Source organism: Phyllostomus discolor, chromosome 3, assembly GCF_004126475.2.
Source record: "Phyllostomus discolor isolate MPI-MPIP mPhyDis1 chromosome 3, mPhyDis1.pri.v3, whole genome shotgun sequence".
Classification (NCBI taxonomy): Eukaryota; Metazoa; Chordata; class Mammalia; order Chiroptera; family Phyllostomidae; genus Phyllostomus; species Phyllostomus discolor.
In genome coordinates this window covers 12,411,654-12,481,830 of record NC_040905.2, presented here as the reverse complement: position 1 = coordinate 12,481,830, position 70,177 = coordinate 12,411,654, and the positions used below count along the sequence as shown (strand labels likewise).

The following is a 70,177-nucleotide window of genomic DNA, read 5'->3' as shown; positions in this document are numbered from 1 at the left end:
GCCTCTCAAGGGTCTGCTCCAGGGCGCCAGCACCCAGGCGGAGGGAGTCCGGGACGCACTGAAATGCCATCACAGGCTACTCTGGGGTCCGTGAAAATAAACGATAAGCCCTGAACACTTGGATTGCCCTGTTTCAAATTCAGTTTGAACCCACAAACACTTCATGAGTATAGGCACTTTCGAAAATACAAAATACCAAGAGGTCTTTTACCCTCTGCTTCAAAAGAAAAGCGAGAGGTGAGAGAACATTCACCTGCCAGTTTTTATAAATTTCAGGTTAAATCTATGATTATTCTTCACCTTTATTTCTACGTTAGAGAGAAATTGACTTTCTAAGACTCCTTACTGAAAAGAGCAATGAAATTCCTATAACAGAAGTTTGTTTCCGTAATTACCTTCCACAGATGGTTGTAAACTTTCAACTGTATCTGTATTATAGAAAACCACACGTGGGAAAACATCGTGTGGAGAACCGTGTTGGTCCCCTCAAAGCTCAGGCACAGGGGGCTGGGTCTGTCCCCGACCCCATGAGGCCCAAACTGCAGAGCGTAATAGCTCGTTATTATCAACACACATAAAATATCCAAACTGTGGAGTCTCTTCTTACACTACGCACATACCCAAAACCATCTTTTCCTTGCAGAACTTACGGCTCTTGCAAACGGCACAGAGGCACGATGCTCACGTTTGTGGGGAGACACAGGGCACCACGCCCAGTGCCCTTACACGGGTCGGCACACCCAGGGCACATCCCGAACTCGGGGTCAGGTGCCTGCCCCCTTGGCTCCAGGGAGCTGTCGGAGCAAAGAAGGTCACAGAAGTGACCGCTGACTCGGACACAGTCCAGGGCACAACACCCCTGTGGGGACAGCGCTGGCTGTCAGACAGGGGCGGCGGACTGTGAGCGGGAGGAGCGTTTCCCACTGTTCTCGTCCTCGGTCGGGACCCCTGTGGAAGGCACGGCACACCTGAGCCAGGTGGGAACTACACCAGGCAGGGTCTGTTTGCCAGATCTGCCTGTTTCTAGTTCCTGAAAGGACTGGGTTTATCTCTCACCCTCTTTCCTCAGTCCAAAGTCCTGAGTCTGCCCAGCCCTTAGACCCAGGAGGAATGTAACGGTTCCTAGCTAGGTTCTGAATGTGTTTCCAGCCCAGCAGTGGGACTCGTCCCCTCTCCGGTGAAGGGGCAGTTGCTAGGTGCTCAATAATGACATATTGACCAAAAGACTGACCCTCTGGGCCGCCCATTCCTCCTCTGTAAAAATAAGATGATGGGAGGAGTGATATCTGAAGCAATTTGCAAGTTTAAATGTTCAGAATCTGGGTGCAATTCAAAAATGCTGTCCGAGTTCCAGCGGAAGTCTGGGGAAAACTGGCTAATGGTGAGCGGCCAGCAGGTCATTTGGAAGCAGAACCCAGGTCATCCTAGTCCCAGAAAGCCTCCAAATGTTCTTCTCCGACTAGTTTGCTGTCTCAACTTAGCCCTGGATTAAAGACACATGTGTTGGTGAAAACGCTTTTTAAATCTGAAATTACTTTTCAAACCTTCCATACCCGCGCAATGCTGATAAGCTCAGCTCGGAGCACTGCATGGCTGTTCTTCACCGTCGGACACTGCCGGTGCGGAGCCCTACAGGTGCCCGCGGGTGGCAGCCATCCCCCACTTCCCAGAGAAGACAAAGCCAGGCTCTGGGCTGCCTGCTCCACACTAGGCCGAATTCTCCTACAAAGAACATGAGTCCATGCGGAGCAGGCAGAGCTGAAAACCAGCCCGGGAGAATGCGTGTCTTTGAACCGAGCCATCTCCGAGCGCCCTGGGAAGTGCTCGCCGGCTTTGTTTGTGCTGCCACAGAAGAGAGACTTTTCACAAAGGGGCTGTTTTTCAAAGAACAACAAACGCTGCTATTTTAAACTTGGGGGTGGGCGATGGTATCTGGACCGTTTACACAAGCGAGAGCTGGCTGACTGACATCCAACCCCAGTGCTGCCGGCTCCAGCTCCCAGGCCAGGCCAAGGGTCTGGCACCTGAGGGGCCCGGGAGTCTCGGCAGATGAGCTCTCCAGCGGGTCTGGACTCGGCCGTGTGGGCACAAACCCCTGCGTGGGGATGCTAAGAAGGGTGGGCTGTGAGGCTTGCCACCCAAGTGGTGCTGGGGGTCAAAGCAGGTCAGGAAGCTGTGGCAGCTTCCCAAGGCTTGAGCACAGTCAGCAGACAGAGGACTTGATGGACACTAACCCAGGGCCCCGTGTGTGTGTGTGCAGAGAGTGCATGTGCATGCGTGTGTGTGTGTGTGTGTGCGCGTGTGTTGTCCCCCTTACTGCTATTGGGCAATGCTGCTTCACTGGAAGGAGCCAGGCTCTGGAGTCAAGCTCCCTGAGTTCAAAACCTCCCTCCACCACTAGCTAGGTCCATACACTCTCCCCATTTCAACTGCCTCATCTGCAGTTGAACAGGGGCAGCCACCAGGGTCCGTGCACCCAGGAGGCTGTTGCAGTGGCCAGGGGGCTGACACACAGAGTGCCCTAGCAGCCACTTCCAGTGCTGTGACAGTTTCCTGCCGGAGGCAGAGTGAACTCCCCACCAAACAGCCCAGTGCCTCTGACCCTTCCAAGCCCAATAAAACAGCACAGGCAACAGTACCACCCACCTAGCGCGTTGGGCTTAACAATAATTAACAACCACAACAAGTTGGTGCACCACAACCGCTCCAGTGCTTTCTATGGCATTCCGAGCTCCGCAGAATTCAGAAAGAGGCGCAGCTGGCTGGGGTCAGGAAGGCAGAACAGAGGAACCAGAGCCCCTGAGGTGGTAAATTTTCCCCAAAAGAACTGTTATTTTTAAAACACAGCCCTAAATCTTTCCAGGAAACCAAAGCAAAGCCAAGCTCACCCAGCAGGAGGGTGGAATCAGACTTCCCTTCCCTGACCAGACGTTTCAAATGAACTAGAAACGCTGCGAGGTCTGGCGCAGCCCGTTGCAACTTTTATTTAAAAAAAATCACGTTGCGTGCTGAGAATCCGAGAAGAGGGGATGAGAAGGCGCGGCTTCAAAGGACACAGAAAGGGAAGGGGGTTGGTTGCTCAGCGGCTACCTCTGGGAGCCTGCCCACAGCAGCATCAGGGGACAGAGATGGGGACCCCCACCTTTCGGTAAGAATGAAGGACTCCTCCCTCACCTGAAGCTCCGGATTCTGAGGAACTGTTACTGAGGTCCCAGCTCCGATTTCCTTGCAGCTCACCCAAAAGGCTCCGCAGAGTTCAGCCCAGTGGGGGAGGGGGAAAGGGCGCCACCAACTTTGCACGGGTTTTGCCGCCACGGTTTGCAGAGGAGATAAAGAAAAGCCACCCACCTTGCCTCCTGTCCGGGAAGCGCACCTGGCCGGGCTGCGGGTGTCTGCCATAGCACAGGCCCCCGAGGGTCAGGAGCCGAGCGACCACCGAGAGGTTTGCGAGCCACCTCCCCTGGGCACATGGCATGATTCAGTTGTTGGGGAGAAGAAAAGTCACCAAATGTTAGCTCTCAACTTAAGAAACTGAGTCCTCTCCTGTGGCCGAGCAGGGAGACGCCGCGGTGCATGGTCCAGGAGTGGGGCGGAGCGGCGGCAAAGCTGCCCAGAGCTCCCTTCGCTTTTTCAAGCAGAGAGGGGCTAGTTACCTTGATTTCCCCTCCCTCCTCCAGAAAGGGGAGTGATTTCGGCTGACAGCCTGTGTTTGGTGCGGGGTGTGGAACGGGTCGGGGCGGGAGGGCCCAGCCCACCCCAGATCCCCACCCCTCTTTCCCCGCGCCCAGCCTCGCGGCCGGTTCGGCGCATCTTCCTCCGGGACTCCCACCCCCGCGCTCCTCCGCCCCGCCCAGGGCCGGGGAGAGCTGGCCAAATAGGGGAGCCCCGCCGGAGCCACCCTGGGCGGGACTCCCGGAGGGAGGCCCCGGGCCGGCCCCTCACCAGGCCCAAAGGCCGGCGGAGGAGGTGGAGCGCCGAGGTCGGGCGGAGGCACGGCCCTCCCCACCCTCCTCAGCTCAGTGCTGCCCCCTTTCCTGCCTTCTTCCTCCCCGTTCTGAGCCTTTCCTAACGTCACTCTCAATAACCAGACTCCTCCCCGGCCAGACCCCGGCCAGACCCGGGCCAGACCTCTCCCGCATCCTCTTCCAGGGCAGGCTAGGAATCCCATTTCAAAAAATTAATAATAGGTCACTTTTCTCTTTACCGAGTCACTCAAAGGGAAACGGTCCGAGCTAATCCGCTAGTTTGACCCTGGACAAGTCCCTTCCTCTGCACAAAAGGTGTTCTGACCAAACCATCAGGAGCCACCCTGAGTAGTCTGCAGATGCCGCTGGCAGTGTTCTACCTTTGTATAACCCCAGGCTTCCTACCCGTCTCCACTCACCTGAAAGGACAGCAGGAGAACACAGGACGTGAGCCAGCCCCAGAGGGTGTCAAGTCTTTCCCCCAGTTCACCCTAGCAGGCTGACCCGAGGGGCGTCCGTTCAGAGGCTCACGGTTACGTCACCCCTGAGAGAGCGCCATACACCGGGGAGCTGGCCAGGCTTCCCGAGAATTTACTGGGATAATCCAGCCAAGACCCTGCACCTCTGGACTTGAACAGGCCTCCTTACTCCATGCGGGAGGAATTTGGCCCGTGTGGGCTCTCCGTGGATTCCAGCCAACCATGTGTGTTCGGCAAGAGGTTTCGGATATCAGCTCATCCCACCGGGGCTCAGGGCTCGGGCAGCCAAATCGAAGCAGAGACCGAGTGCAAGGTGGTCCTCACAGGCCCTGCCCGGGGGAAGGTCTGCAGAACTTCAGACTGAATGCGTACCCGCCACCATGCTTCCAGGTACGTGCGCTGATTTCTCGTGATTGCCATTACCAAGTCCCGTAAACGTGGCCGCTTCGAACAACACAAACTGATGATCTTCCAGCCCCGGGGGGGTCAGAAGGCAGGGGGGCAGATCTCCCTGGGCGAAAATCAAGGCAATGTCAGCGCAGCGGCATGCCTTGCTGGAGGCTCAAGGCGGGAATCTGTCTCCTCGCCTTTCCCATATTCTAGAGTCTGCCCCGTTCCTCAGCACGTGCCTCTCCTCGCCCACTGTCAAAGCCAGCCACGACCAGTCGAGTCTTTCTTGTCACATCACCCTGTCACCATCTCCTTCCCCTCCCTGTTCACTTATAAAGACCCTCGTGATTACAGTGGGCCAGCAGGATCCTCCAGGATAATCTCATCCTAGAGCGAGCTGATTCACAATCTCAATTCCCCCTCAACCTCTATCCCCCCAACATGTGTAATGTAATATCTTGTGTGATGACGTCATCACGGGCCCATCATAGCCCTGCAGGAAAGGGCCAGGGAATCAGTCCTGTAGAAAACCAGGTCCATGTGCTGCTTGATGGGCTTCCGTGAGAAAAACAGCATCACTCCTGTGAACTCTGCCAAAGATGCGTAGCCTGACTCTCGCTGCGAGGAAACAGTGGAACAATGGAAAGCGAGGGCTAGTCTACAAAATAACTGGCTTTTCCTCTCCGATTGACCGTGAAAGGAACACTGAGAAACTATCCCAGATTAAAGGAGACCGAAGAGATATGGCCGCCAAAGGCAGCCCAACTCTGAGTCGGATCCTTGGTGGCAAAGGACGTTGCTGGAACGAGTAGTGAGACTTGAAAGGGGACAGAGGACCTCAGGGCCCTGTGGTGTCCCCGCTGAGTTCCCGGTGGTGACGGCTGTGGCTGCGGTTGTGTCGAAGAATGTCCTTGTGTGTTGGAGACACACGTTTCAGGGTTTGGGGAGGAAGGGGGCGTCTTTGTGCCCCGCTGGCTCTCAGAGGATTCCGAACACAAATGCTCTTTGTTTAACTTCACTTCCAGCGATTCTGTAAGTTTTGAGATGGTTTCTAAATTTAAAAAAAAAATCATGTAACAGTGTGTTCTCGTTCTTTAGAATAATTTGGCACATGGTAGAGATGCTATAGAGTTGGAAATTAGAGAAGCCCAATCACGAAGAGCTAGCAGACAATTAAGTGCTCCCATAGGGTGCTCCCTGATCACCCAGGCCGAGAGCAGTGGGTGCGGCCACTGTCAGACTGGCCCTGTGTGGGTCCTGAACCCCAAGGGCACCAGCCCCTTTATTTTATTCTGCCTTAAAGATCAAGTCTGAATTTAAGAAGAGTTCCCAAGGAGAGGAAGAAGTTAGGGGTGAAAGGCATCAGGGAAACGTTGAGTGCCACGGCCTTAACAGAAGAGAATACTTCATCTATTCGCCCGGCACTATTGCCTGGCTGCCTGCTCTGCCCACACATTAGGAATATAGCAATGAATACATAGAGAGCCTTTCCTCACGCATCACATGCTCTGGTTTGGGCTGCAGGAGAGAGAGGCGTGGGGAGAAACGAACACATACATATGTACTGTGTGAGACAGTGATGAGAACAATAAGCAGGCAGAGGAGGACGGGGAGTGACAGGGCCCGTGAGCTCCTGTTTTCTGTAAGGGGATATTTTTTAAGGAGCGATTCACTGGCTCCAATGGGAGGCAGGGGCGGGAAAGGAGTCCCGGCTCTACCGACCCAAGTGCACGGAAGGAAAAGTGAGACGTGGAGACCAAACACGGAGTTCGTCCCAACAAACTCCACTCATTGGTCAATGCATCTCGCCGGCATCCCTGAAACCTGACCTGATAGGGAACCTCACGCGGAGGGCGGCGGAGGGGAGGGGTGAAAGGACCAAGGGACGTCCACAGCCCTACTTTACCACTCTCCTTGCATCTCCTTGGCCCACTGGGCTCCACCAGAGCCTGTGAGTGGCCTGGGTTGGGCTTCTCCTCCACGGAGGAGCAGACAGAGTCCCGAAGGGCCACGGCCCTGACATTTATCGCTGCTCTGCGGTGTCCTCCAGGGGTCCCCGAGAGCAGAACCTCCGCTGTGCCCCAGGAAGGTCCGAAGTGAGCCAAGGAGATCAGTTCAGGCAGCAAGAAGGATACACCATAACAGTACCCGCTCTTTTTCGCTGTCACTGAGGTGCAGTCGACATACGATCAACTGCATGTGTTTAAAGTAGCAATTTGGTAAGTGTTGACAAGTTCACACCTGTGAAACCATCACCATCATAAGTGTGTCTGTGTGAGTGTGTGTGCATGTCAAGTCAGAAGTCTCCTCCTGCCCCTGCTTGCCTCGCCCCCAACCACAGGTAGCTGCTGTCCTGCTCTCTGTCCGGGAAATTGGTGAGCATTCCCGGAATTTCCCACAAGCGGAGTCGGCCAGCAGGTACTGCCTTTTGTCTGCCTTCTCTCACTCAGCAGTATTGTCTGAGACTCACGGGTGTTTCATTTGTCAGCACTTTGCTCCTGTTTATTTCTGCATAGTATTCCAGTGTGTAGATCTACCACGACTGGGTGAATCATCCACCTTGTCACTAACTCACCTGTTGACCCCTGGGAACGTGGTGGAGAGAAAACTGGACACCTAGCCTAAAATCAGGCAGATGGGTGCACACTACCAACTCACGTTAAAGATCCCTTCTTGCATCCGACGAAGCAAGGCTCCCGAGTCTGACAACTGCATTTCAGGGGACCATATGTGTTTCTCTTCAAGGTAAGGTAACTTTAAAACATACACACCGAAATGATTTCTAAAGACTGGCTTTGAAGTTAACCCCAGATTAAGATAAAGTTCCTTCTGTGTCTCCATAGAGTCTCAGCAGAGCTGGCCCCCACGGCCAGCCCAGGATTAGGTTGTCTCCACAGCCAGGAGACGAGCATTCCCAGCACTTTTGTTCTCCAGGGCACAGGAAGCCAGATTCGGTGCTCTGAGACCCTTTCCTGAGACTCGGGGGACAGCGGACTGAGGGCCAAGTGCCTCTGCCGACACCTCACCCACTTCAGCTGCGTCTTCCCAACTCGCCTGCCATCGTCACCTCCTTTGCTGTCTCATCCCCCTCTGAGTGCGGTAGATAGCAGTGACTCCACGCTGCCCTGCGAAATCTGTTTTTTCAGATTTTAGTTGTTTGCCTTTTAGAGGAGAGGAAAGGGAGGGAGAAAGAGAGGGACAGAAGCATCAATGTGCTGTGAGAGAGACGTGGACTGTGGCCTCTCGCAGGCCTCAGCCGGGACAGCATCCCAGGCACGTGCCCTGACGGGGAACGAACCAGCGGCCTCCCGGTTCTCAGGCCGGCACTCCGTCCGCTGAGCCACAGCCGCCAGGGCTAGTGCTGCTCTGATTCTCCCCCATGCTCCCGACGGGCCTCGGAGAGCAAAGGCGTGTGCTGGCTCCGTGCCCTGCTCCCTGCAGTGAGTGCAGCAGCGGCTGCGATCCGTCTCTTGAAGGTGAGCAGGGTGATGTGTGCCTGGCGATGGAGCCGTCAGGGGCCTGTGCAGGCTGCTGTGCGAAAATCAAGGACTCAGGGTATGTTTGTCGGGTGCGTGGGCCAGTCCGGGAAGGGCTGCCCGGGAGAGGTGGCGTTGCCCAGTGGTGAGTCAGGGCGTGGGCTACTGAGTTCACGTCAGACAGCGAGGTAGTGCTTAATGCATCTTAGGGCTTGTTATGATTGACTTTGCACTTGATTATGAACTTCAGGGACTGTGTTGTATTCATTTCTGCCTTTCTCTCAGAGGTAAAAACAGTAAATGAATATTTGATCAGAGGAGCAGTGGGGGTGGGGCACTTGGTGGGGAATGATCTACTTTGAGGTCTAACGAAGACACCCTTGTATTTCACACTCCATCTGACCTTGGGAAATAGATCCTGGTTTCAGTGTCGGACCCTTCCCTCCTCTCTTTGCCCTCAGGGATAAAATAGACTCCTTTTAGACTTGCTTAAAGCAAACGTAACTCTCTAAATCACCGTCACTACAGCAAGAAGAGGTTCACTAACATCAACCTAAGGGACACTGGTTGCGACAGAAACGCTGTGTGACCTTAGCAGGAGGTGGGGCATTGGCCACTGCTCAGGGGACAATGGGGGCCTTCTGGGCACCTCCCCACCCCACCCCCCCCCGCAGCTGCACGTGGTGCTGGCTCCAGCATGTGCTCTTGGAATATAGCCAAAAAAAGGAACCAATGGCAGGCGCTCTGCTGGTGGGTATTTATAAAGTGGGACCAATATCCCAGTTTTATTGAGGGAGAGGGGATACGACATGTATAATTTTATTCAAAATATCTTATTGTCTATAAAGAATACGGACCTTGAGATTTGTGAGGCAATGTTTCATCAAGAGCTGATGCCACAAGCCAGCAGCTGAAAGTGCCGTATCTGGCTTCATCTGCGATAAACACCAGATGTGTCTTCACTGGAACATTGAAGCAATGCGGCTTGACAAAGCCATTGTGGAGACACCCCCCAACCCAGTACAAACGGGTCACAAACACCCAGCCCAGGAGACTCCCACTGTCAACCTCGATGGGGATACCGAAAGGCAATGCGCCCTTTCAGCTTACACAGTTGAACACTAATGGGTGCGGTACATGAAATAATGGTTTTCAGACGATGGACAAATGGCAGCGCAGGACCACAGCCCCGGAGAGAAGGCAAAACAGTGGTGTGAGCCCTGCAGGAGCTCGGCTTGCTGCCTGGTGCGAGTTTCCAGCTTGCCGTGCAGGGAGAGGGACCGCAAGCAGCTCAACGGTGTCTCTGAATTGAGGGGGCAGTTAAGCAAACATTGCTAGGAGTTTGCAGAACAGATTCTGAAAGAGGGGAGACCTGCCCGGGCAGGAGAGAGAAGCAGACACAGAGGGAGTTTCAGACATTTGCAGCGGGCTCCCTCGAGCCTTCAGCTGAGCATCGCCCCACCCATGCACGGGGTATACCATCTGCCGCAGGAGAAGAGAGACAGCACCAGGAAGCTTCAGGTGGGATGGTTCCAGGGGTCACCAAGAGCCAGGAAACCAGGAGAGAGCTCACAGTGCACCGGGCGTCAGAAGGACAGAGCCTCAGGAGGGGGCGAAATCAGACCTGGAATCAAGGCTGCCCTGGTCTCCGCTGACAACGCTGAAAAGCAAGGCTCCAGAAGGACCAAACTCTTTATAAGTAACTTAAATGTGACTCAAAACCACGTGCAGGCATATTTGAAGAGCACAAAAATATTGAGCACACGACAAAGCAAAATTCGCCACGTGTGTCATCCAATTAAAACAAAAAGGGCCAGGCGTGCCAAGAAGCAGAGAAACACAGTTTAAAATGAGGAGAAAAGTCGGTCAATAGAAACAGACAGAATCGGCAGATGAGGATATTTTTTAAGCTATCATAGTTAGATTTCATAGGTTTAAGAAGGTAGAAGAAAGTATGATCATGTGAAAGAGAGATATAAAAATACCCACGTCAAACTTCTAGGGTTAAAAAAGAAAACAATGTCTGAGATGAAATCTGTACTACACAGTATTAAGAGCTGATTGGACACTGCAGAAGAAAATGTTAGTGAACTTGAAGATGCAGAAACTACACACAATGAAACACACAGATAGAGACTAAATGTTTTTAAAAACCCGCTGCATCAAGGAGCTGTGAAAAAAGCCTCAAGGAGCTTAATACCCACAAGAAATCCACAAAAGGGCTGAGGGGAAAGGAAAACACTAAACCAACAGAGTGGGCTGTGCGATTCTTTTGCATCTGCTCACAAATAAACGTGCATGGCAGTCATCTCTATGAGACGTGCATCTTTGAAGCCTGGCAAAGGTGGCGGGGAGGGGACCACGATCACCCACCTGGGGCAGAGGTGGGAGTGGGAAGAATGGAGGGGCCTATCTCTGACTTGTAGAGGTCTGGCCTCTGTGAGAACGCTGTGAGGGCCCCTCCGATCCCCAGGAAGTGAGCAAGGAGACGAGTGGAAATGTTGACTCCAAGCTGAACCTGAAGCAATGAGGAGAGCTTAGGAACAGATGCTCCCATTTGTCCCTGATTGTCACCAGCAAGCCTAGAATTAACCGGTAGTTAAGATGACTGGTGCCATCCACCCCCACCAAAAACAAACAAACAAAAACAGGGAACCTAGGACCAGAGTTTGCAGCCTTGGCCGCAGGCAAGAAATATCCTGGGAACTTTGCAAAAATAATACCCGGTTCTCACTTCACACCTGTTCAACCAGAATTCCTAGCGGGGAGAAGGCACAGAATGTGTTCAGGCCCCTCCAGCCCTGCTAAGACTGCTAAAGAAACAAAGCATCAGTAGGTTATTCTGCCACAGTTGGTTAGAGTGGTGTCCTGGAGATGGAAGGGTTGTGGGTTCGATTCCCGGTCAGAGCACATGCCCGGGGTGCAGGCTCCAACCCAGTCAGGGCATGTATGAGAGGTAACTGACAGATGTTTTTCTCTCTCACATCTCTCTCTCTTCCCCTCCCTTCCCCTCTCCCTAAAAGCAATGAAAAAATTGTCCTCAGGTGATGATTCAAAAGCAAGGATGACTAGTGGGGTGACAGCAGTGCCATTCGGCATGACAGATGTTGCAGCTGGTGAAGAGAAGCTGACAGCTGTCATTCAATAGAAGGTGGGACCAACCTGAGAAGGCCCCGTATTCATGTTTAGTTGGTGTGAGCAAGCATAGCCGTAGAAGGTTAAAAACTGTTTACATATCGCCCTACCTATTGATCAACCTCTGCCCCAAGCTCCTAGAGTAACCCCAGCCTGGGCTGCTCTGCTCCTCTCTGGAGACCCCCCCCATCTCCCCAGGATTTAGCAGTGGGAAAGTGAACCCCCAGCACGGCAGGGGCGCTATGGATTTCTGCCCTCATGTATAACACGTCAATACTTCTTCCTTTGGCATTGATTTGTCTTTCTCCAATATCTTGAGTTGGAAGCTAAGCTCACTAGTGCTTAACCCTTTTTCCTTTTAAAAAAATATGCACTAATGGGCATAAATTTCCCTCTTAAGCACCACTTTCATTGCCTCCCACAAAATCTGACATTTCCTATTTTTATTAGGATTTACTTTAAATTGTGTGACTTATTTTATAACATCCTATAAATATTAGTTCTTCTTTCATCCTGGGTTGTTTAAACTGCGTTCTTGATTTTGAAACATTTGGAACTTCTCCGTCTCAGTCCTTCACTGACGCCCAGTTTAATTCCGCTGTGCTCACAATGCATGCTCTGTAGGATTTCGTCCTTTCAGATTTGTTGAAACTCGATTTTGGCCCAGCACGTGGCCTGTTTTGGGGATTACACTCTTAAAGAAAGTGTGTATTTTCTGGGTTTTGAGAACGGAGCATGGAGCTTGCCTGAGGACGTGCCCCTTCCAGGGTTTCGCCAGAAAGCCTGGACTATTTCCTTTTTCCTCTCTGCTTGACAAGGCTTGAACTTTGACCTCTGTTGCCCCCTCCCTGTGGAGTTGTTGCAATATCCTCTCAGCTGGATAACCCTTCAAATCCCGGCTTCTGCTGGATGTCGGTCGTGACAATCGGCCACCCTCCTGGAGCCTTTAAGATGCCCCCAGTGGTTCTCACCCCCTCGTCACCATATTATTGTACAACTCCCCTCTGTTTGAGTGTGGGCTGGACTTACTGATTCCTCTGTAAAGAACAGAACGCAGCAGAAGCGGCATCTCTGATGCTAGGTTATAAGAAGACTTCAGCTTTCGTGCTGAGCAATCTCTCTCTCTCATCACTCACCCTGGTGGACACTAACTGCCGTTCTGTGCGTTAGCCCCGTGCGGAATTCCGTCCGCTGAAAGACCATCAGCAGCCCTGTGAGGAGCTGCCAGGCAGCCTGCTCACCCTGCCGCCAAAGCCTCCGTCCAGATAAAACCACAGCCCTGCCCGACAGGCAGACTGCAGCCTCGTGGGCGACCACAAGCCACGGAGCCTCGGCTGCACCCAGGTTCGTGACCTCCAGAAACGGTGAGATGATAAAGGCTGGTCGTTTCACACCACACGGTTTCCACATAAATTGCTATTCATTAAGAGATAACCAAGCCCTGGCTGGCGTAGCTCAGTGGATTGAGCACAGGCTGCGAACCAAAGCATCGCAGGTTTGATTCCCAGTCAGGGCACATGCCTGGGTTGCAGGCCACGACCCCCAGCAACTGCACATTGATGTCTGTCTGTCTGTCTGTCTCTCTCTCTCTCTCTTTTTCTCCCTCCCTTCCCTCTCTAAAAAAATAAAATTAAATAAATAAATAAATAAATAAATAAAATCTTTTAAAAAAAACGTTAAGAAAAGAGATAACCAACAGAGAGAGATGAAGAAACAATGAGAAGGAGATGAATTTAGGACTTTTTTCAATTTGGGGGATTTGTGTTTACTCTTGAGGACATGCTAACAGGGCCTGCTAGACTGGGTTACATTGGGTGCAAGGGGACATGAGAAACAAGGAATTACTCTCGGGTTTAGCTTGACCGTCTAGGTGAACAGTAAGGCCGTTTGCTGAGACTGAGAAACCTGATGGAAGACCAGCCGCCAGGCAGAACTCTCCAGCAGCAATTAGATGCAAAGTCTGGCGTTCTGAGGATTAAGGGCTAGAAACCAGGTTTGGAGTGGTACTGATATCAGCTTTGCTGGTTGTGAGCAGTAGGTGAGATAACACAGACAAAAGTTTTTGCACGCTGCATAGGGTTGTTATCTGTGGTAGGTAGAATTGTGTCCCCCCCCCAAAAGACATGTCCAAGTCCTAGCCCCTGGCACCTGTAAATGTGACCTTGTTTGGAAAGAGGGTCTTTCAGACATAATTGAGTAGGATGAAGTCACAGTGAGTTAGAGAAGTCACATTGAGTAGAGCCCTACTTCAATGGCTAGTGTCCTTATAAGGAGAGGAAACAGAGACACAGAGAGGAAGGACACTGTCATCTGAGGACAGAGACAGAGACGGGAGTGCTGTGGCTGCAAACCAAGGATTCTCAGAACCATCAGAGGTGAGGAAGGCATGGATGCTTCCTGCCTCTGAGTCTCCGAAAGAAGCCAACTCTACCAGCACCTTGATTCTGACTTCCAGCCCCGGGAATGGTGAAAGCATAAGTCTTTGTTCTTTTAAATCGTCCAGTTTGTACTAATTTGTTACAGCAACCGTGGGAAAATAATACAGAGTCAAAATAGCTGTGTAATGTGAATGGTTATCATCACTTCTATTATTACTCATATTGTATCGTTCTTGTTGTTGTTATAGCTCCAAACACCTAACACTTTGCTTTGCACATAGTAGGAACTCGGGTCCTAATTGTGGTAGAATGAAAGACCTGTGCCATCTGTATTCTGGCAGCGCTGGCTGAGGGGCACATTGGCTGAGTCAAGGTGCTGGCTAGTGCTCCAGGCCCTGCGGACCTCAGGAGCACGTGGCCCTCCTAGCCCAACAGTGCAGAATGGTCACCTGTCACACTTACATGTGGTCTTAGTGAAATTCAGCAGGACCCCTCTCTTCCTTTGCTTCTAATCCCAGGCTGTGATAACCCATCACTGGACATTAAACCATCATTGGACATTAAAAATTACTTAATTTTTTTAATATGGAGAGCCAGAAAAGGGATAAAAGTTCAAATGTCCCCAAACTTGGGGAAAACCTAGATTCGTGGGCATCTTTCCAACCCCACTGAGAGGCAGAAGCTCCGGGGCTGGGAGGGGCTGCAGGCTCCCTGGCCGACTCTGGTGTCACCTGCCCAGCACCTGTTCTCCGAGTGTCTGCGAATCACAGGTCCTCCCACATACAGATGAGGAAACCGAGGCAAAGGGTTTCCAGGGTATGTCCCAGACTCCTTATTTTTCTGCAGCACCTGGAAACATTAGAGAGATGAAAATTTAATAGAGACATTACTAGTAGAAAAATGACCTTGAAGGTGAGGCTATTAAAACAGAGATAAGCGGCGTCCACAGAAGCAGTCTGCTGATTGGAGAGCTGAGCTTTTCCGCATTAGAGCTGTTCAAAGGAAGCGGTTTGGTTTGGTTTTGGTTGTTTTTTTTGTTTTTTTTGTTTTTTTGTTTTTTTTTTTTTTGCTTTTACTAAGGCCCTAGCGCCCCCTAGCGAGCACGATAAGCAGTCCAGATTCCACAGCGAAGCATGTTCTCTATTTGAAACTGTTCTTCTGCTTTGGAATCAATATTGTTTCCATTTCCCTTCATATGTTTTTGATAACATGTTTCTTTTTTACTAAGTGTTTTTCCACATCCCGTGATTTAAAGTCACAACCTCTTTATCTTGTCAGTAAAGCCGTGAGTCCATCAGGACCAAGGACAAGTATCCTTAAGAAATTTTGTTTCATTTTAGTTCCAGACAGTGAGGAAAACATTTCCAGTTTCTTAAGTCTACCCTTAAAAGTGTAACTTACACTACAGCAGTTGAGCAGTCACTGAAATAAACCGCGATTTGGGAAGTAATTAAAATGATTTACACGAGTTCCCTTTGCCCAAAGGAATGTAGAAGATTCCTTAGAACTTACTTCCTTTGGTCTGAAAAGCACCAGGTAAGGAGTTATTATCATAACAGTAGCGGAAATGGGGAGCTGGTGATGCAAGACAGCCCCGTGCAATCCTCCAGCCCAACTGCACCCAGGCGAAGCGAGTGCAGGTGTGTGTAGGGAACCTGTTTGTTGATGAGCGTTGGGCTGAGAGCTACACAGGTGGTATCTGATGTCTGTGGGTTCGACTCACCTATTTTGTGCTCCGTGCGGCATACGTTCTCAGAATATACCAAAACAGAGGGCAACACTTGAACTTTTGAAAATCCTGACAGACCGCAATTAAAGTAGCCAGCTAATTAAAAAAGGCAAAGAGGAGCTTGTGTTGGTGTGTTCAGGAAGAGCCCATCATCCGATTTAGAGTTTGAGCATCAAAAGAAGCCACGACCATTGCTTTAAAAAAAAAAATGGGCAGAAGATCATGCATTGTTAGAACCACATACCATGAAATTTCAAAGATAAAGGGGGAGCGAGGCAGAAACAAAAATCTGATAGACACGTTTGGGAACAAAAGTGAAAAAGGGATCGCAAATCAAAGCAGACTTACTCGAGCAACATAGGAAAATAAATGCTGGGACCATTTCCTCCTGGAACTTGGAGGAAGGAAAGGAGAGTTGGCCCGTGGGCTCCGCCCGCTGCTCACCTTTCCTTCCTCCCCGGCGGCCGGCGCGGTGAAATTCAGCACCTCGGAAAGCGCCCCCTCTCGCCCAGGGTTTACGCATGCTCCTTGGAAGCCCGCGGCCTGGGCTTTGCGCGGGCGCGTGTATCTCCCGAGAGCGTGGCGGGCAACTCGCCGGGAGTTGACAACCGCGGAGAGACTGAGACACCGAGGCAGCGAGGGCGACATCGGCAGACCTCCAGAGAGTCAGAGCGAGGTAGACGGGTCTCTACTTTGTCTCTCTTAAAGGACAGAAACCTCGTCCCAGCTGGAGAAACCAGCAAAGGTATTTATTTGAACGAGAAGGAGCGGGCCACCGGTAGCGGTCCTGAGCGCAGGATGGGTTGTGCGCTGGTGCCCAAATGACAGCGGGGAAACGCAGGGAGGACGTGTGAGTAGTGCAGCAGACTCCCGCAGACTTCCATCTCGGACCCAGAACCCTGGCTCGCCCACAGTTCGCCCGTGAAGCTGCGTTCCCCTGCTCTCGAACTCCCTCTCGAGCAGAAGCTAAGCGCAACTCCGCGCGCCGGGGGCGCACTTGGCACCGTTCTTAGGCTCTGTCTTCAGTCGCTGCTTTGAAAGCTCCGAAGTATGCCCTGCGCTCTCGCCCTGGAACGGAACCCCGGGCGATCTGCACTCCCTTAGGTCTTAGGTGGGGGCCCCAACCCATTCTTTACTGCCTCTTGCGCCGCAAGTTCCGCAAGGCGCTCAAGAGCTCATCGGGTCTCCTTTGCTCACTAGCCTGCGCCCCTTCACCGCCACCACCAAGCCGAGGATCAGGGGCTGCAGGCCCTGGCGCCTCTCGGTCCCGCTGCCGCTGCCGCTGCCGCTGCCGCTGCCGAGCCCGACCTGCTCTACTACCCGCCTGGAATGGTGGTCGACAGTAGGGGGCGCTACGACTCGCTGCCCCGAAGCTCTGCCTACTGACTCAGGCTGAGGCCTAGGGGGCGCGGTCTCGGCAAAGTGGCCCTGCCTGAGTGCAGGGGGTGGTGTGGGGATGGGGGGAGGGAGGCAGGAATCAAGAGGTGGCGGGGCGGGGCGGGGCGGGGTGGGGGGGCAAGGATGGGGAGAAGCTCGGAGGGGCAGCCTGAGAAAAGGCCAGGGGGCTTTCTCGGAGAGGGGAGGCTTCCGATCCAGGAGGAGAGAGGAAGCTGGCGAAGGAGCCCAGACCAGCCTGGCAGGGCCTGACCACCAGCCTCTGTCCCTTCCACCTTGTCCTCTGTCCCTTGCACCTTGTCCTCTTCTCCTTGCCTTAGGCAGTCAGCGCTGGGCAGTGGGGCGAGGGGCAGCGGGCAGCGGGTCCCAGAAGCAGAGAAGGCATCAGGAAAGTAGGGAAATTGGGGCCCGAGTTAGTGGGGCTCAAGGACACGGAGCTTAGACAACTGAGCGCACTTATTCCAGCGACTTTTATGGAACCTGTGAGAGGGTCCTCTAGGCGCGTCCAGCCGGGGAGCTGACCACAACGCCTTTCCTCTGCGCCTCGGGCGGGGAGACGGCTGCGAGCCGGCGGCTGGCTGGCGGGGCCGCTTCCGCAGCTAGAGTCTGGGGGCAAGAAATTTTTTTCGGAGTTGGGAGAAAGGAGTGATAATCTCCGCCCCCAGAAGAAAAGCACAGGGAGAGAGGCACCTCCCAAGGGGCCATCGTACGGTTTATCATCGGGGACAGGGCGATGGGCTCACAGGGAGCCCGGCCAGGACTCCGCACGACCTCCGAGCTCAAACGTCGTGGGGCACAGTACTTGTATCCAGCCAGCAAAAGCCATTCGCCCGGGAGCTGGAGTCACCGAGGAAGCGAGCGGAGGCAGCGTGTCTCAGGCTACTGCCCCTAAAGGGAAGTGGGGCTCACTGCTCAGAGACGAGCGGGAAGTGAGTGTGTGCGCCTCATTTGGCGCTTGGGAAGCCTGGGTACCCGGTTCTCCGGAGACCCCTGTGGGCGCCTGGGGACACTGCACTCCAGTCTGTGCCCTGCGGACAGGGAGCTTGAAAAGGTCTAAGCAGACCCGCTACTGGGAGTGGGACCTTTGATTATTCAAGTGCTTGCATGAGGGAGAGGGGGGGAGAGAGAGAGACATGCCCCAGCTCCCCTCCTCCTCCCAGTAGCCCACCCAGTGTTCCACCTGAAAAGAGTCTCCGCTTGCAGTAAAGACCACGCCTTGCAGTTGGCCAGACGTGACTACTTTTGACCACTTGGCGGCCCAGGTGAGATTGCCCTTGGCTGTAGGACACCCTCCCCTCATCCATCCTGTCAGCTTGCCCCATCATCCATTTCAAAATCTTCAAGGACCAGAAGGTGCTTGGAGGGCAGATCAGGAAATAAACAGTGAACTCAGGAGGTGATCCCATTTCCAGGCTGTGCAGAGGCCACGGACAGGCAGGCAAGGCAAGAAAGGTGGCGTGTCACCCTTCCTTTTGTAATGCTGAGTGCCGAGTCCCATGGGGTCCTCTGGGCCCTTCACCATCCCACCCTGTGGGGTGGGGAGCAGGAGTTTGCCTGAGTCAGTCATGACCTTGCTTCTGTAAGTTCCATGATGTGAGGGGGGAGCAGCGGGGCGGGGGGAGACTTGGGAAGACACAGTGGTTTGACCCTCGACCCTCCCAAAAGGACAAGGGACAGCTTCCTTTGGGAATGAATACACCGAAAGAGTGCAGCGGGACCTGGGTGGGTGGCAGAAGATGAGGAGCATGAGGGGGGAGGGGAGGAGAGCGGGGCTCAAAGGTCATGTGAAACAACAGCACGCCCAGGTTTGAGAAGACAGCGCCCCTCACCCCTTGGTCTGGGAAGAATCAGGGATCTGTAGACAAAGCCTGGCGTGAGAGCACCAGCACAGGGCAGGAAGGAGTGCCCACTTCGGTGTAAGCCCCGCCCTTCACCAGCCCCCCTGCCTCCCCCCACACAAAAGAAGTGGCGGGGTCACACGGGCATTCCAGGTGTCCAGGCACCGCCTCAGTCCCAGGTATGGTAACCGAGTCGAGGCAGAGAGCAGGCTCCTAAAATGAAAAGGATAGGATCAAGAAAATCCCAGCAGCCACCTGCAAACCCGAGGAGCCGCAGCGAGAGGAGGACGAGGAAGATGAGCAGTGTGGTCTGAGGCCGGTGGGGAAACTGGGGAGGAGGGGGAGGAGGCAGCGCAGGGACAAGGGATGCGCTCTCTGGCCACTGTGCTCTTAGCCTGGTGCTGCCCTGGTGTTTGATTCTCAGAGGACTCTGCTCTGCCTGCCCCCCATCAGCACCCCTCCCCACAGGGCAAAGGGTCCCCAGGGGGCCTTAGCCCCACCCACATTCGAGATTGTGCTCCGGGACCTGGCACCTCAGAGTTCCCCATGTAAAGGGCCCAGAGTCTGTTCACAAGGCTTCCTGGGTTCTTTCCTAGTCCACCCTCCAGAGGGTGGACCTCGCCCGGGAGTCTCTGCACCCTCAGGTGTGCGGAAGGGTGGCTGAAAGGGGCTGTGTGCAGGTGAGGTGTAGGAGGTGGGGAGCGGGGGATGCCAGCACTCACACAAGCTCTCACGGTGCTGTCCTGAGCGGAGGGTGTGAGGGGAAGGTCGGGGCTGTGGTCGGCAGGCCGTGCTCTGGCCCTGCAGCTGTGGAGAGAGAACCCAGACCCTCCCCGGGAGCAGGCAGAGCACGCTTCCCGTCCTCAGCACCACCACCCCAGATAGCAGCACTGCAGGGCTCAGACATGCTGACACCCACCTGCCCTGCCACACGTGAGGCCAACAGATGCAGCAACATGAACCCCAATATCTCTGTTCCCCAAACTGCTCATTTCCTTTCTCCGAGTTCGCACTGTCACTGCAGATCTTGGTAAATTACAAATTTGTCCAAGGCAGGAAAAGGGCCCACGTGTGTGTTTTAACTTACACAGTCATGTGGGCCCCTGCCCCGCTCAGGCACACCTGGGGCTGTGTAGAGAGACGAGAAGGGCCGGGGCAGGTGGAGGCGTAGGGAACAGGGTGGGGAGCCTTTAAAATAGTGACAACAGCTGTCATTTACCAAGCACAGGCCTCCAGGCTGAGTGCCGCAGAACCTGAGTGCCACGGTTCAAAGCCCAGCTACGCAGAAGCTGTGCGGCCTCAGAGGAGTTACGTAATGCCTCCCTGCCCCAGACTCCTCGTCCACGAACTGAGGTCAGCAGCAGCCTCCATTCCCGAGACCGCTGTGTCGGAGTGGGTGGGACATTTGGGGGAGCAGCAAGCATTCTCTCAGTGTCGTGTATTATTATTAAAGGTCACAACGCTCTGAGGCAGGAACCAACACCCCAAGTGTACAGCATGCCTTGGGGACACTCAGCAGTCTGCTGGGGAGCAGCAGCCAAGCCAGGATGCAAGCCCAGCCCAGCTGTAAAGCCCGCGGTCTGTCTGCCCATCCCAACCGCGCTGCCTCTCGGGGCTGCTGACGGCCTGGTCGGCGAGAGACAGGGGGCGGGGATGCTGGTGAGCAATGGCTTCAGCTGGAGAAGAGAAGACCCCAGGAGATGGGGGGCTGTTTCTAGGGGGGCCTTCCCGTGAGCTCCAGAGCATGGGACAGAGGTGCAGAGCAGAGGGAAACACACGCTCTCGCTGTGTCCGGGACACGAGCGGCCGTGAGGTGGTCGGTGCTGCAGCACGAGGTGCTCCAGCAGACTCGCCGAGGACGTCGTGAATTAACACGAATTCAACGTGAGCGAATCCATGTCCCACAATCAATCACCAGGAGCATTCTGAGTACTGGTGCATTTGATTTTAAAAAAAATATATATATATGAGCTCCTGACTGTATAAGACCCCTGGTTAAGAAAAGACACCACATCATGGAGTAAATCCAAGGGTCGTTGTGTGTACAATTAGTCTGTTTCTCAGGTGTCCCTGAGACCTTACCCTTGGCCACCCGTGAACAGGGGCATCAGAGCCCAGTGTCCCCTGAGACACACGATGTTGGAAACCCAGGTTTGCTGTGCAGAGGGCTGGGGGAATGTGAGAGGCTGGCACCCTACTGTGGCTGAAGTGGTGACACCGGGTAGACAGCGGGCAGACCCCCAGACTGCACAGCCGGAGAAGAGACCAAGGAGCACCACAGAAAAGGACCGCAGGGTGGAGCTGCCCTGCGCTCCACAGCGTCTGAGGGTAGGGAACAAGACTCTTTATTGACCTAATCCATGTATCTCACAAAGACAGCCACGAAGCAGCAGCCAATCAGCGCTGCCAGGGAGGCGGTGAGCACCACGACGGCGACGCTGCCGGCCAAGTTGACCAGAAAGCCCAGGCCCCCTCCGACCAGCACCTGAGCCAGCTGCACCATGCAGGTGAGGGTGGCGCAGTCCAGGCCCTGCCCTCTTCCGCTGCCGTCCGGGCCCCCTCCCTGGGCCTGCTTCCTCTGCAAGGGAAACACAGGGACCACACGTGACCCACTCAGAACCGTCCTTTGGACTGAAGCTGGCGGCCTTTCCTCGAAGACCCCGACGGCTCACGCTCCCGGCCGACAGCGGCTGCTCAGCCCTCAGCCGCTGCAGCGCGAGAGCGGCCGCAGCACAGAAACCAGGCGGCCTTTGATACAGCTTTGCGCGCATTGGCATTTGGACGTCCTGCTGTTTTCACTGGTCCCAGCATGTTATCTTCCTATTGACTTTTTTTAAAAAACCATTTTAAAATTCTGAAAGAATTCTTTGTCCACTGGCAGTCTACAAAAGCAGGCGGCCGGCCACGTTTGCCACGGAGACAGTTTGCCAACCCCAGACCGATGGTCGCCGAGATGCCCCGCCCCTCACCCCAGGGTGCCCTCCCCAGCGGCTGGAAAGTCTGAAATGCACCATCAGCACCCGTGGGAGTTAAATGGTTAATGTGTGTAAAATCGTCTCTTCCTTAGAGGTCAGTAAATACAGCCTAGTAAAAACTCCATAAACAGCCCATTCCTGTCCTCCCTCAGTGCTGAAAACTCAAACATTGTTAGGAGGATGTGGAGTCACAGATATACGTGAGAGAAGCGACACAAAAAAGGAATCCAGCCTTTCCCAGTACGGCTGACCTTGGGCTAGTGCATTAGTGTTTGATGTGGGTCTGAGCTGTGCGATAATGTTGCCATTTACTGGGTCCTTTCCATGTTACTTCGTTTCGTTCTTACCACCTTTCATTCTTACCACCTCCCGAGAGGCAGAGATTACCGTTATCCCCGTGACCGTGACTGTAATCATACTGATGGCCGTGTCTGAGTCTTTGTGGGTGCTGGCTAGGCAGCAGGCCCGCCAGAGCACCTGCAGTATCTTGTTTAACGCTCTAACGGCTGTCTAAGGCGGGCACATTATTCCCGTTTGCCTGGTTAGAAACCTGAGGCTCTGGGAGTTGGAATGATGACTCCTATACTATTAAGGAAGAAAAAAACACTATGCCAAAAAGCACATATTATCCTTTGACTATAAAGGAAAATATAAGAAAACATTCATATTGCTTCATTTTCATTAAAAAAAAAACACTGGAAATATAAACAAAAGCCTAAGAGTGGTTGCGTGTAGGGGTCGGGGGAGGCGGGAAGAGGGTGGAGGGAGGGTGGACGGGGCGGGGCGGAGGGAGCCCCTTCCCAATGCCCTGTTCTGCACACCGCTGTGGTCGCCGCACCGTGTGACTGACTATACTGCCTCTGGGAGGTGACTTCGGGCCGTATTCAGTAAATCAGTGAAGAATGGCCAGTGGCACACAGCACCGGGTGGGGAGGCAGCATCTGACCCAGGCTCCTCCGAGTGCAGCGCTCACGTGTTTCTGCCCCAGCACCACCTGACTCTGTCCTTGGAGGGACAGGTCTCTAGGACAGCTGTCTCTCTAACAGAGAAGCCCCCGCATGCACTGCAGCCCTGGGGACAGCTACCCCTCTGGTTCAAAAGGTTTTCACTCCCGGGGCAACTCTGCCCTGCCACAGCGCTGGCCAGGCCAGACCGGGGAGAGAAGGACAGCCCTGCGGCCCCGTGGACGTGTGCTCGGTGCTTTTGCAGTTTCAGGCTGAGCAGGACCAAACGCCAAGTTATCTCCCTAGCTTTCACACCACTGCTCCAGTTAAGAGGCTGTAAGCCTACTTTCAAGGGGGGAAGGTTGCATGTTTTGATAAGAGGATGTGATCGTCTTAGCACAGAAACCCCCAACCGAGTGTTCTTCCAGGGCGGTTTACGGCCTGGTCCCTAGCCTGAGCGCCAGGTGGAGGTGGAGATGGAGCGGGGCCCCCTCGGGGCAGCTGGTGGGGGCGACCTCCTGCGACCAACTCTCCTCTGTGCACACAGGGTCTGACTGACTAGCGGCTGGACTCCCGAGGAAATTGTAACCTGGGCATGTCCTACCCTCAACCAGTGACCCCCAGAAATCCCACCGTGGGCTCTTGCAGTAGTTGGGACCCCAGAAATGCCACAGGTGCCCTGGATACGGGGGGCACTTGTCAGGACCCCCGGGTTCCCCTTCTGTGTCTCGGTGTGATTGCGGGCTGACCCCTCCGCATGACCAAAGCCCCCTTGTCCTAACCCGGCAGATGGGAGCCATGGCACCTGCCCCAGTGCTTGCTCCCAGGGGCCCAGGGCCCCAGAGGAAGGAGAGGGGTGCTGGACGGGTGGTCGTGGCTTGGCCAGACCACCGTCCCATCAGCTGAGTACCTCAGTGCTGCTCTTTCAAGAACCCGTATTTCCCAGCTCTGACCTACACCTTCCTACCAAATCCCCCGGCCCTCCGGGGAGTCCAGAGTCACCCAGTGCAGGTGCCCATGGCGCACCTGCTCCTCCTGCTCCTCGAGGTGGTACTCGGCCATGAGGTTAAAGGGCACGGTGTACAGGGTGCTGGACATCACGCCGAACGAGGCGCACAGCACCAGGGTGGAGTGGACATTCGGGAAGAGCCCGATAAGTCCCGTCCCCAGGCCGAACAGCAAATACCCCGTGAAGTAAAGACCCTTCAGTCCGACGAAGGACACCAACGCTTTCTGAAAGTCTGTGGGAAGAAGAGAGGGAGACATTACAGCTGGCAGCACCTCACAACGCTGATAACGTCACACCGTCCCTCCTCTTGAAGGTTCACGTTTTTCCCCAGGGGAGTCTTCTTTTGATACTGAGAAAGGAACAAAAGACCTTCCTCATCAGTACGTGACCCAGGAGTGGTCACGCCCTCCCTGTGCCCCTAGTGAGGGCTGGAGGCGGAGGACAGCTTTACGCAGCAGCTATGAATACTAGTGTATGACATGACCTGCTGGTTACGTTTGGTACTTGGTGTTGGTGTTCTCATTGATCTAAGAGTGCTCGGTATGCAAAGGAGCTGGAAAACAAGCCCCCGTCCCCACCCCAGCAGCCAGATGGCCAACCTCCACCCCGATAGAAATTTTGGATTTGCATCTGATGTTATGGGATGAGCCGCCAACGGAGGGCTGTTCGTGTGCCCTGGAGCTGGAGGAAAGGTGGAGACTGCCTAGGATGGGGAGGGGTGCAGGGGAAAGACGTGAAACAGTCCAAGGAGGAGGTCATATTCGTGTTGGGTCTAAAGGCAGCGTTAGGAATGGTCTAGGTGGGGAGGTGGGAAGAGCCGTTTGGTTAGAAAAAGAAACCGAAGGGGCAGCAAACACACGGAGATGAGCGAGTCGTGGTGGTGAGTCGTGGGGGCGGCTTGCCTGGGTGGGAGTGGCAGAGGTGGAAGTGTGAGCTGGGCCCCTCCCGGACTGCCCGGTTCAGGGCTCAGACTTGATCCTGGGGGCACGAGGGGGCCCTAAGATCCTCACGCAGGGTTAGTTGGGATCGCAGAGACTCACACGTGCTGTTGAATATAACTTCGACAGACTATTCAAGGAGTAGTTTATGTTGTACACAGGGCTTTTACATAGAAAGGGCCTGAAAAAATAGGCTTATACATGTTCAAATGCCATGAAATTCATCCAGGAACTCAAACTAGACTTGTGCTAACTAGGAGGGATTCTTTGAGGCATTCTTTTAACTTTTAACAAAGTTAAAATTGACATAAAATTAAAATGGTAATTGCTTGGGGACGAATGTGTTCATTCCTCTTACAAGAGTGGGGGTCACCAGGAATAGGCCCCCCATCCACCTCTGGAAAGCACAGAGGGATCGAGAGGGATTACTAGACTCTGCAGTCGCTCGCTCCCTGATTCTATTTCAGGTACTTAAAATGTTCCTCCTGGAATTTTCTTGGTTCACATACTCTGAAGGGAAAAAAAGAGTGTGCTAAGGAAATGTAAGCTTTAAGCACCACTCCTTGGTTATAAAACATTTAAAAACAATGAACTCTGTGGTTTTATGATTACTGGGCTCAAGAATTCCTTATACACTCATGTCCGGTCCTCTTTCCCAGCTGTGCTACCTTTTGAAGAGAGGCTCTTGATCTCAAAGCAGGTTTCCTGCTGGGCCAAGGCTAGGTAAAGGGCTAAAGGCCAACTGGGGGTCACGGCATAAGTTCACCCTCACCCCCCTACAAGCACACTTCAATGACAACATGCCCTTGAGAAAGGTGACAGGGACTGCCCCTCACTGCCAGCCCTCCCCAGCCTGGGCCAGGCCCCTGCTGTCCCCAGGGCCTGCCCAGAGCCTAGAGCTCTCTGCACAGGTAGGGGACAAGCTATTCTCCCCACAATGCTAAAGAGGGATCCATTCCAAATGGGGGATCTGCATTTTTTAAAAATTTATTGATTTGAGAGAGAGATAGGAAAGGAGAGAGAGAAACATCGATTTGTTGTTCCACTTAGCTACACATTCTTTGGTTGACTCCTGTCCCCGTGCCCTGACTGGGGATCTAACCCACAACTTTGGCATTATGGAATGACACTCCAACCAACTGAGCTACCTGGCCAGGGCTGCATATGAGGTCTGTCTGGAAAAAGTGTAGCCACTGTTAATATAATGAAAACTGTTGGCACAACGATGATGTAACGTGGCAGCCAAGGAGAGTGGACTGGAATGCACATGTGTGAACAATGATGACATCATTGTACTGGTCAGTGGGGGCAGTAGACACCATTGAGTGAGCATGTGTACTGTGTGGCTGTTGCATTCAAAATGACTGAGCGAGTAGAGCAATGGATCTGCATCAAATTTTGCATTAAGCTTCAGCATTCCCCCATGGCAACTTTTCAGATGATTCAGAAGGCTTTCAAGGACAACGTAATAATGAGCGATTGGCAGCTTTGTCACAACAATGTGCCCGTTCATGTATCACATACTCTGCAGAGATTTTTGGCCAAATATCAAATCACCCAGGTGACTCAGCCCCCCACAGCCCAGATTTGATGTCCTGTGACTTCTGGGTTTTCCCAAAACTAAAATCGCCTTTGAAAGGGAAGAGATTTCAGATTGTTCTGAGATTGAGGAAGATACGATGGGGCTGCTGATGGCCATCCCAACAAAGGATTTTGCAGAGTGTTTTGAACAGTGACAGAGAGGCTGGGAGAACTGGGTGAGGTCCCAAGGTGCCTAATGTGAAGGGGACTGAGGTGTGTGTCATTGTCCTGTGTACAATGTTTCTTGTATCCTCTTCGATGTCTCTGTTTTTTTGTATTACATTGCTGGATACGCTCAGGACAGACCACATATATTTTTACAGACAAAGAGTTTTCACTTAATTCAAGGTAGACAGAGCTTGGAGATTTCTACCACATTAGCAAGCACACGATGAGCCCGTGTGATGCCCTAGAGTTGGGGTACATCTGTGGGTACTTATTTAACACTGGCCACAGAAATCCCTTTGTTCATAGTGCCCTCACAGCTGAAACTTCACTAAGTGGGGGGTTAACAGGCTCCAGACCCCATGGAAAGCTGGGGCATGAGAAGGTAAGCCTGCGACAGGGGTCCTATAAGACACCACCCTGCCCAAGCTAAGGTAATTTTACGTGTTAATTTTGTCACCTGGCATTGTGTCACCTACAAATCTGATAAGCGCATCTGTGAAATGCCCCCAGTGATATCCCCCAGGAGAACACAGGCCTGTTGTTAGTTAATACCCTGCCGGGACTCTATTCCTCATCCATCCAACACTTCACCCTCTTGTTTGCAAGATTTCCTGTTATTTTCCAGAGAACCTTGACTGGGAACGCACTGATTATAAGGACAAAGTAGTCACTGAGGAAAATGACACCTAGAATTCACTGAGGATATGCCCTGTGGTCCTTTCTGAAGGAATAGTTTTCCCCACCTCCATGTATTTATCAAGAATCTGGTATTTTAAAATGCAAAAAATAAGCCCTGGCTGACGTAGCTCAGTGGATTGAGTGCGGGCTGCGAACCAAAGTGTCGCAGGTTTGATTCCCAGTCAGGGTACATGCCTGGGTTGCAGGCCATGACCCCCAGCAACCGCACATTGATGTTTCTCTCTCTCTCTGTCTCCCTCCCTTCCCCCTCTAAAAAAAAATAAATAAATAAAATCTTTTTTAAAATGCAAAAAATATACATAGACATATGAAACCCAACATCCTGCCAGCCCAGAGCCCTTCCGAAGACGCCCTCAGGAGGAGGAGACTTACAGGAATAGAGCGAGGAGAACAGGGCGTTGACGCACAGGCCCCAGCACCCGACCTCCACGCCTCTCTCGTAGGTGAGGAACTCCGTGGAGTTGTGCGCGCTGTAGGGGTTCCCGTGGTACACGATCTGAGGGGGAGATGGGGCTGTGGCGCTACAGATGCGGGTGGTAGGGGCCCCTTCTCACGCACTGTTTCTCCACCCTGGGGAGCAGCGTGGCTCTGCCCGGGGGCCCCTCCTGAAACACGGAGCTCCTCCTCCCATGACCACGTGACCCGTCCAGCCTTTCACCCCGCTACCCAGGGCCCTTTAGGAAGTCCCAGCGCCGCTAGGTCAACTCTCAACTGACATCTCTCTGGATGGTCAGCACCCCTCCTTCTACCCAACAGCTGGCCCCACCCACCTAGGCTGCCCTTCCCCCCATTTCTGCTACAGCCAATAGGCTTCTGGCTCATCTCCCCAAGTGCCACCCCTATTCCTGCTTGGAGTATTTTTTTTTCCTCTCCTCCTACTCACCCTTCAAGGCCTAGATCAGGCCACACCTCCTTTATTAAGCCTGCCATGACTGCTGAAGCGCCCACTGATTTTTTCCTCTTTGTTGTATTTGATCAAGTACTGGTCCCATAGTGTCCTCTAGTTGTCTAGGGTGCCGTCACTTGCCTCTAGAACCTGTCTGTAAGCCAGCTCCTTAAGAGGATTCTCTCCCACACTCTAGAGGTTAGCCCAGGAGCAGCTCCACAGGCACTGCCTGCAAGCTGGATGCGCGAGTCACCCAGTGTGAGTGCAGACGTGCTCATTACCTGGCCCATGAAATCTGTGAAGAACAGCATGTTGGAAAGGAAGGCGGTCCACCCAATGAGGTGGCTGATGCAAAGGCAGCGGTAGTGGGGAGGCATACGCACCAGTGCCCTCAGCAGCGACTTCATGGTCATTCTCCTCTGAGTCTGGAACAAACATGAAGCAGGTGAGACCTTCAGTGCAAACACACAGCTGGCTGTGGGAGCCCGAGCACACGGCCATGTGACATATCTGTCACTCAGCCATCACACAGAGTTGCTCTTTCTGTGCATGGCACTGAGGTTTCCACAGTGCGGTCTCTAGGAGCTGTTAAGCACTGTAAATACTTAATGGGGCTCTGGGGAGCGGAGGAGAAAGGGACTGGAAACTGAGCTTGCTTTGGGCGAAGATACAAGAGACAGCTAGCATTCTATCTTTGATGACAGAACCACTGCATGAGGACAAAGCTTACAGATCACTTTAATTCTTAGATTTCTGGACTCTGAAAATGTGATAGACCAAATTATAAGAAGCCCATGATTTCCATCTCTTGGCGTTGCCTAATTATTATGTATTGTTACCCACCAGAGGGATCTGGCAGATATAATTGAGGTTACTAATCAGTGGACTTTGAGTTCATCAAAATGGAGATTATCTGGGTGACCCTAACCAAATCACGTGAGGCCTTTAAAGACCAGAGAGGTTTTTCCAGCCGGGAGCAGAAGGGGAAGTCAGAGCATCCCAAAGCATGAAAATTGCTAGTTTTGAAGGTAAACGGAGCCACATGGGAAGAATCCGAGAGTAACCTTTAGGGAACAAGTATGATTGCTAGCAATAGTCAGCACGAAAACAGGGACCTCAGTCCTACAACCCCGAGGAACTGGATTCTATCTACATGAGCTCAGAAGCCTCTTCTCCCTCGCTGAGCCTCTAGAATGAGGATACAGCTCCCTGGACACCTGGATCTCAGCCCTGCGAGGCCCTGAGCAGAGAACGCAGGGGAGCCCCCCACGCTTCTAATCTGCAGGACGGTGAGATAATCGATTGGCGTGGTTTTAAGCAGCCAAATTTGTGGAAATTTGTTATGTAGACTTAGAAAACCAATACGGAGAGCCAACTGACTCCCTGCTCTTGGCCAGGTACCTCCTCCCAGTGTCTTTCCATGGATCCCGCCATCAGCCAACACGTGGAAATACACCCTATGTGGAGCCAGAAGTGAGAAGACTGTAAAACACACACACACACACACACACACACACACACACAATGAATACATATGATGAAAGTTCTTTAATTTAGACTAAAATGATGTAAAATTAGAAGCACAGCAAAATATGGTGTGCTTCTCCCTTATACATAATTTTCAGCCTGGTTTCATTGTTAACCTAATTTCTCCTTTCTTTCAAAAACAGATGAGTTTTCAAAAACTGTGCCTAGAATTTCTGCAACGATGGGAATGTAAATATCAAAGCTCCTTTAGGTATTTTAGCTCAGGATGAAAATTCAGCGGGCATCCCACTGTCCGACTCGCTGGCTCCCTCGGTAACACCCCTTCACTGGTTCTGCGCCCTGGGGGCGGAGGGACTGCACCCACTGCCACTGCGCACCTCTGTCCACTGGCGACGGGGCGGTGGACTTACCAGGGGAAAGGCACAGAGCAGTCAGTGGGGGAGACAGCTGCACAGGGGCCCACTCCAAAGGAGGCTACTGAGACATGAAAGGGAGTAATGATGGCATGGGGGAATTTTATGGTTGGAATTTTAAGGCTTGAACTCTGAAATAATTCAGGCCCTTCACCATTAAAAAAAGCCCTCACCTTTAAAACTGCAAAGCCACTGGGGAGGCTTCAGGGAGGCAATGGCTTTGACAGACAATGCTGGTGAGGCCCCTGGCCCTGACACGGCTCAGTTAGAGGCGCCCAAGGTGCACAGTCAAAACAGAAGAGTCAGCTGTTTGGCTTTGGGCTTAAGATATGTTACTCTGGTTTTTTTCTTTAAAGCAAATAACGAAACCAATCAGAGCCTACCATGTTGTGTACGAAGCCTGTGCTAGAAAGTTAACTGCATTTGCTGCGCGTATTGTCTTTCTACGGTGGAGAACTGTATATGCCTTTCAGAAGGCTCCCACGTGCTGGTTTTATTCGATCCTCACCACAGCCTCTGCTGGGTCACAGCCAGCCAATGGGGCGAGGCGCCGTGATAACACACCGGGGTAATGTCTACTTGTCATTCAGAAAACCTGGCTGTGTCTGTTCCTTAAGCTGTGACATCATTGTTTCTTTACTTTCAAAGGGATACTTGTCCATTAGAGAAATGCTGAGTCTACTGAAGGGTGTAGAAAAGAAAATTAAAACCACCTGTGAGCCCATCACCCAGAGACAGTAATTTCAATGAACATTTTGGGTGCAAATCCTACTTTTTTCTCTGTATGTGCATAGCTTTTCTCAAAATGGAGATCACTGTGTCTGTGTGTGTAACCTGACACATTATGTTTTAAATTAATGTTCAAAAACACACACCTTTGGATGATCGCACGGGTCCCATCACACGGACATCCCAGGATTCATTCCCACGCTGCCTTATGGAAGTACCCAGCGAGGGGGCTCTGGTCCAGCTAGTGATCTCAGAGCCCTGATCTGCTGGCCAAGAACGGGCGGTGAGTGGGCGGGGAGTGGGGCTGCCCCTCGAGGCAGCCTGGGGGAGGAAGGGTGGTCTAGCCAAGGCTCTAGAGCCCCGGACTCTCATACTTCCCCTATTTGCTGTGTGATCAAGACAAAATGAAGGCTTCTTCCTCAAACCCTTCTATTTCCTCCACATACTCTTCCTATTATGGAAAACTCCTGCAAAAACAGGAGCTCTTGATGGAATGGGGTGAACAGATTATCCCCTTCCTCTGCATCTCCTCATCGGGGTGGCGTGGCAGAAGGCAGGTGGGTACACTGCAGAAACCACACCTCAACTCAGTCACGGAAGGTCCTTTCGAAAGACCTCGCATAAGTCAGAAGTTGGCCAGTTCAACCCCAAGCAATATTGAGGGTTACTTTTGTATTAATTTTTGGAAAATTCTAAGCCAACTAATAGAACAAAGCACTTAACCTTGAGAAAACTATTTACATACTTTTATAATTAGCGGCTAAGACTTACAGCCTTTATTCATCTACACAGTTGAATAATGGAAATGAGGTTTTCTACTGACTAAGTAGCAAGTATATCTCCTTGAAATGCCACCGAAAGAAAACACAGTTTTCAAACATTATAAATCACTTAGCTAAATGCAATGTGGTATCCTAGACCAGACCCTGGAACAGAAAAAGGATGTTAATGGAGAAACCGATGAAATAGAAATATCTGCTGTTTATTTTATAGCTGTACCAGTTGTTAACTTCCTAGTTTTTGACAAGTGTACCATGGTTGTGTAAAGTTAGGAGAAGCTGGTGAAGACAGGAACTCTCTCTACTCTCTTAGCAACTGTTTTTTTGAATTTAAAATGATTCAAAATGGAAGTCCTGGCTGGTGTGGCTCAGTGGATTAAGTGCTGGCCTGTGAATCAAAGGGTTGCCGGTTTGATCCCCCATCAGGGCACACGCCTGGGTTGTGGGCCAGGTCCCCAGTAGCGATGCGCTAGAGGCAACCGCACATTGATATTTCTCTCCCTCTCTTTCTCCCTCCCTTCCTCTCTCTCTCCAAAGAATAAAATCTGTAAAATGATTCAAAATCATCCATTTGTTAAGAAAGTAAGACAACATGGAAATAGTTGTCCTTTGCTCGATGACAACGCTGAGGCAGGGACAGGCCCTGTCCCGAGGCCCAGCCGCGGCAGACTTTTTGTTAACAGTTGTTGAAGGAATGAATGTGCATGCAATCTGAGCAATTCTGATCATTCTCACGATTCACCCAAACACATTCCAGCAAGATCCATGTTTCAGATGACTGTTTCTGCTACACTCACTCAACAAACAACTGACAGAACACCTGATGCCAGTTTCCTACGGATGCCAGCGTCCTGCTGCCAGGCACCGAGGTGAATGTCAAGAATGAGAAAGTGACTATATCCTCCGTGCTGTACTAGACTGTGATCACGGTGATCACCTTCTAAGGCTTATAATGTCTGATCGCTATGTCGTACACCTGAAACTAATATTATAATGCTGTCTATCAACTGCGATGGAAAAATACATTTAAAAGAAGAAGAAGAAAAAAGAATGGGAAAATGGACTGAGGCCACCCCTGCCCTCAGGGAGTTCCCTCGCAGTCCGGTGGGAAGGACACAGACAAGTGAACAAACGAGACAGAATGTTAACGAACTCCAACCGATGTTGACTGGCTAACTCAATGTTAACTCATTGTTAACTAACTCAACCAAAGGCTCCACATCATAGCACATGGGACCAATATAGCTATTGGGGATCTGAAGGTTCAGTTACACTTCGCAAAACTCTTCACATCAAATATACAACCAAAACAAAGAAAGAATGATAAAAAATAAGAAGGACAAGAACAAGAATATTTTTCCCAAGTAAAGAGAAAAGAATTTGCGCCTTTACCTGTTCGGCAGGATTTTTGTTTTTTCCTCCCTGCGTCGCCAGCTCTGGCTTTACGTGACCATTTTTAACCTTCTCGATAGACCCATACTCGTACATCCTGCCTGATGACAGCGGAGGGTCCTGGGGGGCTTGTGGTGGGAGACTGTCCTTCGCAGCATCTCTGAGTGGGGCTTCAGGGATGCTGCACAGGTGAATAATGAAACACAGAATGAGGACCAAGGCGGAGAAGAAGAACATGACCTGGAATTCTGTGCCCAGCACTCGTCCCAGTTTCAGATGGGCCCAGTCGATGGCACCCAAAAGGTAACCGAGGGCGCCTCCAAAACCTGGAAGGCAAGGAAGAGCTATGTTAGCATAGTGAGCAAACCACTTTCCCTTTCTATTGTGCCCGGGCCCTTCCCCTCAGTGGGAAAGCTACCTCAGGACAGCAGAGGCAGCCGGGTGGGAGGCTGAGACACAGTCAGGAAGGGTGGGTTCAAGGCTCAGATCTAGCATGCACTTGCTATGGCCTTGGACTTCTCCATTCACAGTATGGGGACCATAATAAAGAGGAACCTACTAGTAGAATCATAATTGGAACGTGGTGTGAGACATAACAAGTGCTTAATACATATTGCCACTATCAGAACTCTTCTGGCCTTTCCAAACGATACTCTCTACACTGCTTAGAAACTAAAACACCTGACCTTCAGGAGCCCCAAAGAAAACCAATCTCTCACAGCAATAAAAATAATTATTTGTATTATTACTTGTCTATGAACAAGTTTCCTAAGGGAATGCACATTTGTAAAGGTCAAACAGCCTTGGAATCTGTCTTCTTCCCTCTGTCACAAGCAGTTGCTAGCAACAGAACCAGTAAGAACCAACATTTAAACACGAGGGCTTAAAAACCCTGTTATCATCTCACAGGACCCTGATCCACAGCTTTCCTGGTGCTTGTCTTCTCTGCCCATGATGGAAGACGGTCTGACTTGAAAGACCCTGAGGAAGGGCTACTCAAAACCGACCCTGCCCTAGTGGTCTAGTAACATTTGAAGTTCTGTCATTAGTGATTCATTCTCTTAGGTTCCTGTTTTACAGTGCAAGTGTCCTGGTGAGGATGAGGCTTTGTACGACTCAGCTCCAAAGCAGGAAGTGCTCCCCAGATGTTCCTCCGGGTAGCAAACATCAGTGGCTTCTGAGAATGCTGGAGTGAAGGAGGAACACACCATGGGGGGGAAGGAGGTGAGGGAAGGTAAGGAGATGGATGCAAAACCCTCCCCTTACATCAGACACCTTGAAATGTCAACCTCCCATCATGCCTCACCGAGCACAGATATCCACCTGGACACATCACCTTATTTTTGTTTTTGTGTTTCTTGTGTGGATGAAGCCTTCATTCTATTTCCCAAATAAAGACACATTCTCACAAACCAGACAATCAGGGAAGAAAAGAGAACTCAAGGTAGTCTCTACCTCCAATCCTAAATACCTAAGTCTACATAAACCCTGGTCCCAGGAACACAAATCTAAGTGACAAGTACCATGAGTCCTAATTTATCCAGAACGGTGGGAGAACGAATGAGTCTGGTCACCTCACACCCTGGATAGTTGTAATTTACCATAGAGGATATTTATAGATGACCAACTGTTTAGCCATGGAATCAGAAAAATAAGTATCATGACCATGCCCTGAGTGCCAAAGTGTATATTAAGGTAGAATTATGTGAAACTGTGGCCCCCGGTGTGCAATGAGTTAAACATACGTTCTCTTGCCAACAGAGATAAATGGTGTGGTTATGGCTGATGGGCATATACATAAACAAGTAAATGGCATGTATGGTGACCTGCCACGGACGTTATGTGCCCGGGATCAGGGACGAAGGCGAGGCCCTCGAGGCAGCCACAATGTGTTGCTGATGCAGAGGGTGGCTCTGGGGCCTGTGGCACCTCGGGATCACCACTGGACAGTGACTCTCCTTGCGCGACCCTGGGGATGCCCAGGGTGTCCGGAGTCAGGTGACGGTGGGCCAAGCAGTCACCCTAGAATGCACTGAGTGCAAAGCACCATCCAAGGGTCTAAGTCAGGGCATCTTAGTCTCGGCGCTACTGGCATTTCGTTTAGACTGCAAAATTCTGCCGTGCGTGTGGGGCTATTCTGTGCGGTGCAGGGTCCTTAGCAGCATCTCTGGCCTCTCCCCACTAGTTGCCAGTAACAACCTCTCTCCAACTGCTCCCCACCGGTTCTGACAAATGACAACGTCTCCAGACACTGCCTGACGTCCTCTAGGAGGCACAATAACCCCCGGCTGAGAACCCCCGACCTTAATTAACCCTACGAAAAATGTACACATTCCTGTTTTGAAACTATTTCTCATTTACAACCAGACCAATGGTTATCATATTGTCACTTAATTCTCCTATCATTTATGCCTCTTGCCTTGAAATTTACTGTTCCACTGAGTGGAGGAAGGACAGAGCAGAACACACTTGCCCATTTGAAAGAACCGATGTATAAAATAAATCACCCCCTGTTCAATGGATTGGTGATTTTAGTTTATGAATATAAGTGTGCAGATATAAACATAATGATGGATTTACGTTACATCAACTGAGTTCTATAATTGGAGGATTCCCTAATCTGGTTAGAAGTCCACTGGTTGAGTATACTTCCATACATTTTTACTGAGCACTAAGTATTTGTGAAGGACCCTCCTAGTTTTGGGGGATATAAAGGTAAACAAGACACAGCTCCCCATCCCCTCCTCCCCAGAAGGCAATTCCAAGTGGGAGAAGCAGGTAAGTAAACAACTGCTTTCAAGAAAACTGGATCAAACCGTAACTTAGAACTGTGAGCAGGGTACTTACAGAGTATAGAGGGGTTCTGATGGGCTTATTTTGATGCTTAGTTAATGGTAGCAAGATGATGTTGATTATTCATAACTATCATTGGACTCCTCTTAATTCGTAATGGAGTTCATAAGAATTCAATACAGCAATGAGCCGAAAGGTTTTCGAGGCAGAGGGACGCCTGGAGCCCAGAAAGGAGCTCAGGAAGTGGAATGAGATCAGAAGTCCACAGGCCACAGTGCTGAGTGATGGGAGACAGCGTGAGAAGAAGGCGTTTGGAATTGTGCTTGATTTCCATTCCCACCTGCGTGCTTTCTGATCCTGTGATGATGGGCACTCGTGCTCTGGGTGGGGGTGGTGATGCGTGCTCGTATGACTTTTGTGAAGGTTAACATGATAACACGTGTATAACACTAGCACATACGGGCGCAGAAGCGGGACCAAACCCCAGTGATCGGCTGACTTCCTGCAGAAATCCTCACTCCAGAGCCTCACCCAGGAGCAAAAGAGAATGACTAAAGATGCTCCTTGACTTCCAGTGGGGTTATGTCTCCATACACCGTCCTAACTTGGAAATATAGTAAGTCGATAGGAGACTGATCACTGCTTAGCCTAGCCTACCTCCGTAAGTGCTCAGAACACTTACACCGGCCGACAGCTGGGCACAGCCCCCTGACACAGTGAACACTGTAGAGAAGTATCAGCCATGGACCCTGGTGGTCGTGGGGCTGACTGGGAGCCGCAGCTGCCCAGGGCCACAGCAGAGTGGCTACTGCACGTCGCCGACCTGGGAAAAGATCAAAACCAAAATCCGAAGTACAGTTTCTGCTGAATGGTATGGTTTTCACACCATCGTAAAGTCAAAAACTCGTGAGTCGGGCCATTAAAAAGGCGGGGGGCTGTCCGTACTCCACTGAGGGTGACATTTGCCGGGCGATGGATGGAAGGACTCAGTCATTCTAGACCCAGCGGCTAGAGTCCGGGGATCGCTCTGAGGGCTGAGACCGGGGCTTACCACTGACCTAGTGTGGCGTGCAGCAAGTGTTGTGGAAGAAATATGTGTCTTAAACCTGGAAAGAGTAAAAATAGTTAAGTGCCTGATTTTTAAAATAGCATTCCACATGGACAATAATGGAGGAGGGGGTTGGAAACAAGGGAAGGAGGTAGGGAGGGCTGGGGTGGTGGGGAGGAGTGGGGGGAGAAAGGCAGAAAACTGTACTTGAACAACAATAAAAAATGTTTTAAAAAGTAAAATAAAATATCATTCCAGGGCAGTGCTTCTTAAACTCTAATGTGCCCATGAAATCACACATATGGATGTCTTGTTAGCATGTAGGTCATCTCAGTCCATTCTGGCTGCTATAACAAAAATACCACGGATTGGGTAGCTTATGAACAACAAACATGTATTTCCCACAGTCCCGGAGGCTGGCAAGTCCAAGATCATGACACTGGCAGGTCCGGTGTCTGTGGAGAGTCCTCTTCCCTCAAAGACAGCTGCCTTTTCACCGGAACCTCCCCTGGGGGAAGCGGCAAGGATCTTCCTCTCGTAGGGCCTCATTTATAAGGGCGCTGGTGCCATTCCCGAGTCCTCCCTGCCGAATCACCTTCTGTAAGTCTCACCTCCTAACACTGGCACCTTGGGTATTAGTTTTCAGCACGTGAATTTGGGGGACAGGGACACAAACATTCAACCTACAGCACAGGCTCTGATTCTGAGGACCTAGGGTGGGGCATGAGCATCTTCATTCCTTTCAAGCTCCCCAGGACATCAGTGTCGCTAGTTCCTGTACCACTCCGGGTAGCCAGGTGCCAGAGCAGTTTCCAGTCAGCCTGCTCTACCCTCCTCTGACTTTCTTGGGGGGCGGGGCTTCATTGTCATAGGAGAGTCGACCAACAATCCACAGATGACAAAGCACAATGATGTGCAGCCCTGTGAAATTGAGGCTAATTAATTTGGGTGATTTGTGCTCTCTTTCTGTAGCCTGGTAGAAAAACACCCCTGAAGCGATTGTAGAGGAGTTACTGCTTTCTTGCCCTGTAGGAGGTTAATCAGATCTCATCTAACTCAGCACTTTTTTCTTTTGCTCATCACACACCCACACACACACATACACACACACACGCTGTGCAAGAACTCAGGGAAACTGTTCTTTTTATGTCTTCTCTGTTGGTTCACTCACTAGTCAGTTAAGTACAACCTTGACACATGCTACAAATAACTTAGAATTTCCAATGCCCTGTTCTCTTAGGAGTGGGAGTGAGTAGGTGGGGAAGGGGTGGGAAGACAAAGGAGGCAAACTGTTCTGTTTGTCCCCGAACTACTGTGGGATGTAGTTACGAGTTGCAACAACACATACCCTGAAGGAACAGCAGGTCTTGGGGGAAACTATCCAAATAGTTCAGCTGTGTCCGCCCCCGCCTCCCACCCCAGATATGATCAAAGCCAGCAGGGGCCTGGAGGGGTTACATTGCATAAGCTAAGGATTTCATCATCAAAGATAGTCTTCTGAATTAAGCCCAGTCATTTTAGCTGCAACAAAGGCTAACACTGACTCCCACATCCACATCCAGACTGTGTTTCTCTCCTGCCAACAGCAGCCTCCTTGGGGCTCCTGGAATCAATCAGTGGGCCACTGGCCAAACTGTCAGCCATAAGCCAGGGCAACCGAAGGACACTGGCTGTCACATGAGATAATGGCCTCTACAAAGGAGGGCCCACAAATGGGCAAGCTGGCAGGCTGTGTTGTCAAACTCGGACCGGGGCCGAGCTCACGCATGCCCTAAAGTACTAAAGCAGAGAAAAGCTCAGAGAGGCTGAGCCTCACAAATGACCCATTCTTCTTCCAAAGATGTTTATGGGGCCAGTTCCTCACTGTGTCACCACAAATAAAACTTGTGCAAGCCTGGTGGGCCTGGAGGAGGTGAAATCTATAGTAACATTTGGCATGGACTCCTTTGAAATAGTTCCTTGCTCCAGGCCTGAGGTCATTTGCCAGAATATTAATAACTAATGTTGTGTAACGATTCACAACCCTTGGCAGTGAAGAGGAGGACCCTGAACTTGAAGCCGGACAGTCTTTGCCATCATGCTTCATCCCAGCCTCCCACTCCCAGGTGGAGCCCGCTGCCAAGGATGGCAACGCCTTGGGCTCCGTTCAGCAGAAATATCCGTGATGAGAAGCATGTTGACCAAAGGAGGGAGGGTTTTCCATCCTCAGATGCACACAGGGGTGAAGGCCCGGGGTGAGAGGACAAGGGTGGGACCCCCAAACCCACCATGGCTACTACATATGCCAGGATTGGGAAGCAGGTCAAGTGGCCTGTAAGTATAAGAGACAGAAGAAGCTGGAGGATGAACAGGTCCTCCTAGGAGCCAGAATCTTTTCTTAAAAATAAAAGTGTCAGAAGCGTGCTAGGACATATTTTGGCAACGAACCCTTTGACCCTTGTTGCAAAGCATTTGAAATTGTCGGGCCTGGACTACAGCTCTGAAATGAATGAAAAGAATTTCAGTTTACTCCGATGACTGGGTTCCTTGGGTGAATGATATCTTAGTGTTGGTGACAATCAGATGGGCCCTGACACTGGACTTGACTTTATTATAAAATGCTCGTTTCAAGCAGAATGCTGCAGCCATGTCTTCGAGTTCATGCAAATTTAGGCGGTCTGGTACGCACGCAAAGACGGGCACACTGACAGCACATGCCCGTTCCCTTTCACACCATCTTTTCACGTGGCCTGACATTCAGAGCGAGGCGATGACGGTGAAGTCACACCGCCACGCTTCACCCAACAGAATTTACTGATTCACCCTTTGAAAAGAGGGAGAGAGGGGAAAGTACCCAAGAAAGACAAAGGAATATTTTATTCTATTTTATTTATTTAATCCTCATCTGAGGATATGCTTATTGATTTTTTCTTGAGCGAGAGGGGAAGGGAGAGAGAGAGAGAGAAACACTGAAGTTAGAATCAGTCGGTTGCCTCCTGTATGCCAGTATGCACCCCAGCTGGGGATCGAAGCCACAACCTGGGTTTGTGCCCTGCCTGAGAATCAAACCCCCAACCTTTTAGCATACGAGACAAGGCTCCAACCAGCTGAACCACCAGGTCAGGGCCACAATAACTGTTTTAATAACATGGGTGATCCTATCCGCTATCCCTTTCATTGAGCCCATGTCCAGGAGTAAACACTAACAGATCTATTTATATGAATCCATCACTATGCAGCTCTGTATACACAAAACAAAGCATACCGAGCATTTCATGGGTGATATGAGAGAAGTTTACCAATAATGTAGCCCATCTGTGATTATCACCTAGCAGGGACATTTGAATCTAAGCCTTAAACAAGGTGAGACTTCACTGTACTGTTTTATAAGAGGAAAATGTTTAAGCTTTCTTTATCTAGTAGGGAAAAAACTAGCTTTGAGCCATCCACACACCCTCAGGGCCCTCCTATAACCAGACAGTTGGCTGCGGCTCAGAGTTCAGTGTTCGTCATGAGGCAATGCCAGGTAACTCAACGCGCACATTCATCTGGCTGATGCAATTTGCCATGAGGTTTAACTTGACATAAAACTGCAGAAAATACAAGCAGGATGTTGAAACCAGGATATACTTTTACACAGCTAACATTTCTAAGTGCCAGCCAGCAGCAAAGCAATGAGTTAGAAGCCGTGGGGGAATTTGCAGCGACCTCCCATGAGGGAGTTGACAAATCTTGTGGAGGAGTTAGATCAACACAGAGTGAATGACAATACCGGAGAGTGGGCACAGCACTATAGTAAGTGTGCAGGTCAGGTAAAACTGAACAGGAGTGTAACTTTCAAATATAATTACGATCTAACTATTCACGAATAAACAGATGGGGCTTTGGGAGCTCTGGCTGTCCCCTTCTCACACCCATTCTCATAGGGTTCACACTCAGTCGTGTTTGTGTTCTGTGTGACAATTATGACTTTGGCCTCTTCAGGGACAGTTATCCATTCCTCCTGGCTAACAAAGCCCCAATTTGATTTAAGGACAAAAAAAAAAAACCTACCCGCTCCAAAAAAAACCCCCTCACTCTCCAAACCTCCCAGGCCTCTGGGTGCGCATGTAACCTAATTCTAACCAGCGAGGAGCAAGCAGAAGTCTGTGGGACACTAGGGAAGCTTTTGCCATCTTCACTGAGAGAGACTATGTTGAGGACCTAACCCACAGGCGACTACACTTGGAGGTGGGCCCTTTAAGGCGGTAATTAAGGTTCGGTAAGGTCCGTAGGGCCAGAGGGGAGAGCTCTCTGTCCTCCGGTGCTCACCTTCCAAACATTTACCCAAACAAATATTAACCCACTGGCTGCCAAGTGCAGGAACCACTCTTGGCCGTGGGGACCCTAAACCACAAAACGCACAAGATCCTGCTTCTCAGGGGACACACCGGCCACAAGAGGAGGCTGAATGTGTCAAAACAGAAATACACAGAGTGACTGGGCTATGAATGCAGTCAGTAAGGAAGACTGGTGGAATCTGCCCTGCCTGCTCGCCACGGAATACAAAAACCCTCCGGGGCCAGGACAGTGCCGTTGCCTTGTGCAGGACCTGCAGCCCTAGAAAGTCCTCCCTGGTGCTCTGCACATGAATGTTGAACTTCAGTAGTGGAACTCTGGATGGACGACACAGCGGCAGCCCCAGGAAGCCCCAGAAGGGGCCCCATTGTCCTCCTGGGTAGCCTCTCAAACCAGGAGGTTGAGGAAATGCCAGCTCTTTACATAACTAAGAAATCTCCAAGGGGGGCGGATTTATTTGCTTAGTTTGTTTCTATTTTTGTTTTTAAATGTGGTTCTTGGGCTACTTGCCACAGAATCACCTGGGGTATTTGGTAAAGATGCAAACGTCCGGGCCCTCACCCTAAACACACTGCATCAAAATACCTGGCGGAGAGGAAACGGCCAGGAAACGGCATTTTTACAAGGCTCCAAAGTAATGCTGATGCTACACTGCTGATTAAAAAAGGAGAGCGAAGGAAACCAAAAAGTAAAGCGCACAATGCCTCTTTTCATTTCGGTTGTAAATGTCTCCACACATGGCTCTTCAGAAAGCTTTTATGTAAACTTCCTTTGCAAAGCTCCGCAGCCCGGTCACAAGCTGACTTTGTTTAGAGAAGTACAGTGGGAGACGGCCGCGTGACGGGGCAGCCCGTCAACTGACCCATTCGCTCCGAACAACGCGACCGACCGTGCAGAGACCCTGGACGGCCTGAGCGGAAGTGGCCCGTCTGGGAGCTGGAGGGCAGACTGCCTGGAATATTCCCTACCTGTGAAGAGGGCATGGTAGTGCAGGCCCCTCTCCTTGTCCTGGTGAGAGCAGACGTCAAACAAGTAGGCTTTAATGGGCCCATCGATGAAGTCGGCAGCAAAATCAAAGAGAACCACGCCGATCATGGTGATGGTTATGGCCCAGACCAGCTTCCTCCTGGGGTCAGCAGTCAAGGCTAAATGAGAAACGGACATCGGTTACCCATTCGCCTTTTCCTTCCCACCAAAACTTCCTGTCATCAAATGATCTCCCATTGCTTTCGTTTTGTCTTGTTTTTCCAAATAAAAACTTCAGCCCCGGCTGGTGTAGCTCAGTGCATTGAGCGTGGGCCTGTGAACCAAAGAGTCGCCAGCTCGATTCCCAGTCAGGGCACACGCCTGGGTTGCGGGCCAGGTTCCCATATGGGGTGCACAAGCGGCAACCACATATTGACATTTCTCTCCCTCTCTTTCTCCTTCCCTTGCCCTTTGTCTAAAAATAAATAAATAAAATCTCTTTTAAAAAGTTCATTATTTTTTAGGTTTTAAAAATTATGCAAATAGAAGTCCAGGAAAGACACCCCTATAGAAACAGAAAGCTGACGGAGTGGTTGCCTGTGCTAGTGGGGAAGAGAGGATGGTCAGTGACTGCTACGGGGTTTCCTTTGGGGACGATGGAAGTGCTGTGGCACTAGACAGTGGTGATGGTGGCAGACGCTTGCAAATGCACTAGAAAGCACTGCACTGTACACTTTCAAATGGTGACTTTTATGGTAGGTGAATCATATCTCTTTAAAGCGGTTTTAGACGTTATGCATGCTTACTGAAAACCGTCCCAACAACACGGAAAAGCAGGGCACTGCCTCGGAGCCCAGCCCCCAGGGATGGCCGTCCTTCACACTCCCCTGCAGGCTCTGCCACGCGCCAGAGAGAGGTGTGCGTCTGAGCCTCAGCGCAGTGCCTCTCAGACTTCAGCCTGCTTGGCCAACCCTCGGGGGACTTGTTGAAATGGACTATTGGGCCCCGTCTCCCCTGATTCTCCTGTGATTCTTCAGGAGACTTGGGGTGGGGCCTGGAAACCTGCATCTCATGGGCCCCAGGGATGCGCCAGGTCGGAGGATCACACCTCTGAGCTGGAACGGGATCCTGTGCGCGTGCTCATTCAGAGCCACCTCCCTTCCCACCTGCACCCCAGCTGATGAAGAACAGTTTCACCGTTGTTAACGGCTGACTGACATTCGTTCTATGACCATGCCACAATTCATTCATCCAGTCTTAACCCATTTCCTTGCTCTCAGTTAATATTTTTAAAAAACAATACACAATATATGCACGTTTTAAAAAATTATAATATGAAAATAAGTAAAAATAAGCCGATCCTCCCTTTCTCACCTCCAGTCCTTTAGTACTAGAGCAACATTCTGATCAGTTTTTCTGTGATTCTTCCAGAGATATCCTACACCAATGTCTTTGTGTGCTCTTTTAAATATATGTCAATGATAACTAATTATCCTGCCTCATACATCCGTACATTCTGCTGGCCTGAAATTTGAAGGTCTAAAAAAAAATGCGTGCTATTTCCACCTTTAAGGTTCTCTTTTCAGGGCAACTTTATATCCACTACCACCCACTACTAAGGTTGATTAGTGGTTAGGAAAAGTGCTCGCCACCAGGTTTGTTCTTGTCCAGAATGTGCACACCTGAACGGCCCCTGAGCCCATAGGCGGATGCCCTGCACCCACAGAAAGGCTCTATGTAACGTTCTGAGCAGAATTAACCCTTATTTGGGCACACAAGTAACTTATTATAAATAGTGTACAGCTGGTGAATTTGACAAAGTGCTAAATAAGGTACAATGGGCTCAAAAATACTGCAATTAATAAATATCTGAAAATGTTTAATTTGATAAAACAGATAAAAATTGAATCCTATTTTAAGAGCCTCACAATAAAAAAAAATGCATCCTGATGTTCCTAAAAGTAAAGGCTCCCCAGCCACAGACCTTGGGTCATTCAAAGTCGGAAATTCATTGTAACCTAGGAGAGAGAAATGGTTCCAACCAATTTTTTAAGTGTCACAAAAAGAAATGCGAAGACTTCTATAGAGTTGCACAGTAGGACCCTTCCCCCTGCCCGCCCACCTTGCGCGGTGCACCGACCTGATACAATAGCGTCCCCGTTGAGGTATAGAGCCATGCCCAAGAGCATCATGACGCCCAGGGTGAGGATGTAGGGTCTGCGCCGGCCCCACCCAGCCCGGCAGTAGTCACTGGCCGACCCCACCACGGGCTGCAGCAGGAATCCCAGGACGGGGCTGAGGAGCCACACCATGCTGTACAGGCTCCTGGGCAGGCCCACGCTGAGCAGCACCGGGGTCACGTAGGCGGCCTCCACCGCATAGCAGAACTCCCGGCCGAACATGGCCATGCTGTGCATGATGAGCCGGCCCGTGGATCTTCTGGGCAGCTCCACACAGCCAAAGGGGCACTCCTCAGCCAGGGAGGCGGCAGTGTCGGCGTCGGGCTGGCCACTGTTGCCACCCATAGCCACTGGGTGAGGAACCCGCCTGCAAGCCCACCACCTCCTGCGTGGCCCCTCCGGTTTGTGCACTGGATCTGACTTGGAGCCTGGCGGAGCGGCCAAGAGAGATGGTGAGGCTGGGGGAAGGGCTCAAATTCTTTCATGCCTCCAAGATCACAAGTTATGATGAGGGAGAGGGGGTGGGGCCTAGACAGCCTGCTGGAGATTAGCTGCTGTGAGCCCTCTGGCTCCTTACAACGCTTTTCTGAAGGAACCTTCCTTTGCCCTGCTCCCTCCCCCCTCTGTCTCTGTCTCGGACTCTCTCTCTCTCTCTCCAGCACACAAACACGCACACACTCTACTGCCTACAATCTCACACACACAGCTTTGAGGCAATAAAGCCCTATACACAGGCGTTAAGTCAAAATATTAGGTTGAAATCTTTTAAAAACTTTATCTGGATGTAAATACTCTGTTCTTTCCTGAATACAAGTTTTCTACACACATGCACACCTGAAGACTCAATTAACTAGACTTGAAATGGTAGCAGGTTGTACCTTTCCTCTAAATCACTAGCTATCTCGACACCGTGATGTTTTCCTGCATTGCACTGAGCATGCTCTACAGTTAGATGGTCTGTGTTCATTCTAACTTCCCCTGGGTTAATCAGTCTCTGGTCCCCTTGAGTAGAGATCAGGGGCTTTTTGTCCGTAATGGCATCCCCGGCAGCTAGCATGGTGCCTGGCCCCTATGGCAGGCCCTCAGATATCTGCGAAAGGAATTACTGAATGAAGCAGATGCTCTGTGTTTGGTAGTGCCAGTCCACTGCCATTCGCTCAGACCCGTTTCCTGCCCCGCCCCCCTGCCCCTGCCCCTTCTGCTCTGGATTGTAAGAAACCGCATTTCCCGAGTTCTGCTGCTCTCTGGCTATTAGGCAGATGTGGTCAGTGGGGGCTTCGGCGGGATACCAGGGCAGGAGAAGGGGAGAAATCCCACCCCGTCCCCCCTTTCTCTTTCTGGAGAGGTCTCTGAAAGTGGCTCGTGTCTCCACTTGGGTCATTTCTTCCAGGGAACCTCGTCTCCTGGGCCCTGGTGACACCAGCTCTCCACTCAGCCCCGCAGACATTCAGAGAGGTCCTGGCTTCCCAGCTGCTCCTCTCTGGGCCGCCTCACTGTCCCCTCGGGCCCTCGGCTCTTTCTCGGCCGGCCGTGTAGTTCTCACTATCAAATTTCCCCTATTTTAAAGGCTTGGGGTGGGTCTTATTTTCCTTGCTGGAGCCTGAGTTCCAACGATAACTCTTGAGTGGCAGGGGAAACAGGATCCTATAGGGAGGGCCCTAAAAATAGTTTAAGAGCAAGGGCTGGAGTCAGGAGTCAGAATACCCAAGTTTCAGTTCTGGTTCCGCCTCTTCCTCGCTGTCTTGCCCTGAGGAAGCACTTAAAATGCCATTTCCCAAACTGTGTGCCAAGGCACCCCAGGGTACGACAATGAATTCGCAAGGACACCACACGAACTGCTTGTGAGGTGGCTCACACTGGCGACACAGGATCACACTACAGAAGGCGAGAGGAGCCTAAATCTGATTCCCAGACACGTGAAGCTGTGTAGTGTTGGACAGGTGCACACGACCCGTTAGTAATTGCGATTAAGAACAAGATAAAAATGAAAATATGGCTTCTATTCATGTGTACTGTATTTCTCAAACAGCTAATTACTTGTTAGGACATAAATACTTGAGTTGTTGGGACATAATCATAAATGGAATGGTTCGGTATCTCCTTTGGCCTGGGGGCGCCATGACGAAATGACTCGGCCCCTAAGGGAGACCTGACCTGAGAAGGTTAGGGCCACTTGAGTCTCACGTTCTCATCTGCAAAAGGGAGAAACCTGCCTGACTTTCCCTGCAATTGTGGAAATGCAACTGAAATATGGCACATAATGGATATTGGTGTTGCTGGCTGCCCACCCAACAGTCCTCCACCCCCCCCCCCGCCTCCCCAGTTCCAAGGGAACCTAGAGTAGACTCCAGAATCCACCCATCCCTCATGCACCCACGTGCTTCCCGGAAGCAGAGCCCAGGGGTGCTCCAGGAGCTGGCTGGCTTTATCTAAGGATGCTCTGACCTTCTCTGCCAAAGACTGGTGTAGGGCTCGCTTGTGACTTAGCTCCCTCTAAGGACACAAGACATAGGATTTGCAAGGACTCCCTCTCCTCTTCTGGATGTGGCTGTGTGGCTCTGGGATCCAGAGCTTGCGTCCCAGGCTGAGGACAAAGCAAACCCGTGGAGGGTGCTGCGGGTAAAGCACAGCCAGGACAGCGCAAACAGGGCCCAAGTGACTGGATCCACAGAGCCCGGAAACTCACTTCTGGGTTCCAGGTATGTGGCTCAGAACATTTCTTTCTTGTTATGGATTTAGTTACTTGCAGTCCGAGGCATCCTTATTTGGTGTAAGTAAAAGTATGTTGCAAATGATAAACTACTCCAGTGCGACTGAAGCCTGGAACACGCTTAGACACAAGATAGAAACTCAGAGACAAGCGAGCGGCCTTGATGCAACCAGTCACCTTGCTCCGCACCGTGTTTTACTCATTACCGTACAGTTCGTAGCACCTCCTCACTTCAGACACTGCAGGATCAAAAGAGAGTAGAAGTAAATGTGTCCTGAATTATATGTTCAAGGACAGAATCCCTATGTATTCAAGTGTATATTTCTTGTTAGGCGAATGTAACTTGGTGCAGCCACTATGAAAACCAGTATGAAGTCTTCTCAAAAATTAGTATCATGGATTGAGTGTAGGCTGTGAACCAAAGTGTTGCAGGTTCGATTCCCAGACAGGGTACATGCTTGGGTTGCAGGCCATAACCCCAAGCAACCACACATTGATGTTTCTCTCTCTCTCTCTGTCTGTCTGTCTCCCTCCCTTCCCTCTCTAAAAGTGAATAAATAAAAACTATTTTAAAAAAAAGAATTACTTAAAAAAATTAGTATCATATGGCCTAGTAATTCCTCTTCCAGTATTTACCCCCAAAATATGAAAACACTTGTTTGTAAAGCTATCTGGGACCCTGTGTTCACGGCAGCATTATTTACAACAGCCAACACAGGGAAACAACCGACGTGTCGCTGATGGACGGTTAGAGAAAGAAGAGGCAGTGTGTACAGGGAGTGGGATATTGGCATTTGCAACAACAAGGATGGCTCTTGAGAGTATTATGCTGAGTTTTTAAAACAACTCCGACGGAAAAGGACAAAAACCATGTGATTTCACTGGCATGTGGTATATGAAACAAAGAGAAATAAAACAAACAAAAACCAACTCAGAGTCAGACGACACAATGGTAGTTACTGGAGGGGAAAAGGTGAGGGAAGAGGGTGTCGTGCGTCAAGGTCAAATACATGGTAACGGAAGGAAACTGGACTTTGGGAGGGGAGCGTGCTACAGGGTACACAGGTGCCCAATTAGGAATACACCGGAATGTAAATAATATTATTAACCAATGTTACCCAATAAACCTAATTTTTAAAAATTAAGTGAAAACAAAAACAATGTAATTCTTCTTTCACTAGAATTTCCATCTCCTTACCTGCACCCTTGCCTATTTCTAAATCTACAGTGTGCCAAAAGAGAACTAAAAAGAGAGAAAGTACAGCATTTTCTGCACACGGTCTTACACTCCAGGAAAAAAGTGTGGGTGACTAACAAAAGCCAGTGACCTTATTTATATGCTTTTATTCATTAAGAGTTCACACCCTACAAAAACCAATTTTTCATGTAAATAAAGTGATGTAAACACTTTATTTACATCAAGTTAATTAATCACAGAAAGTAATACTCTAAGCTAGCCCGTCTATTTACAGATTTTTGCCAACTGGTTTTTATCCTTTTCATCACCAGTCTATTCAACAGATTATTAGGACCTCTTATGACATTAAAAGAAGGATTTGGTTCATATCCATTAGGACAGTGCTACTCGAAGTGTGACTTTGGAATTGGAAGTATTACAATCAAGCTAGTAAAAGTGCAAATTATGGGCTGCCACCCTAGACCCACTACCTCAGAACCTCTATGGATGGGGTCTCGGAATCTGTGTTTTAACAGTATCTCCAGATGATTCCTCTGTGTGCTAGGTAGGAGTCTCTGGTCTAGTGAAGAGTTGTGTAAACTCCACTAAAAACAACTGCTATCCTTGGAGATACGTGCAAGGTGCACTGGAAACATAGCGAGAGTGCCTAACACTAGGAGCCAGCACCTAGCACCCAGGACGTCCCGGGGACATCACGGCATTGCCTTGGACATCACAATGACAGAGCGAGATGTGAACCCAAGGCCTTTCTGCTCCAAGTTCATCGTCACTGTACAAAACCACCCTAGGGCTGGGAAAGGAAGTTTCACAAAGAAGACTCTGTTTGAGCCAAGTCTGGGTTTGCTGGATCAATCTGCTAGAGCAAAATGGGTCAGGAGTATTGTGAGTCCTGGACAATGTTGCAGCATATGGGGAGGGATGGAAGCAAGAAAGAGCCCAGCATATTTAGAAACTTTAGGCAGTCCAATACAAAGTGCTGGGGAGCCCGGGGTGGGGGGGATGGGCCTGAGCAGCTGGGTGGAAGGCTTATTATGAATAAAGGGTTGATATGCTATACAAATGAGTTAAAATTTTATTCCATAGGGGAAAAAAGCACTAAAGAATTTTACAGGACTGAAAAAGACCAGCATGGTGTCAAAAACACAAGGAAAAAAATGAAGGGGATGACGCTGGAGGTCAAAGTCAAGGACAAGCTGAGCAGCAGGCCAGGGGACAGCCAGAGGGGCCCGAATGGATGAGATGGGAGGAAGGACCAAGGGCAGGGACAAAGCACAGTGGAGTTTGCACCTTGTTCATTTAATGCATCATCTACAGAGAAATTAAACGTACTACAAATTGACCAAACTTCAGCCAGCTTTTTAACATCACCACGCACAGACACTTCTCAGTGACAGTGATAAAACATACTCACTGGGAAAGAAAAAAACTCAGCTAGGAAGGTGGAAGTGAGAAAGCATCACCGCGGAGCTTCATTCCTTCCATCGACATTCACACAGTGTTCACTGTGGGCTTGGCACAGCTCTAGGGGCTGGGGGCTGAGCGGCGAGCCCGGCCCACAACGTCCGCTCTACAGCTCCCACACTCCAGCACGCACCGGCTAGGAGGGGGCGAGGGCTGCGGTCAGTGTGTCAGCAGCGGTGCGCGGCGTGAAGAGAAATAAAACTGGTGAGGGGACAGCGAGTGCTAAGGTGGCTGCTATTTCAGACGGGGCGTCAGGAAAGGCCTCCCCATACGGTGACACTGGGGCAGTGGCCTAAGTGGAGTGAGGCATGAGCCAAGGGCCTGCTGGGGGCGGAGGGAGACAGGAGGGGAATGGAAACTGGAAACTGGAAACTGGAAACTGGAGGAGTCGTCTACGAGGCCCTTGGCCTGGATGACAGTGCAGCTCACGGGACACCAGACGCGTCTGGGTGGCGCTAACCAACAGCTGCACAGAGGAATCGGGCTCCCCACAGAGGGGTCTGCGAGGAGGGGTACGGGTTATCTGAAGGAAGTTTCAGGGACACTTTCTAAACGTCTAACTCAGAGACACTGGCTGAATAATTCCCTTAATCAAAAGGATCAGACTTTTCTATCTACGGATGCCCATTTTGGTAAACAGGAGAGCCAAAAACACTTCAACAAGTCCCAAAATACTATCGAACTGCTACTTTTGGGGCTTTCTTGGAAGCTTTCGGACTTAAAAGCTCACAAGTAAACTTTAGTGGGGGGAAGCTTCATTTCATAAATAGCATTCTATTAATTCATCTAAACTATATTATAAGTATCTGAGTGTTTTAATACCAACAAATATAATCTCTCAAGTACATGGACAGCAGAAAAATTGCCACAATTTAGTACAGGTAAACCAGAAACATTCCTAAACCAAAAGCCCTAAAGTGAGACATTTCCGGAAGGTGACCATTACTGGTTGCTTATTGCTCGTGTCTGGATTAGAAGAGTCGGAATGCTGGGATTCTGCTCTTTCTTGTTTCCATGTGTACGTCTGTATGAATCCTTCCACACTATAGACGCAACATCCAAATTCACCGAGCGGAGGGGCCTGGGCTTTAGAGGTTAGCCCTCGGCTTCCTACTTCCAACAACTTTATCTGCGAACAGCTGATCAATCTCTCCCTGGCTGAACCCAAACTCCTTGAGTATCTCTTCAGTATGTTCTCCCAAAAACGGGTCCCTTCCGAGAGAAGGGACGGCCGGGGTGCGTGACAGCAGCGGTGCGGGGCGGGGGCTCACGCCCTGCCTCACGTCGGTGACGAAGGAGCCCCGGGCCTTGCCGTGGTCGTGACGGGAAGCCTCCTCCAACGTCAGCACGGGCGTCACGCACGCGTCTGTGCCCTCGAAGATCTGACACCACTCCGCCCTGGTCTTCTTCGCAAATACGTCTGCAAATTTCTTCTTCATTTCCGGCCAATCGGTCACGCTCATCTGGTCGGGAAGTTCATCGGACTTGAGCCCAAGTCCTGAGAGGAAAAACACAATTTCTGAAATTAGTATGCTTTGGATGGAAGGATGATAGCCAATGACAATGAGGTTTAAGCTTGCTGTCCTGAGTGGGATGTTCCCTAAGGGCTTCTCAAGGGGGTAAAAAGGAGAAATTCAAACTCAGCTTATAGCGGGAGCCAGAGGCTGCAGAGGGCAGAGGGAGTGGGGGTAGCAAAAACCCAGACAGGCTCTCCATGCCAAGATTTTACTCCTTACATGTCATCAAAAGTAGTCTACTTTTAATGGTCTAGTCTCCAGAAATCTATTTCTTTGCTCTGAATAGGTTTTCAGACAGAAATTTCCTTGTGATGCTATTATCTGTCATGTTGACTTAAAATAACCTCACACCGCATATAATGCTCCCAAACCCCACAAACGATAAAATTTACACAATTTACATCTGTCTCCTTCAGTTTATGCACAATTAATGTTTTCCCATCACATTTGGGAGACTTTAGACATTATTTCTTCAAGGAATTTTTTGCCCTTTCTCTCTCTTCTGCTCTGAGATTCCTTAATGCCTTTGTTGATAAGAAAAAAGCCTAATGATAAATGATTAAATTCAAGAGTGCAATTTTATACATAACATTCATTTCTCTGTATTTTACCTAATTAAAGAGCTCTAGGAGGGTAGTGATATTGAATCCATTGCCCTCTTAAAAACACTGCTGTGACCTAGGAACAAACAACTTGTAAAGTGACCAAGGACTTATTGCAAGTTGTTCTTACAGCGAACAGGACAGGAAGTTATGGAGCCATCCCGCCGCCAGTGAGGTGCACAGCCTTCTCTCTCTAGCATGAGCTTGGAGCCCCCCTCAACCCCCTCCCCAGAGAACTCCCACTAGTTAGCCCGTCTGGAGGCTCCCCGAAAGGCCCCATCCGCAGGGCTGTCTTTATCTGATCTCACTCAGAACAGCCCTATTCCCAGAACATCTGTCAGAAAAAAAAAAATCAGTGTCAACTGTTTAACATCATAGCTATCTGAGATGGCACTACTTGTTGAGACTGGCATACAGCTGACTTAAAAACTTTTAAAAAAGAGCATAGAATAGGATGTCCACAGGGGCCTTTGAAAAGCTCCAACATATTCCTGGAGTTCAGAATCCATGCAAATGCCCAGGGCAGTGAGCATGCCCAGGAGAGACAGGAGAAGGTACCAGTCTTTCACCTCTGGCTGACCTCCATGGAGTCTCTGAACAGATAAAAAGTGAAGGCACAGAGTTCCTCAGAAAAATTTCGTTGATTTACTGGTTCAAGGCACTTAAGGATGTCTCTATCCAATCACTAGCTGACCACTAAGCTAACCAAGTAAACATAGTGGCTGTACATGCTAAAAAAAAATAAAGATTTAGTCCAGAAAAGCCATTAAATAAACCAACAGCAGTAACTACAAATGCAGAATTGAGGAAGGAAAAGGAGAGACCTGATATCCAGAGTTGCTATATTAGATTATTTAAAATACCCAGTTTCAACAAAAAAAAAAGTGTAAAGCATGCAAAAAGGAAGCCAAGTATGGTCCATACACAGTGAAAAAATAAATATCAATGAATACAAACTGTCCCTGAGGAAGCAGATGTTGGATTTACTAAACAAAGACTTTCACCCATCAATGTTGAGTGTGCCTTGGCACAAAAGGACACCATACCCAAGGAATTAAGGGAAAGTATGAGAACAGTGTCTCATCAAATAGAGAATATCAATAAAGAGACAGCAATTACTCTTAAAAACGAGTCAAACAGAAATTCTGCAGCTGAAGAGGACCGTATTAAATGAGAACTTCACTAGAGAGGCTCAACGGCAGACGTAAACCGATGGAAGAAAGAATCAGCGAGCTTGAAGAGAGGGAAACAGAGTTTATCCAGCCCGAAAAACAGAAAGAAAATAACAAAGGCACACAAACAAAGCCTTAGAGACCTGTGGTACGTCATCATAAATACCAACACAGGCATTAAGGAATCTCAGCGCAGAAGAGAGAGAAAGGGCAAAAACAAAAATCCTTGAAGAAATAATGTCTCAAATTTCCCAAATTGGATGGAAAAACACTAACTGTGCATCAAGAATTTCAAGAAAGTCAAGCAAGATAAACGCACAAAGAGATCTACACCTTGAACTAATAAACAAGCCCTACGAGGTCACAGGAGACAAGATCAAATGCAAAAATCACTACATATCATGTATGCCTATACAAATAGTCTGAAAAATGTTACCATTTACAACAAAACCGAAAAGAATAGAATTCTTCAGAATAAATTTAACCACAGTAGCTCAGGCTTTGTGTATTGAAAACTACAAAACATCGCTGAAAGTAAAGAAGACCTAAATTAATGAAAAGCATGCCGTGTTCATGGCTCGTAAGGCTTAATATTGTTAAGATGCCATATTGCCCAGATTGGTGTACAAACTCAAAACACCCCTATCCAAATCCCAGCTCACTCTTCTCATAGAAATTGGCAGGCTGATCCCAAAAGTCATATGAAAATGAAAGGGACCCTGAGCAGCCAAAACAACTTGAAAAAGAACGAAATTGGAAGATTCACACTTCCTGTTTTAAACTTGCTACAAGCAACAGTGATCAAGACATGTGGCGCTGGCAATAAGGATAAGCACACAGATCAGTGAAACAGAAATGAGAGTCCAAAAATAAACCTTCACATTGACGGCCAACAGATTTTTAATGAGGAGGCAAAGACCACTCTCTGCAGGAAGCACAGTCTTTTCAACAAGGGGTGCTAGGAAATCTGGATGGCCATTTGCAAAAGAACAAAGCTGGACCCCTACTTTACCTCATATGCAAAAATTAAAACTCAAAATGGATCAGAGACCTATATGTGAGCGCTGAAACTATAAAACTTCAAAGACAACATTTGGGTGAGACAATATAACTGGAAGTTCCCTGAGTAACATTTATGCAAAGTTTACTAAAGGGTAAGTATTTTAAAAAGCATTAATCATGCTAACATGTTGTTAGAACTCAACAGTAACTGCAGCAATTGTTTAGAACTGAAAGCAACAAAATTTTTTTCAGTGAGTATGTTTTATCACTCTCACTTAGGAGTGCCTGTGCATGGTGGTATTATGGTGGTATTATGGTGGTATTATGGTACATGGTGGTGCATAGTGAAGTTTGGTCAATTTATATTATATTTAAATTCTCTATAGATGATGCATTAAATGAACAAGGTGCAAACTCCACTGTGCTTTGCCCCTGCTGCTTTCCAGGGCCACCCACCACCAGGGGAGAAGTTTTATTCCCACCACTCAGCCCTTTGTACATCACTGTTCTGTCCAGAATTTTGAATGAACCCTCTCTATTCTTGGTTTTAATTTCTGGACAAAAAGGCATCCTATGTGATCCCGATAAACCATTCTGTACTACAGTTGTTCCAACTGCATTTAAGTTGGTGAAGTTAACACTGCTGATCATAAAACACCCTCTGATGCTTGCAATAACATTCATTTCAGCCTCATGCAATAACTTTGAGTAGCGCCGCGCCCCTGAACAGCTACCATACCCAACAGCGAAACTCTAAGTTTACGGTTGAAAAATAAATGCACTGTGATCGGTTTGGCACACCCCTTCAGAGGATACTCTAAAACTTCTTAGATAGTAAATTATCTGTGAAGTGAACTTCACATTCAAACATTTCACGGAACAAAATAACTTCAGTTCAATGACTTAATTAGGGGAGGAGGGACAGGAGATCTTCTTGCTAATGTTGGGTACCGTGCCAATAAGACGAGAACCTGCGAGAAAGGTAGACTGCAGAAGCATTCGGTGTCATACTCCAACACAGCCTCATTCACCCAGGTCTCTCTGTGCTCTGGTGACATCTGACACTGAAGGGTCATGAGGGACGTCCACCGACAACCAGGATGGGCACGCAGTCATTTGCAGGGAAGAAGAGGGTAACAGCACACGAGGGCAAGACAACTATCCAACGCTGCAGAGTAGGAAATGCAATCAAAGCACCGAACTCCCACCAAAGAGATCATGATGTTTTACCATCCTGAGTTATTTCCGAGAACTGTACAATTACCTGTCACTTTAACAGAGGGGGGAAATAGCCCACAATACAAATGATGGCTATAACGAGGTGACTGATTAAGTGGATACGTAATAAAAGACATCATGAGTTTCAGAAGGGCCCCCCGGAACGGAGACTAGAGAGCATCCACAGAAAAGGAGGGGCGGTGTGAAAGCTCCTCACCTTTGAGCAGCAGCTTGTAGAACTTGGGCTCCACGGCCCCGACAGCCATGAACCCGCCATCCGCCGTCCGGTAGGTCTCATAGAAGGGTGCCCCGCCGTCCAGGGTGTTCTCCCCCTGGGGTTTCTGCCACAGTGGCGTCTTAATGGTTTTCCACAGAAAAGAGCTCAGATAGGCTGTTCCTTCCACCTTGAACGGAACAGAACGTCATCCAGCTCATTAAACTGTAAAAGCACGGTTACTGTCTACTCAAGGGTTTGGTTTTTTTTCAATAGTTGTACAAAACTGTTTATCTTAGAGCATAGGAAGGTACACCTAATTATACAACTTCTCTGATATTTTGAGAAGCCGAGTTAGTGCAGGTTTTTGGTACAGTGGGTGGCGACACTCTTCAGTTCAGAAAACACTGTTTAGAAAAGTAGAAGGTAGTACTTTTGTTCTTCCTTTCAAATAAGACCGGCAAAAGGTTGATCATTTTTGAAGTATGTCAGAGTAGGAGGTCCGTTTACAGTATACTCTGTCAACTTTTGTGTGTTAAAAACTGTCAGGATAAAAAGCTAAAAATAAAGCAAAACACTTTCCAAAGTCCATCGTCTGGTCTCACTCTCTCTCCACACACACACACACACACACACACACACGTACGCTCACACATGCGCGAAGCCTGTTGCATTCTGAAGGTCAATCACATTACGGTACCATTTAGCTCATCCTAGTCTGACTCCAAGCCCCTAGAAAACTGTATTTAAATATTTATCGTATCTCAACGTCAGTGATCACTAGAAAGTCTCAAACTACAGGCAAACCTCACTTTACTCCACTTCACAGATGCCGTGGTTTTTATACGTTGAAGGTCTGTGGCAATCCTGAGTCGAAGGAATCTACTGCTACCATTTTTCCAACAAGCTCAGAGGATGGTTAGCATTTGTAGCAATAAAGCATTTTTTAACTAAAATGTTAAAGTGTGTACACTGTTGTCTAGACATCATGCTATTGCATACTTAACAGATTACAGTCTAGCGTAAACGTAACTTTTATTCGCACCGGGAAACCAGAGAACGCACGTGACTCAATTACAACACTCGCTTCACTGCAGCGGTCTAGGGGCAAACCTGCGACTCCTCCAGGGGGCGCCTGCACACCTAACCATGCGGGTGGCATGTGTCGGGGGCCTTCTGAGTCCAGACACACCAGTTTGGGAGGGCCCACTTCCCACAGGGTCCCGAAGTTAACGACATGGACTCACGCCCGCAGTCAGGAGTGCCACGAGGCTTCGCGCCCTGGCCGCTGAGAGAAGGCTGCCCGCCTGTCCTGAAGGCTCTTACCCCCCAGTGGTGCCAGCTCCCCAGGAGGAAAGCCATCAAAGCATCCTGGTCTCTGAAGTCGCCAATGGAGGGGCCATGCCAGCTGTGAGTGTGGCATTTCTCACACGTACCAGCCGTGAAACAAATGCAAGTTATCACTTTGGATACACCCTAGTTTTCCCTTTCAACTTGAAACCTCAGGTACACCTGAATCTGTGGCTCACATCACCGAAACAGCGGAGTTTGCCTAAGTAGCCCATGGCAATGCAAATGTTTGAATCTGTGTTGCACAGATCTTAGCAAGTATCCACACTTTATACCTACGTGTATACATACATAGGGTGAGATACACAATTCTATACAATATGCTTCCACACATAATCTCTTACACACCAGACGTGTATGGATGCGTCTGCTGAAAAAAGATGCACTGGTGGAGCCACGGGTCCGGTCTGGCCCGCTCAGGGCCCACAGCCGCTCACCTAAGCCCACCGTCACTCAGTGCCGTGCGAGGGTACAGGACAGGAGACGCAATAGGTACCATCCTGTCTGGTCGCCAGGCTCCCCAGGCCCATGGCTCCCTTGTCCCCTCACCTCCACGCAGTGTTTGTGGCCACACACACAGTGTTTGTGTAACACAGGCCAACTGCAGCCTCCATCCCCCAGCCTTTCATGCTGGCCTCGTTGTACAGACCACCACACAGCCCCCAGGCCAAGGGTAAACGCAGCAACACGGACCCCTCGTCCTCCAGTTATCCTAACTCCACGGTTTCCAGGGAAACAGCACTGTGAAGAGACAACTCCTGGTCATCACAGGATGCCACTGCTAAGACATCTGGAAGCCACTGGCCTGAAACAAGAAGGTACTGAGCTTCTACAAACTATTTCTATCCATGTGTTCCCGGGGATGGGGGAAGTGATGAGTATGATACTGGACTGACCCATCTGGCCTTGAGAACTTACCCCACACTCACGATACCCTAATGCAAACATAAACCCCGAATAAAGCTCACACCATTCTCACATGTCCTAAAACCTTACCATCTTCCTGCCCATCATGAAATTGTGTTAGACACAGTCTGATAAAAGTAGCAATTAAATCTAACTGATATTTGACTACAAATAAGCAATTACATGTCATTAGCAAATTACTCAAATTATTGCTAAGTAAGTACTTAGCCTTAAATTCTCCTTAAAACTCCCAAGGCCCATGTTTGTCTTTAGTTAAGTCCTTTTGATCACAACGACCAGTAGAGGGCAGTAGAGGCCAGTAACTGAGAGCGCCGGCTGCAGCGTCCAACCGCCAGAGGGCAGTGCTTCCGACCCCGAGACTTCTCTTCCATTATCCTCCCAAGTCTGAGAGTCTTCAAATGCCAGAGGAGAGTGAGCACACCTCCTCCAGGGAGCCGTGCGGATGGGAAGGGGAGACAGTCGTAAAGCACCCGCCTGGCACCTGCCTTGCCGTAGGTGGAGCTGGCACTGCCGCCACTGGCTGCTAGTGCATGCTGGGACTGGGCGTGGAGGTGAGACATGTGAGGTGTGCCCTGAAGGCAGAGTCACAAGGCATAGAAGCAGCCTCAGGCTGCAGGCTGGGAGAGATTAGCCCGAGGGGAAACAGTGCGAGCGAAGGCTGCAGAGACAAGGATTCCGGCAGGAAACAGCTTTCGAAAGGCCACCGCCAACAAATCCAACTCATAGGACTGTTCAGTTTGAAACCGCTTGGGGTCACCACCAGCATAGGACCGATGACCATTCCTCTCCCTTGGAGCTTTCTCTTGCCTTGACAACACTCCCTCCGGTCCCCCACTCCGCTCTCTTGGGCACTAGCTTCTCTCCTGCTGGCTCACTCCTCAGATGCTGGCGCTCCGCCCCCCGCCCCCGTTGCCCCCAACAGGACAGTCTCACGTGGCTCCCAAATGACTGAAACCTGTTGCTAATCTTTAACTTCAAGGATCCCTCCTGGATATATATATCTAAAAGGCACTTCAGACTTGATGATTATCAACACTGAATTCCTTTTCTCCTTCCCAGAAAAATACCACAGCACATTCTTACAGAGGGCCAGGCACCACTTCCTCACTGAACACCGAACCCATTTAATTCTCTAGCCACGCTAGTGGTGGCAGACACTGTTATCATCTCTGTGTTACAAAGAACCGAAGCACAGAAAGGTTAAGTGACGTACCCGAGATCACAGAGCTAGGAAATGGCAGAGCTGGGAGGGAGGAAGTCAGCCCCCAGAATCTGTGCCCTGGACCACTGAGCCACACTGCCTCCTCCTTCAGCAATCTTCCCCAGGGTGCCAGTGACGCCGTCCTCCAGTCCCCCGCGCCAGAAATGAGGGGGCCATCCTCGATTCTCTCCTCTCCCCTCGCCGCCAATGCATCGCCACATCCCAGCTATTTCACATCTCAGACGTCCCCTACAGCCAGGTCCATTCCACCACTAACTGCTTCAGTACTCGCTCTTGTCTCTTGGCGGAACCCAGAAACCGTCTCAGCCTCCAGTCTCATCTCCCTCGAGTCTGACCCCCTTCCTGCCTCCAGAGATCTGTCCGGATACAAGTGTGTCAAGTGTGTCGTGGCACTGGATTGGGCTCTTAGCAACTAGCTGTGAGACCTTGGACAGATTTCTATGCTTCAGCTTCCTCCTCTTTAAAATAACAATGTATTCCAAATGAAACTGGGTTAAAAGAAATCACGCAGGGAAGGTGCTTTGCTTAACACCTGCATGAGGCAAAGGTCAATGTGTGACAGTAAAAAAAAAAAAAAAAAAAAAAAGAAACATTATGATGTCCAAGTCTCCCCTACAAAGTGCAGCAGGGAGGTCCAGACTGGTCCATTTCACCTTTACATCCTTAAGAATCCTCTGCTGCCCTGGCCAGTGTGGCTCAGTTGGTTGGAGGATTGTTCTGTAAAGTAAAAGGTCACAGGTTCGATTCCCAGTCAGGGCACATGTCTGGGTTATGGGCTTGGTCCCCTGTTGGGGCATGGTCAGGGCGCATACAAGAGGCAATGGATTGATGTTTCTCTCCCTGTCTTCCCCCCTCCACGGCCCTTCCCCTCTCTCTAAAATCACTGAGCGTGTCCTCAGATGAGGGTAAAAAAAAAAAAAAAGAATCTTGTCTGCTAAGGAAGACTTCTTGAACCCAGTTCTGAATGAGGGTTTCATGAAAACTACATTCTAGTCACAAGACACAGCTTGGGGAAAATTAATAATAAAGTTCAAGAATCAGGGGAGTCACGCAAATTTTAGAAAACAGACTCCACAAACATATGGTCAAGATATGACATTCTGACTCCTGTAAAGAATGCGAAGTTGTGTGTGCTGTTTTCAAAGGTATCTTTTTAGGAACTTGGATTCCAACTTCAGATCTCACCGGTGTCTCGTTTGGGAAAGGACTGGAGGCAGCCGTATGTCGCCCACAGGAACAGCGGGCAGGAGGCGCGTTCCCCCACCAACACTCACCATGTTGGCATCGATGACCTGCCCTCTGCCAGAGCGCGTGCGTTCGAAGAGAGCCAGCACGATGCCCAGGGCGCACATGAGGCCGCCGCCCCCGAAGTCGGCCAGGAGATTCAGCGGAGGGCACGGGTTCTCGCCACTTCTGCCAAATTTCGACAGGACACCTACAAAGACAAACAGGGCACATGAACTGCAAACACGATGTATCTTTTAGGTAAATACAGGAACACCTTGGAGGAACAACCAGGCTCTCTAGTTGCTGACGTAAGTGAAAACTAGTACAGAATGCCTTTCCGATTCGAAACACATTCAGCGTATTAATAAACAGGCTTTCCCTCCAACTGGGTTCCTTCTTGTGTGTTTTTTTTTTTTTCTTTTCTAAAACTTTTTTCCACCTCACAGTTTCAGAATTTTATTTCTAAGTTCTCCCGTACTGGGTAAAATGAGAAAAGTGGTTCCAGGGCAAAAAAAAAAAAAAAAAGATTGTACTCAATTCAGTTTATGACTTAACAACAGTATAACACACTTCTGTTCTTATTAGAAACAGATGCAAGAAAATAACCAAACACAGAAGAAAAGGAATTTTTAAATAGATGTGAAAACCCAATTCGATGTTCACGCTTTTCTGCAGCCTTTAAACATGTACTCACAGAATTTTTGAGACAATTTACTCAACCACACACTGTTCTTACATTTTAGAACCGGGCCGTTCTACAATGGTTGCTCACCGGCAACAATCCCGATGGAGTGGCAGAGCGACCTGGAAGCCAGGGTTGTCCCATGTCCACTAACGTGGTGGCTGGGGCAATGATGATTCTCCATGAAGGTGGAGAGAGGGGTGTCAGAGTCAAACTACACCCACATGTTCAGACTGTGGAGCGACCACCCCTGCTACCACCAAGCCCCCAACTTCCTAGCAGGGGCTTGCCGGAAAACCGACTTCCCAGAGGCAGTCAGTCTGTCACTAGTGAGAGTATGCTGTCCATCACATGCGTTCGGGGGGGGCGGGGGGAGCTCAGGACTGCTCCAAGACAAGCCAGCCCTTTGCAAACCACCATGCTCTCCTTACTGATTGAACTATTCGCCTTTAAAGATTCTTTTTAATTCATTGGTGCAACTGAGTAGACCTTGGCTAGAAACAAAATGAAAAGTGCAGAGAAATTATTTTTCCAACCTACCTGACAAAGCCAAATAGTTGATGTCGTGGCCTGCTACCTTGGAGAGCCGTCCTGACTGGCCAAAGCCGGTCAGCCTGGCATAGATGAGCCTCGGGTTCTCCTTCTGCAGGATCTCTGGGCCCAGCTGGAGTTTCTCCATGACACCTTAGGAGAAATGCGACGTCTTTTCAAGGGAGCATGAACTGAGGGTGGGCAGACTCGCCTTTCTGTGGCAAACATGCGACAGCTCTTCGAGGAGTAACATGTGCGGAGGGTTTGTACCGTGTTAAGAACCAGAGAGTGAGGCCGCCCCTCCCGGAATGCGAGGCTGCTGCCCTGGAGGGCTCTTCCTCCCCACCACCGTCCCACCCCCGCACACCCGTTTCCCTGCAGGCTCGTCCGGCCCTCTGTCACCCCCACGGCGGGCACCTCGTCCCCTTCATGGGTGCCTTTCGTTTCTCAAATCCTCTCCGTAGTGATCCATAGTGATTTGTTAGAAATGGTTTGCTCTCTTGGAACAGTTACCCTGGGTCTTTGTGTGGCCAACCATTCCCTTTTTAAAACTGCTCTTCCTTTCCAGACCTTTACTTTTCCGATGCCCGCCTCCGTGCCTGCCGCCTGCTACCCCACGGTGCCCTTGGGTGCGTCCACATCCCACCCTCCCTGTCGGCTCAGAAGCTCTTCCCGCAGGCTTCCTGCCCACGTCCTAGCTAGGCTTCAAGGCATCCATCCGTGCCTTTGCAATAAGACATGGTAACTAGCCAGGGAAGAAAGGTTAGCTACAACAGCCTCCAGCCTCTCGTGTTACCAGCAAGTACAACATCGACTGTATGAAACTCAGGTAAGTGGCACCTACCACCTCCTGGAATTAAAAGTAATAAAGACTGCATAATATGTTCACTATTGTAGTTTTCCTAAGACAATAAATTACTAAAGAACTCGGGTCCTCCTCCCCGGTGGCAGGCAGCCACAATCCTCCCACGTGGCAGCTACACCTGCATTCCCACCTCTACTTCCCTCCTAATTACAAGACCCAGCACAAATCATTTAACCAGTTTGAGCTTCCTTCATCTTCAAGGGGGACACAATAAATCACGATACAGTCCTAACTTATAGTATTATGCTGAAATCTGGCTGTGAGGGTGAATGAGTTGACACATCTAAATGTGCCTGGTGCCTCACAGACATACAGTCCATTCTTGAAATGTTTACTGACTTCCCGCCAGAGACCAAAGCTCTGGACTTGGACTCCAGCCAGATGACTCGGACAGCTGCCGGAGCCCAGATCTGCGTGGTGCTGCACCCAGCCACCACCTTCACAAGGGTCGTTACGACAGCCTCAGGTAGGCTGCAGAAAGTACGGAAAGAAAGAATCCTGAGTGGTGGAAAGGAGGGGAAAATGGGTGCAGTGAAAGTAAGATTTGTAGCTACGGATGAAGCGCCGGTTTCTGATGAAGGCGACTGGGTGGATATTGGTTCCATTCACCGGGATAAATGATCCAGAAGTAGATGCCACTTTAGGAGGGTGTCTTCCCTCCTGGGTTCGGGCCACCTGCGGAGGCTGCAGTGCCCCCGGGACAGTCGGAGCTGCGCAGGCCCTGTGCACCCCTGCGGTCTACGGCTCTCAGAGGGTGTGCGGATAAAGACTAGGGCACCTCCTGTCTGTAAAACGTGCAAATAACAGGAACGAGTAAGGAGGCTCCAGCGAGTGAACAGAGTAGATGAAATTAAGCCGGAATTTAAGCACGCCAGCATTTAAGGTAGGGAGTGTTAGCCTGGGTCAGCGGTTGGCTCCCCTCCTCCTGCAAATGTAGCCAAACGACTGTGTACCTTTCTGCCGCTTTACGGGTCGAGAGCCTGTGACTTTTATTAGACTCTCATAGGATTCATGGCCCTCAAATAACCAAAAGAGGCAGATGCAAATATGCGATTAGGAAAGAGAGAAACTTGGGAAGAAGTCAGAGAGCGGTAGGCGTAAGGAGAAAAAGGGTAACGGCTGTTATCTCAGATGCCAGGTATGGAAGATCAACTCAAGGGGCAAATCACCAAGGACACCAAGTGCAACGGAAAGGTCTAGAAAGAGGGGGACGGAAGAGCTTGTGTGCTAACAGGGCAAAGGCGTGGCGTGCCCGCAGACTCCAACGGTTCGGCTCCCTCCCTCAGTCGGAGGCCTCGGAGGGGCCGGGAGGGGGCTCACCGTGGCGGAAGGGCTCCAGCATTACGTCCGCCCGGGCGCACAGGCGCCGCACCACGGCCACTCCCCGCGGCTGCTTCAGGTCCACGACCAGCGAGCGCTTTCCGCGGGACAAGCTGCTCACGTCGCCGAGGGAGTGGGGCGAGTCCACACGCACCACCTGCGCCCCGAAGTCCGCCAGGACCATACCGCAGAACGGGCCCGGGGCCAGGCCCGCCAGCTCCACCACGGAGATGCCCCGCAGCGCCATGGCAGCCCGCGCAGTTGTCAGAAGGAAGAGGGCTCGGGAGGACCGGTCTCGCGCACCCAAGTCTGGGAGCCCGTCTCGGAGCGAACCCCACTCTCTTATCTGACTGCTCGCGCCCCCGGCGCCTGCGCAGTGGCGCGCTCCCTGGCCCCGCCTCCCGGAGTGAAACGTCAGTAGTCTGCCCTGTAGCTTTCACTTTCTTTCCGCAACCAAGTGCGGAATGGACCCCGGGCTTGACCTTGAGAGCTCTCGAGCCTGGCACCATCCTCTTGCGACGCTTTTACCCTCACCTTTCTGATGCCAGCCGCTGTGCCATCGAGCCCCTACATCTTTCCATTCCTGGAGAAATAAACAGCGAATAAATACTTAAAGAACGATGCTATTTTCCATCCGTAGTCTGCAGATTGTCGTCTTCATTGCTCCTACTTATTAGGCACCGATGATTTCATGTACGAGCAGCTTGAGATCCCTTCTAGATGCGCTGGATTTGGAGGTACAAGCTTTGTGGATTATATGCCTGTAAGGAAAAAAAAAGTTCAGGCCACATTAAGGAATGTGTGCAATGTGTAATATCAGAAGGACATCACAGCCAAGTGAGAGAGCTTTAAAAATATTTTTGATTTGCCACCTGCCATTTCTATGGATAACTACAGATCCCAGTTTTCAATTTTAATGCACCATCTTTTTTTTTGTAAGCACAATAAAATAAGTCATCCCAAATAGCCCTACTACTTTTACAAATCATTTTCTCTCATCCCTGTATAGCCTTTGGGTAGGTGGCCTGACCACTTTTGACTGTTCTGTAATTTTAATAGACCTAGAAGTGGGTGCCAGAGCAATCTCTATCCTAGTCCTTTGATGAATACAAATTTATATAAGATGTCCATCTGAAATAAGTCCAGCCATTGTTAATAAAATGAGAACAGTTTGAGAGGCATGGGATGTACCCTGGCAGCCAAGGAGAGTGGACTGGAGTGCCCATGCTTGGGCAATGGAGACTTCACTGTTCTAGTCAGTAGGGGTGGTAGATGCTATTGAGTGAGCATGTGAGCTGTGTGGCCCTGGTCTTCTTCAAAATAACTAAGTAGAGCAACAAGTCTGCATCAAATTTTGCCTTAAGCTTAAACATTCCTCCATGAAACTAGTTGGATGATTCAGAAAGCTGCAGCTGTGGCCGACTGGTGGTTGGCAGCTTTGTCACGACCACGTCTGCTCGGGCCTCACATCTTGTGCAGAGATTTTTGGTGAAACAGCACATCACCCAGGTGACTTAATCCCCCCTACAGTCCTGATTTGGTGCCCTGAGATGTCTGGCTTTTCCCAAAACTAAAATCACCTTTGAAAGGGAAGAGATTTCAGACCTTCAATGAGATTCAGCTGAGGGCAATAGGGAGCGCTGTGTGAGGTCTCGAGGTGCCTACTTTGAAGGGGACTGAGGCGTTACTGTCCTGTGCACAATTTTCTTGTATCTTCTTCAATACATGTCTCTATTTTTCATAGCACATGGCTGGATACTTTCTGGACAGACCTCAAATGCTGAGGCAACCGATACAAAGTGGCCTCACTTGGATCTGCTGCGCCAGCAGCAGATTTCTACTGCAGGGGATTTGCACCAGCCCGAGTTTGTGTTAAAGGGACAGAGGTACCAACTCGGAAGGGCTTCCCGCTGACAAGCAAAATGGGACCATTAAATTCAAATGACTGCGGTGAATTGAAACACATCAAATATGTGAAAAATCATGAGTCAATAATAGTGCTTTTTAAAAGACTTTATTAATCGCCTTTGCAGGGTTGCTAGGGTACTACCTCGTTACTCTATATAAAAATTGGTAAGTAAAAGTGAAAAAATCAGGCATTTATCTTGTCTTCCAAGTGAACAGTATTTCAGGATAACCAAACAGCTAGTGAAAGATTGTCTTTCTTTTAAAATGTCACTATTTTGCAACTGCCAGAGAAGTAATGCATTTAAGTTATAATCGTCTATGGCCGCTAAAAACATTAGGCAAAAAGCTAATGGAATTTTATATAATATGTGGATTTGGTTGAGATACCCTGAACCCACTGATCAATTTTAATATCACAGAAAGAGACAATAAGATATTGTGGACCTCCTGGCACGATGATAATGCCATTCATGAAGTTTTCCTGCAAAATGATTGAGCCTAAATTTAATCAAGCAGTCCCCTGCTGATGGTAAATGCACAGCACAGAGAAGGGTGATACAGGGCAAAGACAAAGATGGCATACAACACCGGCAGGCATAAACAGCAAAATCCCCAATATTGGAAAGCAAATGATAACTAATTAAATGAGAAATCATGGCAGATTTCAAGACTTAGATGTATCAGCTGTGATACATGAATCTTATTTTGAATCATGATTTAAACATAATTTAGAAAGAGACTTATGTGACAGGAATACTTTAAAACACTGACTAGAAATTAGATGATAGTAAGGAATTACTTTATTTGGGGGATTATAATTTTTTAAAAAAACTCATTTCTCTGAGATACATACCGAAGTGTTTACAGGCCTTTAAAGCTAATCAAGGAACTTCTAATATCTGGCTGACTAGATTTTAGAATCATTGTGGGGCAGCGCCCCCCGTTTCCCCCTGTTTGAGCAGGAACATCTATACTTCGTATCTGTCCCCATCCTACCACTGTATCAAGGGTGGGCTGGAAGGCAACGCCAGGTCTCTCTCATGGTGCAGATCAACAGATCAAGAGGAGCTGCACCCAGGGAGCTGAACTAAAAGGACTACATTCAGAACACCTGATCTGCACCTGGATCTGAGGCAGATGTGAGACTCCGGACTTGGAGCTGCACCCTAAAGGGATGCCACCTCCGAGAACTCTGTGGGAGGGTGAATGCATTTCACACTGGGAGAGTACGAAAACTCCCTTCTCCTGTGTGCTCCTTTTCCCCTTTCACACTGTTCCCACACTCATAATGTTACAGGGTGCAGCCAAGACGGGGACCCCAAATAGGCATTTTAAAATGGGGTCCAGAACTTAAAGTGTCTAGGAGATTTTGGGATGTCTCCATCCCCCCACCCCAGGGTGTGGGTTGGGGGAAGGGATGAATGGAGCAGGGCCATTGAGAGCTGTTTTGCATAGCAACAGCCTTGCAGCTAAGCTCTGGCATGGTCGTTTGGCATATCTATAACCTTTGACTGGTTGCATAGATATGTTAAGTAGCTGTGATCAGCTCTAAGACAGGGGAACAGAAGTAACTTCCCCACCCAGAAGTAAGGGGGGGGGCTCCCCCCTCCCCCCCCCCCCCCCCCCCCCCCCCCCCCCCCCCCCCGGTCCCCTGTGTTATAGCGCCTGTGTGGGAGCTCAGAGAGGATTGGCTCCAGGACATGGGGCCACGCCTGCCCAGACTCATGATGGCAGCCTAGTAAAGCTGGAAGGATACGAGTTCTGGCATGTGAAGCCGAGTGTGGGAGGAGTCGGAAATGAGGCTGCAGAGGAAGAGGGATTTAAAACCCAGACTTGGCGGCAATTGTGAGGGGGAGAGCCATGTGCAGCCCTGAGAAGGAGAACCATGCGCAGCCCTGAGGAGGAGAGCCATGTGCAGCCATTGGGGGAGAACCGTGCTGCTTTAGGAAGGGGAGCCATGCACAGCCCAGAGGGAGGAGAGCCATGGGCAGCCCTGAGGAGGAGAATCATGCTGCTTTAGGAAAGAGAACCATGCAGACTTGACGGAGTGGAGACTCCTGCAGCCCTGAGAAGGAGAGCCATGCACAGCCCTGAGAGGAGAACCACGCGTCTTTAGCAGAGTGGAGACTCCCACATCCCAGAGAGAGGGAACCACGCGGCAGCCCTGGAGGAGAGAACCACGTGGCCTGGCAGAGTGGGGACCCCCGCAGCTTTAGAAGGGGGAACCACCACCTGGTTTTAACAGTTTTCGGCGACTCAGCCGAGGGTGCTGGGAACCCAGGGAGGTCTCCCAGTAGAGATGGAGGACTAACTGGGAAGAACCAGGGACTGCCTGAGCCATGGACTTCTATTTCCTTTCCTGAGATACGGTACTCTGGACTGGGCAAAGGGGGAAGGGAGGAAGGACTGTGTCTGTTTGTGGGTGTTTTTAGGAACTTTAGGATTTTTTGATAGACATTAGGTCACTACTTTAAGTTTGTATAGCATTAAATAAACGTTTCCTTTCCTTTTCACGAATCTCTGGCATTGAGAGACGCCTTTCCTCTGGCGGCGGACATAAAGGACCCGGGGCCTTCTTTCAATAATAGTATATTGTCCCAGGCCCCCCTTGTTGTGTGTTCTGTAACAATAACACTTCCGACTCCAGACATGTGGGTTCTTCCCCCCCCCCCCCCAAACTAGCAGTCCTCTGGGACACCAGCGGGGGTCCTACAATGCAGCTCAATTCAGACACCAACGGGTGGCGGCACAGACCCCACGGATGGCGGACTCAGCCTCCCAAGACTTCTCCTCACTTCACATGCTGGTGGGCGGTAACACGCCCCCGGGTTGTCCACAACTCCCGCCTGACTTAGCTGAAAATTGGAGATGCCCATGGCCCCCCACTCAGGTTCAGGTACTTCCTAGAACAGCTCACAGAACTCAGGAGAACACATATGTTCACCAGCTGCTAATAGAATATAAAGGACGTCGTCAAGGGTAGTGACGAACAGCCAAAGAAATGCATATGGTGAGGTCCGGGTGGGTTCCAAGCAAAGGGGCTTCTGTCCCCCTGTCGTTGTGGTATGACATCTCCCAGCACGTGGTTGTCCCCATGAGCCCCGACATTCTCTAACCCCCATAGTTCAGGGGGTTTTACTGAGCCTTAACTGTGCAGGCATGGTTGATCACTAACTCCATTTCCGGCTCCTCCCCCCTCTCTGGAGAACGGAAGCGTGGGACTGAACACTCCAAGCTTCAGGTCATGGTTTGGTCCCCATCAGGGGGCCCACCAAGAGTTGCCGCATTAAAAAGGACAATCGCCAAGAAATCCCGAGCGATTTAGGACTTCTGCCTCAGGAGCCAGAGCCGAAGACCAAACATTAAAGCAACAGATGCTTCTAGTGCTCTTAATGCTTAGAAAATCACAGGAGTTTTAGGAACTGCAGTCACAGACTGACGTTAAAGATTCTCCCAGCATCCCTATTTAAAACGGTTTGAGGAGCTTTGTGCCAAGAACCGAGGATGGAGATAAAATTATAATGGGGGGGGGAGGACTGGAAACAGCAAAAATACTTCCCAAAATGGAAAAGGTTAAATAATTAATCCCTAATAGTATTTGAGAATGCTCTTAATATGTTAAAGCAAACCATAGCAAGATACAAAAACATATAAAAGTATAATGTCACATGATTTGTTCTATACTGTGCTCCTAAGAATAAAAATCATAAAGATATGCAGGAAAAGACTGACATATACACTTCAAAATGCTAATATTATGTTCGGTGAGATGATCAATTTTTATACCAAATGCCTTTCATGTGGTTTATAAAAGTTCTCCAGTATTTTTATAATCAGAAAAGAACAAAAAGATATTTTTAAAAGTAGCACTCCAAGCATAATAAAGCATGACCTTTCTCTAGCCATAAAACACTACCTTCCCGCAGCTGTCTCGTGCTGTGGGCTGAGGGTTATTTCTCTCCCCTGTGCGCCCCTCGCCCTTTGCCTTGTGTGGTTATTAAAACATTCTCTTCACACCCTTTCATCTCTGCACCTGCCCTCTTGCACCTCTCTCTGTTCACTGGCTTTGTTCAACAACAACTTTTGAGACCGAAAGTTTTCCCAAAAGAAAGGCTCTGTTGAGCTATGTGCGGGCCAGAATACAAAGGAGCAGGTGGTGGGACGTACATTCTAACCCACCAGCAGCAGCAGGGGGGCTGGATGGAGCAGATGAACACGTCCCCCCGCCCTGCGGTTGCCAGGGTTCTTTCATACAACGTGTCTGGAGGAGAGAGATTTAAGTGGCAGTGAAAAGATTTACCCTGACTAGAGATAAGGCGGTGGGGAAAGGTGAATTAAAAACCAAGTTCTGGGATAGGTGCACAGTCTGCAAGGAAGAAGCACCGGGCGCTTCTGTGTTGGCTGTGGGCCAGTCTGGAAAGTCTGTGTGTGAGCAGGGTGCAGTGGCATCTGGTGGGTAGCTGAGCTTTCCACACGGCTGCTGAGAGGTTGACTCAGTGTCCACACACACTCAGGAATGCTGGCGGCGTTTTGCTGGTTTCGGCCACTTGCTGGTGAACTCTTGACTCTTCCTCCCCAACGCTGGCCTGATGTAATTTAAGTTATGGCATCTCAGAACTTTTCTCTTGTCAGGTTAAAAATTCATGGAAGGTAAGGAGTGTGCTTTAAAGGCTTACTAGCTCCTGGAATAAATAGCATGATATCTTTGCACAAAGTAGGTGTTTTATTAATTCCAGCCATGCCCTTGGCAGTTCACATTTAATTATTTTATCCTCTTCTTGGGTATTGTTGGCTTCAGCTTTTGTTCACAATGTGGTCAGTGAAATTCCTTTCATAATTTCCTCTTTGTGGCTCCAAGTTCACTGCCACTCTTTCCCCACTGGGATCTCCCCCCACCTGATCGCTGTCTGGAGCAGCTCTGCCCGGTAAAGGCCGTGCCTCTGCTGGGAGCAGAAACCCAA

The 70,177-nt window shown here is 50.0% G+C and overlaps 3 protein-coding genes and 1 long non-coding RNA gene across 9 annotated transcripts in view; 1 reads left to right on the top strand and 3 right to left on the bottom strand.

Moving 5' to 3' along the window:
- The window catches only part of ADAMTS12 (ADAM metallopeptidase with thrombospondin type 1 motif 12), a 260,203-nt gene extending 256,447 nt beyond the window's left edge, over positions 1-3,756 (bottom strand). For 3 of the 4 annotated variants that reach the window (XM_028517194.2, XM_036020227.1, XM_036020229.1), the window contains exon 1: positions 3,349-3,756. In XM_028517194.2, coding sequence (XP_028372995.1) covers positions 3,349-3,475 — 127 coding nt within the window. In that variant the 5' untranslated portion in view covers positions 3,476-3,756. The remainder of the gene's footprint in view (positions 1-3,348) is intronic. The other variant, XM_036020230.1, reaches the window with a different exon arrangement.
- Positions 3,757-21,108: 17,352 nt separating this feature from the next.
- On the bottom strand, positions 21,109-44,619 carry SLC45A2 (solute carrier family 45 member 2). 3 transcript variants are annotated; one of them, XM_036020225.1, is made up of 7 exons: positions 44,051-44,619; positions 41,913-42,089; positions 32,787-33,112; positions 28,369-28,410; positions 27,472-27,595; positions 23,731-23,945; positions 21,109-21,363 (listed from the first exon to the last, which is right to left on the bottom strand). In XM_036020225.1, the coding sequence occupies exons 1-7, from the start codon at positions 44,433-44,435 to the stop codon at positions 21,139-21,141; spliced, it is 1,494 nt and encodes a 497-aa protein (XP_035876118.1). In that variant the 5' UTR covers positions 44,436-44,619; the 3' UTR covers positions 21,109-21,138. The 3 variants fall into 3 exon arrangements, with proteins under 3 accessions (XP_035876118.1, XP_028380993.2, XP_035876119.1); XM_028525192.2 differs by having other exon boundaries at positions 28,267-28,410; positions 44,051-44,617; XM_036020226.1 differs by lacking the exon at positions 32,787-33,112 and having other exon boundaries at positions 21,279-21,363; positions 28,267-28,410; positions 44,051-44,617.
- On the top strand, positions 35,310-54,226 carry LOC118499418. Its single transcript, XR_004901897.1, has 4 exons — positions 35,310-35,320; positions 41,210-41,212; positions 46,660-46,666; positions 54,098-54,226. It is a non-coding gene; the product is annotated as an uncharacterized LOC118499418 (long non-coding RNA).
- Positions 48,125-63,654, bottom strand: AMACR (alpha-methylacyl-CoA racemase). The gene is made up of 5 exons (XM_028526612.2): positions 63,309-63,654; positions 61,133-61,276; positions 59,958-60,118; positions 55,188-55,374; positions 48,125-50,957 (listed from the first exon to the last, which is right to left on the bottom strand). Exons 1-5 carry the CDS (start codon positions 63,553-63,555, stop codon positions 50,548-50,550), a joined length of 1,149 nt encoding a protein of 382 aa, XP_028382413.1. The 5' UTR covers positions 63,556-63,654; the 3' UTR covers positions 48,125-50,547.
- Positions 63,655-70,177: the final 6,523 nt, after the last annotated feature.

Coding starts and splice junctions, on each gene's coding strand:
- SLC45A2 (XM_028525192.2), bottom strand. CDS start 44,435: ATGGGTGGCAACAGTGGCCAGCCCGACGCCGACACTGCCGCCTCCCTG. Junction 28,411..32,786: donor ACAAAAATCCTGCCGAACAG/GTAAAGGCGCAA, acceptor TGTTTGTTCCAG/ACTCAGAGGAGAATGACCAT. Junction 21,364..23,730: donor TCGAGGAGCAGGAGGAGCAG/GTGCGCCATGGG, acceptor TTTCCCTTGCAG/AGGAAGCAGGCCCAGGGAGG.
- AMACR (XM_028526612.2), bottom strand. CDS start 63,555: ATGGCGCTGCGGGGCATCTCCGTGGTGGAGCTGGCGGGCCTGGCCCCG. Junction 61,277..63,308: donor GCTGGAGCCCTTCCGCCACG/GTGAGCCCCCTC, acceptor ATTTCTCCTAAG/GTGTCATGGAGAAACTCCAG. Junction 50,958..55,187: donor CTACAAGCTGCTGCTCAAAG/GTGAGGAGCTTT, acceptor TTTTCCTCTCAG/GACTTGGGCTCAAGTCCGAT.